We start from the raw sequence: 71,743 nt of genomic DNA, 5'->3' as shown, positions 1-71,743 counted from the left end.
AGAGCCGGACTTCCAACCCAGATAATCTGGTTCCAAAGCCAGTGTTTTTAATCTCCATATGAAAAGTAGAAAATTTACTGCATCAGTAGAAACTCTGAAAAACAGTTGGAACTCTGCTATACCAGGGGTTGCAAACTTGCTTGTTTGCAGCCATCGTGATTTTGCCAGCTGTAGGCACTTACCCCTTCATGAGCAACTTCCTCTAAATAATAATTTAAAACAACCCAAGAAAATCTATTCAATGACTGCATTGGCCTAAAGTCTCATGCAATCCAGACTGGATTCACTGTTATGTCGTCATTATTATATTTATTTTTTCTTGTGATTTCAAAAATAAATTTAAGACATTTTTGTGGACCCCTGCACTGTGCCTAATGGAGAAGCCAGCTCTGGTGGCAGAGGCTTTGCGCAGGAAGTCAGACATAAGAATGAGGCGGGCAGGAGTTACAGCAGCCTGGAGAAGCCAGGGCCATCCTCCAGGGGACAGCTATCGTTCAGCTCTGTTCAGCTTCCTATTTGGGAAAGTGGGGAGAGGGCAGAGAATGAAGGCTCAATATTGACAAAGTGCCAACCTTTATAAGTTTAGAAAAGAAGTCAGAAATCCAAATGTTCTTTTGAAACAATTCACTATTTCTATAAACACTATCCTTAAAAAAAAGAGAGGCAGGGAGGGAAGGAGAAGGAGAGGGAGAAGGAAAGGGAGAGAGAAGGAAGGAAAGACGCAAAGAAGGAAGGAAGGAAAGATGGAAGGAAGGAAGGAAGGAAGGAAGGAAAAAAAGAAAGGAAGGGAAAGAAAGAAAAAAACAATGCATCACAATTTGGTTAAGTAAACAGACTTTGGAGTCAGATGTGCCTTGCCTGGTCCACTTACTAGACATATACCTTGGGCAATGGACTTCATTTCTTTAAACCTAATTTTATCATTTGTAAAATGGGAATAATAGTAGAGTGTACTTTTACCTCAGTGATGTGTGGGTATTTCATCAGAATTGGGTTTGCATTCTGCTTTTAAAGTGCGATGGCATTTCAGGTCCAAACAGGACCTTGTGAATCAGATTTTATTGCTTTCTGGAGCTAGAAAAGTGGTGCAAGTGAGCCAAGGAGCCAGGATGGGTCTCCGGCAGGCCGGAGAGGTCAGCCCTGCTCAGCCTGGCCACTTCCTGCCAAATGGGGTTGTGGGCTCTCATTAGACACATCTTCTGATTTAAAAAGTGGCCAGAAATCTGGATTTTATGTGATAGGTCTCATTTATGTTTATATGTCAGCAATTAATTGCAATGTTTAAAAATACATCGTGGGCCAAATGCAGCACATCTGTGAGCTGGAAAGGCCAGGTGCTGACTAGTTTAAGATTTGCTCGAAATGGAAAGTAAATGTCTCGTCAAGGTCTGCATGTCTTGTAGGTGCCCTGGTAACATTTGTAGAAGTACCTGCCGTCTAAGAAACCCTATGCTTTTAGGGATAAGGTTGGAGGATTACTTTTGGGATATAGTTCATGGAAGTGAAAAAGGAATTTTTCAATCAGTTGAGTCTGACATGCTTGCTGGAAATGTGAGTCTGGGAACCTGAAGATGTCACTCAGACGACAGGGCAAATATGTGGGAGGGATCAGGCAGGATCCAGGGAACAGACTTTTGACATTGGATTTTTTTTTCAGGAGAAAGAAAAAAAAGGGAGTGAAATAAGAAAATACAGACTTCAGACCTGCAACTCCCAGCACTCCAGAGAAATTCCTAAACCCAGAAATCCCCAGGAAAGTAATGTTGAGCTTCTCTTCCTACCTTTCCCAGTGAGATTTTTCAAGAGTGTAGGGAGGTACTTCTCTTACAGAATTTTACAGCTGAAGACAACTAAAGAGACCTTTACTTTTTTGACTTTTGTTTTTCTCATTTTGGAGGCAATTAAAATGGGAATTAGAGTTAAATAAAGGACTTGCCCATAGCACATGCTGAAAACCCAAAAGCATAGAAGGTAGGGCAAGGGACTTAAATGAGTGAACTAGACCAGGTAAGAGGTAACAGGGAATGGTGGAGACTGGGGCAAACCAGAGAGGGCCTGGCCTGCCCAAAGGGACTTTTGTTACCCCCCTGTAGGCAGCTCTGCCAGACAGGAAGCAGGCCCGCAGCAGAAAGACCTAACCTTTGAAGAGAAATGAAAAATCCCAATTCTGAGGATTAAACCTCCTGGGTTTTAATAGTTGTCAACTAATTCAAAAGTTTAAAACGCACCATGCAAGTCAAGCAAGGCATTTCTAAGGTCCACAGTTAGCTTGAAACCGGCCAGTTTGTGACTTGTGTTCAAGAATCTTCCAGCACCCCACATATTTCCTGACAACATGGTTCTCACTTCATTTCCTGTCAAGTGGTTTCTCTTCCAAAGCAGCACTGCTTGCTTGAGTCAGAAACCCTTGGTGTGACCGTTGGTGATTTCCTTAACTCTTCATTCTAAATAAGGACCTTAAATAAAGACAATATTTCACTATTGTTTCCTCCCTACCATTCACCAGAAATTTCTGTGTGTTCAGCCAGAAATTCAGGAACCACCAACAAGGCTGTTAAAAACTAAAGAATGTTTTAGACTCTCATCCCAGCCCTAGTTTTAATATTAAAGAGTCTTCTTTTTATAGTAAACTAGAAAGAGGATGTTCAGAGTCCAGGTTCAAAGGTGCAGGTTTTATGTTCAGCCTGGCCCCAAAATAGAATTGCAAAAATACATTCTGGTAAATCTTTAATGCCCAAACACTACTCCTTCCCCTCACTAAAGCAGCCACTGGAACCGTCTCCACGCCTACTCTTGGAATAAGACACTGACTGGGTAGCTAATGCCATTTTTTAATGCACTGTTGCTTCTATTTCTTAGTGCCATATGAGCTTCTTTACGACAATAACAAGAAAAACAGCAGTACAACACCCAGCTTGATTATAAGTCTTTCTCCTGGATTTCCATGCAAACTGGGGCAGTGAGTCAGAGGCGAGTCGCAAAGCCATGAACTTCAGTTTCAGGTTAAACCCTTCATTTAAGACTAGGCAGTTTCCCCCAGATTATAATTTTTACTATCCAGTGGAAAACAAATGTGTTTTCTTTATGAAACTGATCAGTAAAACCATTCAGTAGACATCATCTTTCAAAGAACTGCTCCGTGCTTCGAATAATGTAGGTGAGGAAAGTACCTCACAATAAAATAATGGGGGATAGAAATCTGAGTTTTCATCTGTTAAAATTTGGGTTACAAATTATACAACACACACACATACACGCACTTGCACAACACAAGATAGTGAGCAAATATTTAGTGTGAACTGTTCGTTTCATGGCTCTGAGCTTTATGGTCTGTGTGGGTCTATCTTACTGAACTTCTGTTTACCTCTGTTCCTCCTTCTAAAAAACATAGGTAATAATAGTACCTCCCTCAGAAAGTAGTTGTGAAGATAAAGTGATATAAAAATGTCGTGCTCATAGCACCTTATCCGGCATATATAACAGAAAATGTCCATAAACGATAAGTACTCCTAGTGCCACTACTTCCATCACTACTGTTCGTACAGGTATGGTGTTTCCAGCCACTAAATGATGCAAACAGAACTACCCAATTCCAGAGCTCATACTCCTTCCATCAAAGCCAACGAGCAGGATAGATATGACAAAATTCATATCCTGAGTCTACCTGCATCATCATGTAGGGAGAGAGAGAGCGGTGAACATGGGACAATGTTTCTCTCATTAAATGTGAATGTTTAAGCCTATAAAGACCCAGACCACTGGCTGTGTACATCCCAACAAAGCATAGATTCCCTGTGAAATGACTTGGTGGGGAAACAGTGTCTCCGTTTGGGGACACCAAAGGCCCAAGGGAAGAAACACAGTTCCTTGGGTATTAGGAGAGTTTTATAGGCAGCTGCTGCTCATGAGTTATCGTGTAAGCCATGCCTGCAATGCACAGGAAAGTATGCTAACGATACTTGTATTTGAATCAACAAACAGCCCAGATAATTCATCATCTCTTCTTTATCGGATCCACCTTTCCCCCCCTAGTTTCCCACTCAGACTGTGCACAGCTAAAATGAGAATACATTCGTCGCTTTTCCTATTTCACTTCTGTGAGGCAGTCTGGTACACAGACGTTGGAACCAGAGTGCCTGGGTCTGATTTCTGGTTGTGCCGCTTTTATTGGTTGGTTAATTTGGGGTTGGTAAGATGGGGATGATGAAAGTTGGGGTGCCAACTCGTAACTTGGTTGGGGACTAAATGAATACTTAGAACAATGCCTGGCCCCAAGTACCAATTCAAGAAATGGGAGCTATACCAGCTCAGTCAGTTTGAAGAGCTGGCAGATTCTTAACTTTGGAGGCCCCAGTCTTAGACCCTGTCTCCCAAATGCCCAGGCACACATATACCCACATTTTGACGGTCTTTCAGGGGTTCACAGATCTCCTCTGCACCCATCTTCTAACTCCCAGATTAAGAACCTTTGTCTAGCAAACACCTAAAAGAGACATGGAAAGGTGTGTTTCTCTATGCAAACCACTTTAGTGATTGTCAGGACGCCTTAAATCTTTTCTGAACCATGGCAACAAAAATAGGTATACAGGTATTGATGGAGGGAACATTTTCACAGGGCTTGAAAGGTTTTTTTTTGTTTATTAGGAAGGAAAAGGACAGGCCTTTCAAGCTGGTGAGTCATCCATCATCTGCTTGCTTCAGAAAAAGAAAGGGAGTGAGTGACTGAGGAGCGTCCACCGCTGGTGGGAGCCAGCTTGGTGCCGCAGGAATGGTTAGAAAGCAGACAGCCTTCTGCTTCCTGGGTTTTTCAGCGCACCTTTTAGGAGCTCAGGAGAGGGGCCTTTTGAATCACTTCTGTGTCTAGACACATCAAAAGGCAAGCTGGGTGTTTGTCCGGCTCACCCAACCCAGTTAGGAGAACGAGCAGGGCAGGTCTCCTTCTGAGTCACTCAGTGCACATGGAGGGAGATGAGGTTAAAAGGTTCACGGGGTAACATTCCGCACCCTGACCGGGAAGGGAAGTCATGTTGTCTCTTGCCACAGAGTCAGTCAAGAAGACACTGTTGATTTCATCTCCCGTTTCTTGGTGCCAGAGAAAAACCCAGGAGGGTTTGTTGACGTTGGTTAGGCTTAAGTCCTGAAGAGGAATGTGACTGCCATTCAACGGTGTAGGCGCTCAGGAAACATGGATTCAGTGCCATGAGAAATGGGCCACTCGTTTCAGACAATTAATTAAAAGAACTATTTTTAAAAATCTGATCAATAGCAAAGAGAAAATAATCGCTTTGGGTTGCTCTTCAGAAGCCTAAGTCAAACTGCTATTAAATCTCCGACACCCCCTCCAACTATTTTTCACAAATTCCTTTTCCTCACAGTCAGGTTCTGGAATGTTCTACCACATACCAGAAGAGATTTAACTTCAACCACATCCCACAGTAAGGCATAATTTTATATATATGCATACACCCTCATATCCGTATACACACATACACCTACATACACATATGTACGTCTGTATGTATGCACAATTTGAGTAAGAGAATTACTGACATTGTTTTATATTCTGTTGATATTTAATGAAACATCTATGACATGTGGTTTTCATGTTTCTTTTTCATATGTCAGAAACAATTTTTGCCAAGTCTCAACCATTTTCAGACCCTGTGAAAACCTACTCCTAATTCAAACAGTTCTAACGTCGCTGAGTTGAATAATAACCTTTAGGGGCGTATATGTTTTATGGCCTAATCGATAAGCGAGCACATGCCTGAGGTTCCTCTAAGGGTCGACAATCTCCACGGTTTTCAGAGTTTATATATTTGCGGTTACAGACTTGATTTTATGTAGTCCTAAACCAGGGTGGTTCCATCCTGTAACTGGCTGACTTGTGAAGGGCGGGAAGGAACGCCCCTGCTTCAAACCCTGCGGGGAAAAATGGAAAGGAGGTCGAGTATGTGCGCTAAGATCCTGAAAGGGACACTTTGAGCTGAGAGGAGTGTATGCTTTAAATAATACATGAATTTGGGCAAATTAGATGCTCTTAGAAATGCCATCCTCCAAGGCGGGCTGTAGGAACAGGTGTAAATCACCCATCATTGGAACCAAGGCACCACCATTCAAGCACTCACAGCTCCACACACCACACCTGGTCCGACCAGACTGGAGGCTTCTGGGGGGCAGGGGCTGTGTCTGCTTTTGTTTCCCATATTACATTCCCTGCACCAAGCACGGTGCAGGGCACATAGTAAGTTCTCAATAAATCCTGTAATTTACCAGGCATCAGTGCGGCATTTCTTGAATAAGGAATCAGTGTGGCTGAAGTTTGTGGTCATTACCTGGTGGGGTTTGAGCCCCAGCTGTCACTTACCTTCTGGTAGGTTATTTCTGCTGGTGCCTTGATTTCCTCATCTGTAAAATGGTGATAAGGAAAGTACCTGCTTCACACGGAGGTTGTGCTTCCTTTTTACGTGACTGTTTTCTGATAGATGATACTGTCTAGGTGTGCGTTGATGCTTTTCATTATTTTTAATGTACTATATATACCCTTTATATTTTTAGCGTCAAAATGTATTACAGGGATTTTGGTAATCTTATTAATAAATGAGTAATCCAGATATTTGGATCAAGGAAAGGGAGAATGTGTGTGTCAGTTTGTGTGATTTTTAAAAAATTACTGGTAGGCGTGTCAAGCCAGACTCAAACAATTTGTGGCACGCACATCTTTAGTTTGACGAAACAGGGTCATGCTTTATTTTAACAATGTGAAAAATGGATTTTGGTAATGTCACTTAGCAGCATGGGAGTTTGGAAGACTGTGACATTTGAAGGAGGAAGGAGAAAGAGAAACAAGGGCTCCAACTAGCACCTTCTAATTTCTATGCCACAGAAAACACTGATGTGTGTGTTTTAATTATAGCCAAGATCTGTCTGAAAGTCAAAAGATGGACACTCAGAAGAGAAAGGCAAGGAAAAATGTCTCCCAAAGGGCACCTACCTAAGTGACAGGGTTTAGCAGACGGTCATGGAGGTAAGTGCTCTGGGTGCATTTTGCAAAGGGCTACGTCACCGGTGGTTGTTTACGCAGCCGGTAGCTAAGAAGAGTGAGACAAGGCAGGCATGCTCCTCTCACCTATGTCATCCTGTGAACTCATCACCTTTAGGTCAAGAATGAATTCCTCTCCCCAGAGGAATATTCCAGCCTTGGCCCAGGTGTACTGACAGAGAACAAGAAGGAAAGGGCAAAGGAATCTCCATGCTCCCAGACCAGACAGGATGTCCTTATATGGGTTTCCTTGGAGGAGATGGTTTGGTAGGCACAGCATTCCTCACTCGAGGTGTTTCAGGACACTCACATAAGACTCTGCAATTACCCAATCTGTGTTGAAGAAATAGCCCAGACACCATGACATTATCCCACAATCTCAGTTTATGGCACATGATAACTGGCTTTGGGAAGCAGGCCTGGAAGATTCTTGTGTGTAGCAGTCTATCATTAGCCTTTTGCTTCAAGAGAAATAGTATTACTGTCAAATCAGAATCTTTTCAAGCCCTTCAGTTGCTTATTCTGTCTGACACATAAGAGTCTTCCACCCAGAGAGCCATATTTAGCCTTTAAAAAAAAATTGTTTCCCGAAGTAGTTACCTTATTTCCCTTCAAATTTCTCCTCTGTTTTCTGTACCACTTATTGCAGGCCAGTTGGCCATTTTCAGTTGGTTCTTGTTACGTGTCTTCCTCCAAGTTACCAGCATGGGATGATAAACTCTTCCTAAATCGGTGATGTTTTGAAGGCCAGTGATCAAATCCAGCATTAGTTGAGGATGTGGCTGATGGGAACCAGGTGATGTATCTTGTGATAAAGTGTTTATAAGAAGGAATTTGGGCCCCATCTACCATAAGACATTGTGTTCCTCATTTAGGCTTTTTATTTTCCACACACAGGGCTCCGGATGAGTTCACCCAGCCGTTTTATCACAACCCCCGTTGGGGAGGGTGATTCCTGGGCCATAATTTACCTCAGGAGCTTTGTAACTGGGCTCTGGGCCCAAATGTGTGGGAGAACATATCTTGCCAGTGTGCCTGGAGACCCTTGGTTTATGTACTTTGGCAATAAAATGCTCAGCAGAGGAAATCGACAGTCTTTTAGTTTCTCTTTCTAGATGGCTTATTTTCTTAGCTCGAGCAGTGAGTGCATATGTTGGTCTGTCTGTGCAGTTCAGAGAAGGGGCCTGGGATTCCACTTACGCTTGGTGGAGGAGTTCTTCTAGACGATACCTTTAGGTTGGGGTTCTAGTACATCCCTTTGCTTTATTTCTAGGTGTTTTATTTCTCATACAAAAAAAGTAATTTCTTTCTTTTTAGACATCATTTCTGGAAATGGTATAAGGACTTTTTGTTTTGTCTGGTTCAATGCTTTGCCATTACTTAAAAAAAAGGAAAAGGAAATATTTTGTTAGCTTGGCACTAGTGTGTAAGGATGATGCCATTTATTTGCCACTATAGGAAAAGGATAGTAATTCTTTTTTTTTTTTTTTCAAGGGGAAATGAGTTCATGTCGGGGCATGGTTGGATATACTTCCCCTGATTATCAGGAAAAAAAACACATTTGCTTCTTTCATTCAAGAAACCTGTTTGAAAGGCTACCTGTGCTAAGGACTAAGGTTATAGCCTGAAGGGGCACAAGAAGAAGTATTTCTTGCAGGTGCCCAGTGAGAGCCGAGGCGGTGAAGGAGGGGCTATCTAGAAGGAGATGTCGTCTAGTGCAATGAAGCCTGTGGCAGACATGTGGCCAGAGCAATGTGGAAACAATACTCTGACTTTTTTCACTTCCTGTCCTCTGACATCCTGCTCATGCCTGCCTCCTATTGACTGAACCCACATGCAGCCACTGGCAAAAGATTTGGAGGTTCTCGGAGGTCAGTTTCTCAGGAATAGAGGAAGGCAGAGGTCCATCTGGTTAGGGACACAAACAGATGGGTCAGGGTGATGAGGCCAGAGGAGATGGCAATTTAGGACATCCTTTCTCCAGAGCCTTTACCCCAGCCGTGGCTGCATGGTCTTCTCACACTCAATGAAATCACCCCTGTTCAGCACACGAACGACTTTGGCTTTGTTTGGCTTCTGTCCTGGAGGGTCTCTTCTGTTCAGAAGCTCTCCTAGTCTTCGTTTTTCTTTAATGTTTCCGTTCTTCATCTTCTCTCCTAGTCTTTCTGTTTTCCTGCTCAGCACGGGGTGTCTCCTGTTCTGGGAGCCTGTCTCAGCCTAACAAAGGTCCTAAACTTCCACTAAAAACCAGGAAGAGCTCTTTTTTTCCAGGGGAAGGCAGAAGGATTCAGTAGGACAGATGCAACTTTGAAAATGAAAGAATCGCTCAGGACTCCTATCATCAGGATGTGAGCACTGGGAGTTATTATCCAAAGGTCAAGTTCAAGTTCGTTTGGTCAAGTTCGTTTACATAAATAAGTGCAATATACATGATGTAGTAAGAGGAAAAAAAGAAAGAAGAAAAACACCATTAACATTGTCAATCTTTTCTCAGAATGTGATAATTTCCTCATTTCCTTTAACCATCAGTTTTGTGTGTGTTGTTTTCAGTTTCTGATGCTAAGCATTGGTTACACCACTTAAATGACTTTTGGAACCCATTGCAAGGCTGTGTTTCAGGTTGGATGAAACGAAGCCATTCCAGCTGCTACATACAATGCCTGTGAGCTAGTCAAGATGCCAAACAAATCAGCCTCTTCTCAAGAATTATTGGTTATTAATCACCCCATTTCCCAGATTTGAAGATGAATTTATTATTTCCTCAGAAAGAAGGAAAGCTGTTTTCTTTTCAAAACAGAAATTTATCATCTGGGTTAAGACATCACATGTGTGTTTAATGGCCCTTCCATGTGCGAGATCCACATAAGGGAATAATAGTGTTTCAAACAGACAGAGAAATGGGTTTCACACCCTTTGAAGTCAAAAGTTGCCCAATTGTAGTCATTGAGCAAGATGCCGTTGGGCATAACATGCAAACTGTTCCTGGTTTTGTCTTTAATGATTAAAAATGCCTTCATGTGATGTGTCAAAAGCCTGTAAATTCATAATTGGGGTGAAGCCGCTATGGCTTTAGTTGCCAGTAACGTGTTAATATCAGGTTCAGAGTGTCCACTTAGGGTGGAACGTAAAACAATGTGCAGTAAGAAGGGGAGTACAAGATCACTCATGTTTTGGTGGAATTATCTTTGGAGCGGTGATGTGTTCTATGAAATTGGAGGAATGGCTCCCCAGATAGCACTGACTTCACCATGTGGCCATATTCAGAGGACTGAAGAAATCACAAGGAATTAAAGACAGGATCAGACACAGTGTAGGGATGGAGGGTTGTCCAAGAACAGGAGTCCTTCCCACCTTGCCCGTTGTTAGTGTGGCAAAAGTGCCATTTGCACTCAGAAACCAAGATCTGGTTTCGTTGTGCTTGGCTCCCTTCCCAGAGTCCAGTCATGAATGGCAGTTTGGCATCTTCCGAGGTGACAGGTGTCCTTGCTCAGCCTCTGGATGGCTGCTCCCTCACCGTTCTCAGTTACCATCTAACTGGCATTTCCTTATTGTCAGTACTTTGTACTTTGTGTGTTAGGATTCAAGCTCTTTGCTTCTTTTGATGTATCCATCCATTCAGTAGATTTTACTATTATCCCTCTATAGCTTGGGCACTATTTAAGAAGATGGGGACACAGCCGTGAGCAAGATAGAGAAGGTCCTCGTTCTCTCATATTCTTGTTGAGGGTGTCCATAAGTAAGCAAACACACAGATGAAATAATTTTAGTCTGTGCTAAGGAATATGAAGAACATAAGAGGGGAATGTTATAGCACAGCTAAGTGGCAGTAGAGGGATGGAACTATTAGATGAGGCACTTCTCTCCGAAAAAGTGGTTTTTATAGTGAGACCAACGAATGAGAAGGAGCCAGCAATGTAGTGACCCTGAGGAAGAGTGTCCCAGATAAAGGAGTTGAAAAAGTCCTGAGGCAGGAATGAGCTTGGTTTATTGAAGTAACAATTACCATCAGCACCCACAGAATCACTGTGTGGCTGTATTTCGTGAGCAAGAGGGTGATGAGTAGGATGTTATGCCCAAGAGTATTGGGGGCCCCATTATGTAGACCATCGTAAGGAGTTGTGCTTTTATTCCTTTATATTCATCAAACTGTTTCTGCACATCTCCCATTTCTTTACTTCCCCCCTTATCTATCTTAGGTTCCACAGTTCGTCATTGCTCCCTTGAAAACATCCTTTCCTTTTGTATTTGTCATCTGCTGCTGGGTAACCGATGACACAAAAATATCGTGGCTTAAAACAGGAAGCATTTTTAGCTCACACAATGTGTGTAGACCAAGGATCCAGGATGGCTGGGTTGGATAGTTCTGGCTGAGGGTCTCTCGGGAGATTGCAGTGAGGAGGTTCAGCTAGCACTCTAGTTGTCTGAAGGTTTGACCCGGCACGTGAAGTTCACTTCTAGATTGACTCACTCACATGCATGGCAAGTTCGTTCTGATTGCTGGCTGTCCTTAGAACCTGATCACATGGACCTTTCCGTAGGACTTCTTGAGCTTCCTCAGGGCAGCTGGCTTCTCCCAGAGAGAGTGATTCCAGAGAGTGCAAGGTGGAAGTCACCATCAATCATAAAGTAGCTTCGGCTCTAACCTTGGGCCACACCATTGTTTTCGTAATATCTATGGATCACACAGGTCATCGCTATTCAGTGTGGGAGAAGAGGGAACCACACCATGGTCTTTCATCGCTTTTAGACAGGAACTCAAACTTATGTGCTGTCTACTATTTTGATGTGTTTTTGTCTTTCACATACTCATTTGAAGACATAAATCATAGTGGTGGTAAGCCCAGGCTCTGGAGTAAAAAAAAAAAAAAATTATATCTATATCTCTATCTATCTATATCTATATCTATTGGGTTCAAAGTCCAGGTGTACTATTTATTAGCTCTGTGACCTGTGGCACATTTCTTAACCTCTTGAAGCTTCTGTCTCTTCCTCTGAAAAAGTGGAGATAATCCTGCCACACAATTCACAGTCCATGTGAAGGTTAAAGTGAGATAATGTTTGTAACAAACTTCGCTATAATGATGGGCACACGAGTTCTTAGTATATGTTACCAACTACTGCCCTTGCTTTCCCCGCCCCCCCTTTTTTTTTTTACCACAAAATGCAGTTACTCCTTGAAGTGTTTCATAAAGTTTGGGGATCTGCTAATGCTTTTGGGGAAATCCAGTGTGCAATCAGGTTCTATTGGTGGGACAGCAAACCTGGTGATCTTACAAGTCCCGGTAATGCATATTCAGGATGCCAGCAGCTCAGACCTGTAATAAAAAAAATTCCCCTTTGGTATGGGAAAATTTGGCAGCCTCACCATTCATTCTCAGATGGGCTCTGAGGCAGGCATTGGGCCAGCTAAGTTCAACCCCAACGCAACATCTAATCAACTCTCAAAGTCAAAGAATGAGCTGATGACTTAGGTATTTATATCAAAAAGTGTTAAAAGATTATTTGGAACACGGTAAAGGATAAGAAACAGGATTTCAAATCCGTTGCAGAATTACATTTCTTATGAGTCTTCTAGGAAAGGAAGCGAATGAACTTTTCAAGATCATTCATTGTCAAGTAAGGTTTTTTAGTACTTTCTATGTACTAGATACTAGGCTAGGTTCTGGCAAAATAGCTGAGAACAAAGTAGCTGCCTGAACCCCAATTCTCACGGTGTACAAAATTTAAGTCAACACGTAGCCCTTATTATTCTGTTTGACGGTTTAACTTTCTACAAGTTGCCAGAAATCGCTATAAATTTGAGGGATTTCCACCTACATAGTCAAATAATTAGTATTAATGGTGGACAGGGGGAAATTTTTTATTTTTTTCTCTATAACATTTATACCCAGTTAATCAGCTGCCTAATTATTCAATAGTAGATAAAAATGCATTAACTTATTGAGATTAATGTGTTTTCCAAAGTCATCGTCTAGAACTGAATTAGCAACAACATGGTTTGAGCAATGATATTATGACTGCAAGTCATTTTTCTCAACTGACTTTCTAAGTACTGATACAAGATCTCGGGCAGCTGCTTATATTGCAAGGTCAATGCATTAGTAATGCATAGATTCTCAAAGCAATGTCAACACTGGCACGGAAATGTGCACATTCCCTAAACTTTGCTTCAGACAATTGAAATTCCTTCTGAACTGGGTAAATGGAATGCATCTGTAAACTGTACCTTTTGTTATAGTTAACTCAATTGCTCCTGGGGTTCATAATTTGGTCAGCCTAATCTGGCCTGACAAGCCAATTCTTTGTTCCATTGCTATTCCATAGTGCAGATTTTAATCTCTAACAATTAATAACTCGTTCCTACATATCAGAAAGTTCATGACTGCCAGTGTAGGCATTTTTGAAGTTGTGTGTACAGGTCTCTAGGGAGACAATAAATGTTTGTGGAATGAATGCACACTCCTTTAAAATTCTCGTTTCGATGAATGGAATTTGCCTCTAAATGCTTGAAATTTTGCACTTAAATGGCATCTCAACAGAGAACAATTCTAGTGAGAGAGATATCTAGAAAGATATCTTGGTTCTCAATCTGGGGTGATTTCACTTCCCAGGGGACATTTGGTTATTTTCTGGTGACATCTCTGGTTGTCACAACTGAGACAGGGTCTCTCTAGTAGGTAGAGAACAGGAGTACTACTAAAAATTCTGCAATGCACAGGCTAGCCACCGACAACAAAGAATTATTTAGCCCTGAATGTCGCTCATGCTGGGGCTGAGAAACCTTGATCCACTGGGGCTGGTCCGAATAATTCTGTTAAAACATTCACACTAAATGAAGTGATAAAATCTAGTTTTTAAGACCTTGGGTTTTACAGTCATATCCTAGGTCCATGTCTAGGTTCTCCCTTACCAGGCAAATGACCAGATAAGTTTCTTAATTTATCCAAACCTGTTTATTCATTTGTATCCTGGGTTGATAATAGCAATGCCTGCTTGCTGTTGCTGGGCATTTAAAATGGAACAATATATGCAGAGTGCTGAGCACGTTCTTGGCACACAGTAAGCACTTTAGTAAATGACAGTTATTATTATTATTATTAGCTTCTCTGTGTAGAGTACAGTGGCAGCAGGCTCCAAGATGCCCCCCAATGATTTTTACCTTCTGGTATTCAAGCCCTCATGTTGTCTGTCCCTTTCTGTACTGAGCAGGGCAGACCTGTATAACCAATAAAAGACTGTATAACCAAAAGAAATGACATGTGTGACTTGAAAGCTTATGTCCCTTAAGAAAATGTGGATTCTGCCTTGCCATTTCTTGGATTGCTCTCACCGGGGGAGGTCAGCTGTGTTGTGAGTACTCTCAAGCAGCCCTATGGAGACATCCATCTAGTGAGGGACTAAGTCTCCTTACCAACGACCAGCAACTTGCCCACCTTGTGAGGGAGCCATCTTGGGAGCAGGTTCCCCAGCCTCAGTCGAGCTTTCAGATGACTGCAGCCCCAGCCAATACCTGGATCCCAGCCTCCTAGGAATAAATTCCTGCCCCACAGAAACTGTATGATATAAATTCTTTCAAGCCGTTATAGTTTTGGCCATTTATTATGCAACAATAGATGACTAATATAAGTAACTTACATTATTTCTATACCCACTGGTTGTCTCCCTGTAGTACAAAGAGGGAAAGAGAGATGGCGAAGGATATTCCTGCTTCATTTTGTGAAGAAATGAAGACTTGGGGAAAGAGGCATCTTCCCAGTTAGTATAATCACAGGCCATTTCATTGGGCAGTGATTGGAAACCTCACCTCAAGGTAGATTTGAATTTGAAGCCTAGAGCTGCCACTTTCTAGCCAAGTAACATTTCTAAGCATTGACTGTTTAAATCTAGGGCAGCAATAGCACCTTTGTGATAAGGGTCTGTGGGAATTACAAGAGATAAACTTGTAGAGTGCTTAGTGCAATGAGTGGCTGGGGACAAGCGCTCTATAAATGTTTATAGAATAAATAGATGTTATGTTGTAGGTACGGTGTTTGTTTTGAATCAGATAATTCTATATTTCTATCCACTCCTTTGCCATTCAAAGATTTGGGAATGAATCTCAAAGCTCATGATACATGGTCTGTGGCATTTTGTTGAGGTTGGAATTAGAAACATGTCATTTATATGGTGGGGTTGGGTAGATGTCAGTTAGTTACTAATTTTCCAGTTTACTTGTCCGTCTGCTTTCTATGGGGCTTTTGTCACTCACCAGAGCTGGGACTAGGGTAAGGCAAGTGAGGCTCTTATTCTGATTACAAAATTTAAGGAGGTTCCCAAAAGCTTCATAGTCAAGATAAATATTTTAATGCAATATTAAAAAAAATACAACTGTCAAACTATAGTGCACAGGCTGGCCACCTGTTCTTGTAAATAAAGTTTTGTTGGAAGTTCACTCAAGTCTGTGAATTCAATAATTCTCATCAAGCATTTAAAAAGTGTTATTTTTTAAAATTTATTTTTCGTAATTGTTTTTGCTTTTAATTACATGGAAAATGTTGCACCTAAGTGATATTCACAAATGTAAGCAATTGTTAAGTTAATGGCATTTATCTTCTGAAAGGAGTTGGCACCAGTTCGGAACCTGTGTCACCTTATGTGAACACAGTAGATGTGTCTTCTCTCGGGCTCTTGCTCCATCCTAATTCACGTGATTTGCACCCAAAATTTTGGAACTAAAAATATGTTTTTTAAACTTGTGATTTTTTGAAGAGCAGGATTCCAAGCCCTATTATTAAGTTCTAAGGCTAAAGAAGACAGGGGAAAAGAATAAAGGAAAAGAAAAGTAGAGGTAAAAAAATAATAGAAATGAAATCATCAATTAGTGAAATGGAGAAAGAAAAACCAGAACTTTTGTTCTTTGAAAAGACTAATGACATAGATTCTTGGTGTGATACAGACAGCATACCAATAAATAATGATACGAATTTTAAAATCCTACAATTATATAGTAGCTATTTAAAAAATTGTGAGAGAATACACTGAGCAACTATGGTTCAATAAATGTATAAATCTAAATGAGATTGACAAGTTTCTAGAAAAGATGTAAATTACTTACACTGACCCAGGAAGAAAAAGGAAATCTGAATAAACGAGCACCGATCAAATAAATTGATGTGGGGGTCAAACATCATGTCAGGACTGGCTCCACTCCCGGCTCCACTGGTCTGGGGTCTGATGGGGACAGTCACATGAGGCCCCACACATAGAAGGGCCCTACGCTGTTCTAGCATCTTGAAATTATTCTTATTATTTTAAACAAGGAGCTACTCATGGTCATTTTATGCTGGACCCTGCAAATTACAGAGCCAGTGCTGTCCACACCTGTATAGTTTTATAGGTGAGTTTTACAACTAACTTTTAAGTTATTGATAATCCAAAGCTGTTTGGAAAACAGGAAAGAAGGCAAGTTGCGTAGTTCATTTTAGAAGACTAATGTAGCTTTGTGAGTTTCCAAGATCTCTTGATCAAAGTTATCTAGAAATTTAGGGATAAAATGGGATTTCATCAAATCTGACAGAACATGAATAACTACCACAGTCATTCATTACCTAAGAAGTTTGAAATTGACGTATACAATTGAATTGTTCTTTTCTCAAATGAAGTTGTTTTCTGATTTTTTTTTTTTCCTGGTCCTAACAAAGAACATGCTACACAAGCTTATCCAGAGTTCATTCTGGACTAGTTGATGAGTTAACTATTTTAAGCTCTTCCGGAACTTGTAAACTTTTAAAGCCTTAATATGTATTTTTTTCCAGGTCACTTGCTGGTGAACCTTGGAAAGATTTGGCAAATTGAATTAATGTGTGTCCAAAGTCATACTCAGCACCTTTCTCCGGAAACTGTCAGAAAAAAAAAAAAGATGAATTAGTCTCAGGAATCTCATTAAGAATATAATGGCAACATATTTGTTTTATTCTGCTGTTTCTGTAGTTCTGATCTAGCTACCATTACCCTCTGGTAACCACTAAATTATTGTCTGTGTCTATGAGTTTTTGTTTTTTTTATTTGTTTGTCTTGTTCCTTTGTTGCTTTCAGTTTTATATCTCACATCAGCGAAGTCATATGGTTCTCTACTTTTTCTGACTTATTTCGCTTAGCATAATAATCTCAAGATCCACCATGTTGTCTCAAATGGCAGTATTTCTTCTTTTCTTATGGCAGAGTAGTATTCCATTGTGTATGTATACCACATCTTCTTTATCCAATCATCTATTGAATGACACTTTGGTTGTTTCCATGTCTTGGCCACTGTAAATAAAGCTGCAATGAACATCGGAGCACATATATCTTTATGGAGAAATGTTTTCAGATTTTTTGGGTAGATACCCAGGAGAGGGATTACTGGGTCATATGGTAATTCTATTTGTAGTTTTTTGAAGAACCTCCACACTGCCTTCCATAACGGCTGCACCAGTCTGCATTCCCACCAACAGTGTACGAGGGTTCCTTTTTCTCCACAGCCTCTCCAACACTTGTTACTATTTGTCTTGTTGATGAAAGCCATTCTGACTGGGGTGAGGTGATATCTCATGTGTTTTTTATTTGCATTTCTCTGATGATTAGTGATGTTGAGCATCTTTTCATATGTCTATTGGCCATCTGTATGTCCTCTTTGGAGAAATGTCTATTCATCTGCTCATTTTTTAATTGGGTTGTTTGCCTTTTTGTTGTTGAGTTGTATGAGTTCCTTATATATTTTTGATATTAGCCCTTTATTGGAGGCGTTCTTTGCAAATATTGTCTTCCATTCTGTTGGTTGTCTCTTTGTTTTGTAGATGGCTTTTTTTGCTCTGCAGAAGCTTTTTAGTTTGATATAGTCCCATTCATTTATTTTAACTTTTACTTCCCTTGCCTTTGAGGTCAAATTCATAAAATCTTCTTTCAAACCAAGGTCCATAAGTTTAGTAGATTGTTGCCTAATTTCTATGCCTCATGAAATATCAGTCACTTCCTGTAAATCTCTCCTATAAAATTTAAATCAACTTATTTAAAAAGCAATTGAGTAATACCACTAGAAATTTTAAAAGAACTAATATTACTGTGAGTTGACTGTAAACACACACATTATCAGAAGTGAAAATTATTTATCTGCAAAATTCACCTTGCATATATATTGTGAGGGGTGCATATGTGCCCTTAATGAAAACACTGAAAAAAAAATCAATGTAATATACTTAATGCAGTGCCAAGTACACAGTTAGTGCTTAATCAATGTAAGCTATTCTCATTCCATACATGTAAGTTTGGTATTCAGAATATATTGTATATAGGGTAGGCAAATATGTACACAGGCTGTTGGCAGACACTGCTGGTTAATTCTGATTCTCTTCCTGCTGTTATCTAGACTCAACTTTAGAATCCTCCTCAGTATTGTGTTTCAGGGAGCCATCACCCATCAATTGACGGCACACACCAGACGGCATCTACTAGCCTCTGATAGATGTCACCTGGTGTAAAGAGATCTGGGCAAATTATAACTGAAGAGTTAACAATAAATGAACTGACGGAGGAAATCACCTTGTTAAAAAGAAAACAAATACAAACGGAAAAACAATTACGAAACATTTATCATTCAAGTATGTGTAATCAACTCTTAATATTAATTTGGACTTCCCGACCTCTTTCTCCCCATCACCTCACCTTGCTGCTGTACGTGTGCGGAAAGTATCTCACACTCATTTTCACTGAAGCCAAACGAAGTAGGCAGGGAAAAGTGTCCACTGTTATAAATCTTAATGAATTCTAGAGCGTCAGTACTCGGGAGTTGATGTGACTTGGGAGGCCCCGCAAGGTGTCCTGATGATTAAGAGTTCTGCAAACAGTTTTTTTGCTGATAAAGGGATGTTTGCAGGACAAAACAATGATGGACAACAATAAGTGATTAAGTCATTTGGATCAATGTCCAATGCAGGAGATTAGAGAAAGCTCAACAAATTAAGTTGAATCATAAATGGAGCCTTGGCTTTCAACCAGAGTTATTCTCCAGGCTTATACTAAGTACTTGCTGATAGGTTAACTGGCCACAAAGAGTCGGGAGAAGAGCAAGGGCTGTGGACTCAGACAGATTGGGGTTTGAGTCTAACTCTTCTGCTTGCTGTGTTTCCCTGAGTGACATATTTGACTTCTCCGAGCCTTTAAAACATGGGAAGATTCCCAGGTCCCTGGCAAGGCTATGTGAGGAGTGGTTGAATCAAAGCACAGGAAAGGGCCAAACAACGGACACCGTATTTTGACCAAGTTGGTGCAAAAAATGAACCATCGCAGTTGTTGCCAGAGGCAAGTGAGCTAAGATATTTGAAGGCAGGCCTGACTCGTGAAAGAACGCAGGGTGGAAAAACTCTACCTATGTCAGATATACTTTATTATGTATCGTATGATTGTATTTTACAAATCTATGTTGCACTTCATCATTTCCATAATATATGCATGTTACATATCACTTCATCTATATCCTTCAGTCCTCAGAAGACGTCTGTATGTTATCACCTGTCTTATAAGGAAGTATGTTTTGCTCTCTCTGGTGATGGAACAGGCAGAGGAGGAGCTGAACCCTTGAAGGATGGTCGGCAGTGAGAGGTCGCAGCCAGTGCTCACGGTGGCTGCAGACATTACCAAGAAGTGCAATTATTCGAAGAGAAATATTTACTGAGAGCTTGTGATGAGCTCTTAGCCAGTGGCAAGCGTGCCTCTTTCCTTATCCAACCTACATTCCTGTGTGTGTGTGTGTGTGTGTGTGTGTGTGTGTGTGTGTGTGTTGAGCATCAGTCACACAAATGGCGTCAACGTGCCATCATGGGGATGGATGTGCCCTAGGAGGAAGGGCACCGGTCCTGGAGACAACCTACCTTCTCTGCAAGCCTGGCATCTGTCCGTGCTGTCCGGCAATCCTGGGCAGACGACTGACCCTGTCTGTCTCCTCAGGTGTGAAGCGGGGAGAATGATAACACCCCCTGTACAGGGGGTGGTGCGGATTTGTGTGTCTGGGCATATCACGTGCTCACAAGAACATCTGGGGCAACGCAGTCAATAAATATTAGTTATTACAGTTATGATTACAACTCTGTGGGTCAATGTCCACTCTGGGCGACCTGCTCAGGGAAGCGAGTGGGAGCTGGCATTGTTGTCACTGCACCCTTTACCTGTGGGGGTGCCCTCCCCCCAAATTCTACATGCTTCGCTCCCACTGGCTAGAACCTGTTGCCTTCCTCACAGACCCCCGCCGGGGACCGCTGTAGCCACTTTGCATGGACACACTAAGAACTAGAGGTACCTGGGAGTATATATCGCCATAGTGTAGCTTGAGACTTTGCCACGAGGAGAGCAAACAGTGCTGTAATGTACACGCCCCAGGAATCAGGCTGAGTCTGGAACTTACCCGAAATCGCACCCTCCTTTGACTCCTTTCCTTCCCTCTCCTGCTGCCCTCACTCCCTCACAAGTCCCCTGGGAAATCACTTCCTTAATGAATCCTGGTCCCAGAGTTAGCCTCTGGGGATCCCCGCCCTCCAGGAAGACTTCCTCCAGGAAGCTTGAGGTGGGCTGAATGGTGCAGAGGAGGAGAGGGAGAAGGAGAGGTAAAGAAAGAGTGCCAGGAGGAAAGACTGCAGGTGCCACAACTCGTGGGCGGGTAGCATTTAAGGAGTAGAAGGAACTGGCAGAAGCCCGGGTGATCGGAGTCCGCAGGCACTCAGGGCCTGGGTGACGTGGGCTGGCACCTCTGGGTCAGGGAGGCCATATATTACAGGACAATGAAGTCCAGCTTAAAGAATTGGCTCTTGATGTGAGAACAATGGGAAGCCACAGAAGCAGGAGTGAGACACCAGCAGGTTTGGGTTTTGAAAAGACCTCTCTGCCAAGTGTCTGAAGAACAGACTGGGGAGAGACAAGATGGAGGGCAGCTGGGAGTTTCCACCATGGCCCAGGCAGTGAAGATAGAAGTAAATGGGCTGGGATAATATTTAAGCAACATCAACAACAAAGGAAAATTATTTTGCCATTCAGATGATCATCTCCCTGTAAAAGTGCTATTGAAGTCCTGGTTTTTGTAAAGGTAGATTTCATGATTCAGAGCTCGTAAAATGGCCACGTGAGAAATTTTTCTACTAAGACAAGATTTGAATTTTTATATTTTGTTATAACAAACGCAATGAAGAGGAAACATCTCTCAAATTTTTTAAAACCTGTATTCTTACTTTCAGAGAATTCACAAAAGATAGACAGATGAAAACTGATAACACATGGGTTTATAATTCTAAAAATAATTTCACAGTGGGAGGAAAGCATATACTCACTTTAGCAATATGTACATATTTATTCAAATACGAAGCTATAAATGTATACTTCTGAAATATTCTAAAAATATAACCTAAAAAGGAAACTATCAAATATACGGGAATACAAAGTATGCTCTTAGGAAAAATAGTAGTAAAAAATGTGTGTAAATAAACTACATGTAAACACAATTTTTAAAGAAAGTTTTATAAGTATTACATAAATCTTTATGCATTTTCCACTTATGAAATCATATCTCCCCAAGGAGTTCAAGTCACATAACACAGCTTATATGGTTAATCTATAATGTATACACACTTCACTACTGTCCTATTTTATAGATTAAGGCACGAAAAGTCACTGAATATTCTAAAACTGTGACTAAACTTTAGAACATTGCCCTAAGCCAAAGATCCTAAATCAAATACCATATGTATTTTAAAAAACGACTTAAGCAAATTGGCATTAGAATACACACACATAAGTATACAATTTAAAAACTGTTGGTCCACTTCTTAATGCCATAGAGGAAATATATTAACTAAACAAAGACTTTCAGGGTCCTTTAACAAAATGATGCCACAGTAAATGATTAAAGTATTCTTAGATAAGAGGTTTCGACTTCATTGAAGTACTTCTTGAAATAGAGGTATTCTCTCATTTCCCAACAATGTTTCTATTTCAAAACAGGAAAAGTGGAACGTCACAGGGACCTGATAACTTCCACCCAACATTTAGTTTTGCTTCCATTACTATGCAAGTATTTTTCCAAATATGACATTAAACAGAGTTACAATAAATGGATTGTTGATGTTACTGCAAACTCCAGACAATTTAGCTATGGTAAGACTTTCATTGTGAAATAAATAGAAACTTAACGTTTGAGAACGAAAGATTCAAGCGGTGAATTGAAAACACAACAACAGAACGAAAGATTCAAGCGGTGAATTGAAAAAACAACAACAACAAAAACAAAAACATTCAAGTGGTGAATTCGGTAGGGCAGGGACAGAAATATTCAGAGACTTTTACCTGCCTAACTGACAAGTGCCCAACCTCCCTATGACGTCATGGAAAATGCAAGAGGAAACAAGATCACAGGCCGTTCTGTGTAGGTCAGGGTGGCACAGACATCGGTTACGTGTAAGCTAGCAGTGTACCCTGCAGATTCCTGGTATTCCAACACTTAATCCGCATCCCTGAGTCAGATACAGTCTTAATAAATACCATGATCTGTACAGACAGTACGGCTTCTGGAACAATTGTACAGGAGACAGAATATAAACACCCATGCCTCAGGGTTCTTCAGGTGCTGTTTCATGTGCTGGCTTTTAAAGTTGGCTTCCGAGTAATGCAGAAGAGCCATAAGGACCATCCTTTCTGGGAGGAACAAAGCCTTTGCTCCAGGTCTTGGTAGAAAAAAATCTGGAAAATAAAGTATATCCCGATTATATACAATTAAATGAGAAAAGTTATCAGCAACAATAAATGCTGAAACCAAAATTTGCCATGGGCTCTTGCCAGTGGTGTGGTTTGCCACCTTAAATGTCCCTGCCATCTTTGTTGAACGCTGGGTATTTCAAAATGAAGCTAGAATTCCTTCATTATCCTTCTTGATTCAATGCTGTTGGGATGTCAGAATTTGACAAATTGCCTAGTGGTATCAGACACTTGGGGAAGAATTCACTTAGGCCTCATTCAAAAATTTCATCTGTGAACTGCATGTTTCCTTAAATAACCACCTATCAGCAAATGCCCCTTAATTTACAGTTAGCAGTACCGTGTATCCCCGAAAATAAGACCTAACCGGAAAATAAGCCATAGCATGATTTTTCAGGGTGTTCGTAATATAAGATAAGCCCTAATGTGTCTTTTGGAGCAAAAATTAATATAAGACCCAGTCTTGTTTTTGGGGAAATACGGTAGGGCTTATTTCATATTATGGGCATCCTGAAAAATCATGCTAGGGCTTATTTTCCGGTTAGGTCTTAGTTTTGGAGAAACACGGTAGCAGCTAGTTTGCTCTAGACAAATTCTAGGAGATGCTGTTGAAAGTGAGTTTGAATACTGACACATACTTCTATGAAGCCATGTGTTGGAAATGATGCCATGTCTCCACATAAGATATTAGAGATTTCTCTGGCTAACTTTTTATCACTCGATAATTAATAGTGAGTGGTATACTGCAGGAAAAGTATTACCTTGTATTTGATACAGGCTGAGATTATATATATTAAAAATATACACTTATGTGCCAAGGGTCTGTAAACCAAAGCCCCGTTCAAATAGGACCATCTGTTTTTATAAAGTTTATTGGAATGCAGCCTTAGAGGGCAGAATAACGGCTCTCAAAAAAAGTCCGTGCCGATTCCGGAACCTGTGAATCTATTACTGTAGGTGGCAAAAGGAACTTTGCAGAGGTGATTAAGGTTATGAACCATGAGATTGGGGATATTATCCTGAATAAATAGCCTGTCGGAGAGAGGCGACACAAGAAGGAGATTTGAAGTATGGAGAAGAACGCAACTTGCTCTGGCTGGCTTTGAAGATGGAGGAAGAGGGCATGAACTAAGGGATGCAGGTAGACTATGGAAGCTGGGAGCAGCTCTCGGCTGACAGCAAGAAATGGGGGCCTCATTTAGTAAGAAACTAAATTCTGCCAACATCCCAAATTAGCAAGGAAACAGATTCTCCCCGGCAGTCTCCAGAAAGGAACCCAGCTGCGCCCACACCTTGATTTTAGCCTGGTTAGAGCTGTGTCGGATTTCTGAACTGTAACATAATAAATTTGTGTTATTTAACTAGGTTTTAGTAATTTGTTTTAGCAATTTGTAACGGTAGCAATAGAAAACTAATCCAATAGCCACACCTATTCATTGACGAATTGGCTGAGGCCTCTTTCAAGCTGCCAGGCAGAGGTAAGTGGACGTGAGAGAGACTGTATGGCGTGGAGAACCTAGCATATCGGCCAACTGGCCCTTAACAGAAAAAAGTTTGTCCATCCCTGATGTGTATGTGCAAAAACCGTAACAGCAGCTTGCATTTATGGAGCACTTAGTGAATACCAGACTCTGGGCTAAGCAGGTAGTACTCCTATCAGCTTTCTGGGTAGATACTACTTTGGTCCCCATTTTACACATTTAGGGGAAAAAAATGGAGGCAGAACGGTGATGTAATTGCTCAAGGTCATCCAGAGAATCATTGAAGAGCAGGGCCTCAAGCTGGGTCTGGCTGGCTTCTGAGCTCGGCTCAGCCCTTTGGTCCTGCCCGGCACCTCCGATGATCACCTGAGGCCTCTTATCGCTGGCAGAAAGCGATGGGGAGCTCCCGGCTAGGCACCAGGATTCCCAAGTGCAGCATCTCCACCGGCTCGTTGTCCGTGGCCACGATGTCATACTTGCGGACAATCTGGAACACACATGCACAAAAGAGCAGCATTAGCCCTCTTCTCCTGCCTGGTGGTGTAGCACAGAACCCCGCTTCAGAGAGCCAGTCAGGAATTTACCCAGCAAAGAGCCAAGTGGAGCTGGAGCTCAGCTAACCGGCGACCGATGCACATTCTTTTCCCGATGCCAAACGGGAGATGAGCGAATGGGTTGATCTTCTTTTTATCTTGAAGCCATCGTTCGGGTCTAAACTGACTTGAATCTTCAAAATTTTCTTCATTGGACCCCAGCACCTGGGTATTCAGCATCAACACTGTCTAAAAACATACCGAAACACACAGCATTAAAAATTACCAGAAGAAAGACATTTGAATAGCAAAATTTACAACAGTGATCACCTTACAAATATAAAAGTAACCCACACATTTATAATAATGATGATTGCCCACATGTATGGAGGGTTTGAATTGTGCCAGGTAGTAAAACGGTAAAGAACTTCAAAGTTTTGTTTCACATTCTCACAATAACCCCATTTTACAGATGAGAAAGGTGAGGCTCACAGAGGATACGTAAGTCACTCAAGGCTAGACTTGAATCCAAATCTCTCTGCATAACCATTGTTCCTAATACTATACTTTGCAACACATCAACTATGCGCTAGCATCTACATATTTGCCAAATGAATGCTTTCTCTGTAAAAATTTTCAGGGGAATCGGATGAATATTTGGAAAGCGTGTCTTTCAAAGCGCTGTAAGGTGCAAAATGTACAAATTCTACTTACTCCTTTGGGTAAAGCATATTCACCCAGAACCGTTGCTTTGTCAAGAGTCCTCGTTGTAAATGGCACACTTGGGGTAAGCCTGAAAAAACCAAATCAAAGATATAAAGGGGGGCACAGACCAAGTTCTAGCTCAAGTGTCGTGGGATTGCAGATTCTGCTTAAATAAATTGTTACATAAGGTCATGCTCAAAAAGGGAACCCAATCACAAGTCTTCACAAAGACATTTTGTCTCTTTCTTCCCAATATTTCTATCTCTTGTTTTTATTCCTTATTTTATTGGGTTGGCTAATCCCCCCAGAACAAGCCTGCTTAGTAGCTGTTCATAGTGGTTTTCCTATTTCACTCTAGATTGCAAATGTGCATGTTTTTCATGCGTAGCCCTGACGCTTAATGTTTGTTCTAGGTTTCTCCCATCTACCCTTTATGAAGTTCAAGATATTTCCATCTAATCCTAAGAGGGTGTGAATTTTGTTTTCCAGAAAGGGTGTCAAAAGAATTTTCAAAGAACATTTTATGGCAGAGGCTCAAAAACAAAGACGTCTCCATGTCTTATCATAGAATATTGCTGAGCTTTCATCTCAGATCCTTCAATCATGCCCTGAATCTTAATTAGTGCATTTGGCTCGTATTCATTAGAGTGTTATTATTACTGATTTAAACAGGAGGGCATTGACTTTCCAAGATGTGACAGCATTTTCCCAAATGATTTAGGAAATGAGTAATAGAAAAGGGATATGGTCCTACAGGCGCTTTCTTTGCAGGTGGTAGATGTTTATGAATTAACTGGGAACTGTCTGTGGGGGAGACCCCTTACTATGTATTTAAGAGAACAGCTTTCTAACATATTCATACAGGCTTAGGCACGTGCCCTTACCGCATGGATTCTTTCAGACAGGCTTTTAAATATGGCATGTTCCTCAAATCCTCTGCCCGTGGCATCTGCGTCTCAGGCAATACACTCTGAATTTCCTTAAGAAGCTTTTGTTGCACGTGGGGATTACGGGATAAATTGTAGAGAATCCACATTAAGCTGTTCGCTGTCTGAAAAACAAACAGACCCAAACTTGAGTTTCTGCAAACAAGCTGCCTTAAAATCAGTATGAGCTGAACCAAAGGCAATGCCTCCCACAGAGCTCTGCAAATAGATTAGTGAGGTCTTTTCACATATTCTTACTTTGCCTCAAACAAATACCCTATATGAAAAGTCAGATTTATTTTACTGAACTTATCAATTAAGGACAGTTTATTGATTGAGGGAATCAAAATAGAATCCCGTAAACAATTTGCTGCATGAGGACACTTAAAATATAGTTTTGTACAAAACTGGTTTGAACACAAAACGAGCACTTGTAAAACTGGTGAAAGGAAAGCAAGGTGGGTGGATTGTATCAATGTCAACTTCCGGTTCTGGTAACGTTTGATTGTCATGCAAGATGTCACCACTGGGGGAAACTGGGTGAAGGATAAAAGGAACCCCTCTATTTTTTTTCTTAGAACTGTGAGCATGTGAATCTAGAATTATCTCAAAATAGAAGCATTTAATTAAATAATTATTTAATATAAAAGTTGATATAAAAATTGAATGGGGAGAGAGAAATGGAGATCCTATGAGTGCTACTCATAAGTTTTTAAAAAATTTTTACAGTGTTAATGCACAAGAAACTGCATTTCTGGAATTTAAAAGAAAGGTTGTGTTTTTTTTTCGCCACACCCTAAAAAGTTACCACAAAAATATAAAGGCATTATCTATACTCAGGGTTTCAGCCACATGCAAAGAGCCTCATAGGAGGGTGCCAACACCAAAATAAGACATTCTAGCACTGAGTTGAGAGTTTCAAGGGACCAGCCACAGTTTCTGACAAAGACTCATGGCCTTTTAAGTGGCATCCTATTTTTCCTTTCCAAAGGCAACGAGAAGAGAAAATATATTGGCGGAAACAGCCAGTGTAGCTTTTAGCTTTATAATATTCACCACTGGTAGTCATAAGTATTTGTTTTTTAGGCCTTTTTTAAGCTAATTTAAACCAAATATTTCCGTAAAAATGGTCATTGTGTTCTCCCGTTGCAGACATGAAGACGCTTTTGCTAAGTGCCATGTGCCACTCACATAAATGAGCAAAGTGCAAGACAATTTGGAGCCAATGGCATTTATTATTTTTGGAAGAAGATGTTTCCAAGGCAGTCTTCTTCATGTCCCAGGACTGGCAGCCTTGGCTGCAAATAAACTGTACACGGCATTATTACAAGAGTCCAATTTACAAAACAGGAAGAGGGCGTAGCCGCCAAATAAGATATACTTTCAAATTTCTCTGATTTTCCAAATGTGACTTTCAGAATAGCCAGGACTAAAACAGAAACAGATTTAACCATATCAGTGTGTCCTTTACCACAAGCACCAAATAGAGTGTCCAAAAGGCAGATAACTGTAGCCTTCACCAAAGCCCTGTGAAAGACAGCCCAAGGTCTGTTAGGATAACTGCAGGGGCTAAATCGAGGGGAAGTGGCCTGGGAAACCTCACAGGCACAAACTGTCCTGGCTTGACCTCCGTGGAGGAGACCCATCTTGTAGCTGGCCTTCCTGCTTCCATTCTCTCTCTGCTAATTCCACTCTCCACCTACCAGTCGGAGCCCACTTTACAAAACAAAAATTTGATAACGTTACTCCCTTGCTTAAAATACTCCAAGAGCTTTCCATCAGAGGTATAATAAAACTGAAATGCGCCTGGTTAACATGGCCCATCGACTTCTCCAATCTCAACCCTGACCACATTTGCTAGTTCTCCAGCTCCATCCCTCTTCCTGCCCCAGGGCCTTTGCATGTGCTGGTTCCGCTACCTTGAGTGCTCTTCCACCAGATCTTTCCATGGTTGGCTCCTTCTCCATGGTTGCTACTTTGAGTGCTCTTCTCCATGACCTTTCCATGGTTGGCTCATTCCAGTGTCAGCTCCAGCATGACATCCTCAAAGAGGGACCCCTCCCCCACCTCTCTGTTACCTCACCCTGATGGCTTCTCCATGTCCCCTACCACTGTGTGAAATGATCAAATCTGTCTGTTTACATGTCTACTGTCTGTTCCCCACTACCATTTAAGTTCCACGAGGGGAAACTGGTTCCTGGTAGTCTCTCAAGTATCTGGAATAGTGCCTGTCTCATAGTAGGCACTCGGTTGTTCCTGAATTCTTTCATTTATTGAACAAATATTTCTTGGGCACCTCCTAGATGCCAAGTGCTATTCTACGTCCTGGGAAGACAGCCGGGGACAAAACCAAGTAGTCACCTTCATGGAGTTCACATTCCAGGTGAGAAATAAACAAACAAACAAAAATGGGTGGAGTGTTACTTTTATCACTGTAAGGTGCCTCTACCAGGCAAATGAGTGGTTCCCTAGGACAGGGAGCTGAAACACATTCCCACTTTTGACAGTCTTCTGGAGCATGAGGCTAATCAGAACTTTGCTATTCCCCGATGTGGAAAATGCTATCTTTTTTTCCTTTAGATAAGAAACATTACAGAAAGGGGGAAAATGTGGAAAAGAAACGAACTAGTATATGTTCTTCACAGAACCTATTTGTATATGAAATGCTGGGCCTATGGGGAATCTTAATATACATCACTCCAATGATAGCTGGAAAAATGAATGGAAGACCCTTACACCCACCTGGATGCCTGTCAGTATTTGTGTTAAGAGTCTGACTGTACTGAGTACCTACTACTGTTTCCCCGAAAATAAGACCTAGCCTGACAATGAGCTCTTTTGGAGTAATGCGTCTTTTGGAGCAAAAATTAATATAAGACCCGGTCTTATAGCAAAATAAGACTGGGTCTTATGTAATATAATGTAATGTAATGTAATATAATATAATACAATATAATATAATATAATACCAGGTCATATTAATTCGAGCTGATTGTCCGTCTAGGTCTTATTTTTGGAGAAACAAGGTAAGAGTACCCACTACATCAGGGGCAAGATTTTGATCTTTAAAATTAGCCATTTCACTTAAATTGAAATCAACGTTTCCCAAACGTACTATGTTTACATTTTAAGCGTAAAAATATTATGGGACTGGCAGAGAGTATTCCAATATTTTTACAATAAACGATAGCCCAGTTAGGTAACATGCACAACTACCTAAAATAATTCCCATTTTTAAAAATTCTAGATCCTCTGCCTTGCTACAGTGAGGAATTTCACTGCTTCCAAATTCTTGCAGCAGCTTGCCTGCATATAACAGCACTTGAGTCCTGCTCTGGATTTTGTCCCTAGGATAGGAGTCCCTGGGAGAACTTTCCTCCCATCATGCGTTTCAGCACAAAGGCTGTGCGTTGGGTCTCCCACAGCACCGCAGATGGGATTTTTCATTTGTGCCAGAGCTCAGTGGGATATGTGCGTCGAATGACTATTTAAAACTCTTCATGAAAAAATATTTTACAGACTGTTTATTTAGCCAACGAAACAATCAGGCCCAGGCTTACCGTTTCTACCGCGGCCAGCTGGAGCTCGGTGACGGCAGCGTACAATTCTTTCTTTGAAAGCCGATTGTGGTGATAAATGTCACAAAGGAAATCCGTACCAGGGTGCTCGCTGTATTTTTCTAACCGGTGGTTGACACAAGATTTGACTATTGGAGAAGAGCAAAAGGAGAGGAAGTCAGTCGAACGCTGGGATGAGGGAAAAAATGAAAGGGCGCCTAAGATGAAATTGTCCTTGCAACATCAGGAGGGGCTTTTCAGGGACGTTGACGTGGTTAAATTAGCTAATATTCGCTTATTGGTGGGATGGCAAGGACTGATAGGTGCCCACGTGAGCCGGGATTCTAAAACTTTCACGTGCACAAGAATCGCTTGGGCATCTTAAAATCAGATTCTGAGTCAAGGGTCCGGGGTGGGCCTGGATTGCTAACAAGCTCCCGGGTCATGCTGGGCTGCTGGGCTGCAGGTCAGATCTTGACCGGGAAAAGCTTAGCACTTGGAGATCATCATGACACAGAGGTAGGATTCGGGTCCACTGTCAGAATCGGCAGTTGGACCCAGATCCAGGTGTCTAGCTGATATGGTCAGTAATCTTGAGAAAGTTACTTAGCTTCTTTGTGCCTTAGTTCTTTTCTGTCACTAGAGCTAAGAGAAAGACCTGGATTTTTGGTGGGAATTACATGAGTGTGTGTGTGTGTGTGTGTGTGTGTGTGTGTGTGTTTGCAAAATATATATAATATACTATTATAACACAGAACAATACCTAGCACCAAAGATTCCCTCCATAATATAGCAGAAATTGTTCTCGTCCATTGAGATATTGTCATATGACAAGTTTTCACGTTATCTATGTTAGACCTTGAAACAGTTGCATTGAGTTAGGTACTATTGTTGTTGTTGTTGTTGTTGTTCTTGGCCCATTTTGGAGGCAAGACAACTGAGATGAAAAGCAGATAGGACATTTGGCCAACCCGCCACACCAGGGACAGAGCTGGGACTCGAACTCAGGTATCTCTGACTCCAAAGCCCTTGCTTCTAACCACACCTAACTCCCGAAGACGACAGAAAGCCGACTCCTGCCTTTTCCTTACAATCCGTCTACACCAGGGCAGCCCCCACACTCATGCTTGCAAAGCCTGAAAGAATCAGGAGGAGCCTTTCCATTGATGGATCAAGGTGATCAGGCCAGGAGAATTATTCCAGACCTGCGGGCAGCAGCTCCAGGGAAAGGGCAGCCGGGCATGGGAGGCCATGCTACCTGATTGGAAAATGGTGTCCCAGGCCAGCGTGTGGGCCTGCCAGACCTTGGTGTTGAGGCTCTTGTGCAGCTCAACCGGGGTGACCATCATCCTCCCAAAGGTGCTCATCATCTGTGAGGAACACAAACGCCTTCTCATCCGGTTTCTCTGTCTTTCAAAGGTCATTCTGACTCTGGAATTGGAGCATTCTAAACACCATACCCTGTGTCCCGCAAAGGCCGGAATTCGAAACACCCCCCTCCGCCCCCCGCAGGCTTCCCCACACCGGTCCTGCCAGGAATATCCACCCCCAGCCCCCAGGGACATAACAAAAATAAACTTTAGGATGACTTTCTGCTGGATGTGTTTAATGAAAACAAATTTGCTCTTATAACCTAAATGTTAGCAGAAAGGACAACTATAATTTTCATATTCACTTCACTTTTCAATAGTTGCCTAATTTCGTCCATGTCTATACCAGTTTCACAGTGTTTACTATATCCACAGATGACCTAAACGGTTCAAAAGTTTTATATTCTGATATTTTTCTTTTAAAAATAGTATTTTAAAAACAGACTTTGAAAAACTAGTATTGTCATCAACGGACCTTTAACTGAAATAGCTACTTTAACTGCCTACACAATGATTTCACGTGCTTCTTTATTATATGGGCATATGGGCACATCCATGCATGAAAATACGTAACACAAAATGAGCACTTAACGCTTGTTGAAATACGTGTGCATGCCCCTCTTGGGGGAACACCGTGACCCGCGTTTTGTGAAGTCCTGTGAATGATCGTCAGGAAAACTGCTCTCTCCCCTCGGGGATGCTTACTGTTTTGATGGCCATGATGAAGTTCAAAGCTTCATCCCCTGCGTTCTTCTGAAGGAGCCCAAATCTCTTCTCATAGAGCACCAGGCAGATGCCTGTTAATGAAAATGATCACACAATCTGCAGTCTATGATTAGCTGGCTACCCAAAGCTCAATTCCATCTCTCCTAAAAGTGAGGTGTTTCCTAAGCACAGAGGAAGGGTGAAAAGCGTGAGAGTCTGATAGCTCTTTCCAGAAATTATCTCCGGGTTCAATGACCCGTCCCCTGCAGAACCTCCTGGTCAGAAATGCCACTGTGCAAATGTAGCCATTTTCATAGATGAATGAATCTCTCCTGTAATGTCTTACTTTTGTCTGAGGTTATCACTGATGTCACGTGTAGCAGACGTGGTTAGGGGCCTCCCCAATACTCCGGCTCCAGTTCTTTCTTAAGAAAACCATGGTTTTATTTAGGGTCTGGATTATCAGTCCTCCAGCAATACATCGGGATTGATCTAAAACTGGGGGCAAACCTATTCCCTGATCTCCCGGGGTTTCTGCAGCAGCCAGAGCAGGTCCTGGCGTGGACAGTAAGACCAAAAGAAAATAATCGTTTTGCTTTTGAGCTAAAAGGCGACCAGTACCTTTTGTTCTTCTTGTTCTGCCTAAAACGCAGAGGTGAGGCTAGGGGGGTCAGTAGCTGTTGTTCAACAAGCCAACAAACTGAGGCTGCATGAGCAGGAAGACTTGATGAGCTTGGCCCCCCAATGACACTGAGTGCCAGCTGTGGACTGCTTCCTCTCGACTTCTCGTAATGCTACACAGGAATTTTTAAACCCACACAGCCAGGTTTTCACTGACTTGCAAAGAATCGCATTTGAAACTCCTTAATTAGGGTATTTACAGTGGACAGTTTCCAAAACATACACTTCTTTTCTCCTCTATAATCATTCCTTCTCTTCAGTCTACTTCTCTTTCCCTTAACACCTTCTGTGGATTTCCTATTTGCATGGAGCTTTCTAATGTGCTATGGTGACGGGTCTATAAAGTTGAGGCTATTCTGATAGAGAAGACAGGTCAGGACAAATGCCTCCATCTGGGGGTGCCCTCTCCTACCCCTCACACCTGCAGGCAGAGTGACCCTTGCATCAAATTGAACCACGCCACCCTCCTGCTGAAAGCACTCTGCTCTCACTCCCAGGTACTCCCAGGCTCAAAGCCCAACTCCCATCCCTGGGTTTATATGGATTATCACAGCTGGCTGCTGCTCTCCTCCCATCCTTTGCCCTCACCTTGCCCCTCCAGTGCAAGATATGCTCCAGTCATTCTGAATGCCTTTCTGTTCCTTCAACATAATCTCTGTTCTTCTGCCTGGAACACTCCTCCCTTACTTTCACCTGGCGAACTCCTACTTATCCACAAGGCCTTAGCTGAGATGGCACCACCTCCATGAAGCCTCCCCTGACCATCCTCAGCTGAGCCAGCCCTCTGGGATTCTCCCGCAGCCTTGAATCCCCTTAGTCAGGTGCTCACACAATCTGTTGAAATAGCCTTGTCCCTTGCCTGCACCTCCACTGGGCAGCGAGCTCATCAAGGCAGGGCTCTGCTTCTTATTCTCAGAGTGCCCCTGGAAGAAAGTGATCGTGCCCTCTTCTGTTTGAAACTTTCCACAGCTCCCATCTGACTCAAACTAAAAGTTCTTACCGGGTGCTGCAGGACCTCTCTTGATCTTTCTCAGCTCCTCTTTCGTCTCCCTCCCCCTGCAGTCCACTCCCACCGGCATCCTCGAAATTCCTCCAAGGCATTGTTCATGCTTCTGCCCCAGGGCCTTTGCACTTTCTGTCTTCACTGTCTGGAACAATCTGCCCGTAGATACCCTGTGGCTTACTCCTTCCCTTCCTTTAGGCCTCATCTCAAATGTCTCCTTATCAAAGCAGACTTGCCTCATCTAGCTAGGCACCTCTGATCTTTACTGACTCCCTTACACCTCGGCAGAGTGTATATTGAAGTGTGTTGATTTGTCGGTTATCACCCCTACTAGAATCTAAGCTCTGTGTGAGCAAGGCTGTTGCCTGTTTTGTTCACTACGGTATCTTTAGTCCCTGGCCTGGTACCTGGCACATAGAAGGTGTTCAATTACTGTTTGTTGAATGACTACACAAACAACCCATAGTGCAAAGCATAACTGCAGGGCCTGAGAGCATTAGACAGGCTGTTATGGCCATTCCTAGTCAGCAGTAGTCTGTGATTGTTGAAATTGTCCACAGAGCCATGTTTTATCCTCTGACTCACTTGCAAAACCAAATGAACAAGACTGTGAAGACAACTTACTTTCAAACGACCATTTGTTCAGTTCGCTGTATAAGTCCTCGATGTGGCCTCTCTCATCACAGAGCTCATCTATTCTACCCATAAAATCAGCCAAGACCTTCAAAGAAAGAAACCACGAAAGACACATTCCAGTCACTGAGGGAAAACAAAATTTAAAGCTCAGTAAGCCAACTTCAGGGTTTGCTACCTTGTGTATTCACTGGCCATAAGGTTGTTCCCTCTGAGGCAATGCTAGTAATTGTATATTCTCCTTGGGAGCCCACCTGACACCCTAAATGGCCTTGCCCTCGGGTATTTCCTTAGCTTTTCCTGCAGCCACCCCAAAGCTTAAGTTTCAGCTTTTGATCTAAATTTAAAGAAAGGAAAACATTTCTTCTAATCAGAATGGGGAATAAACCACAAAGGAGAAATCAGTCAAGTGTCCCTTGATGGGCAAACATCTCAAGGCCTGTGATGCTATAACTATCCTGAGGTTTGCCACTTCCGTGTCTGGGCAAGCAAACATCTCTTTACTGATGGGTATTGTGTTAAGTGTGTTGAACTGGGAGCCAGGAAATCTGTAAATTCTGGAGGCAGCTCCCTCACTAAATAGCTCTGTGACCTTGGACAAGTTATATAAGGCCTTTAGATGCCAGTTTCCCAAACCAGGGCTGTTGGTGACTGGTGCCTCACATTTAACGAGGGCTAGAAAGTACCAAGCTCTGTACTAAGTGCATTGTCTTTGCTGGTCCTCACGACAACCTTGTGAGGTAGAAAGTACTGTCGCAACTCCCATTTCCTAGGTAGCAGATGAGAAAACAGGCTTAGAGAGAGGCTAAGACACTCGCCCTTGAACACAGCACTGAGATATGGCTGTACTGGGATCAGGAACAAAGTCTGTGTGACTACCAAGCCCACCCATGGAAGCGATGGGCACGTTAAATTTGCCACATACGCATGCAAAAGTACTTTGAATTAGTTACCATCAAAAAAATTCAGGGATTTTGCATGCATATATAAATTTTCCACTACTTGTCACTAATAATAATAATAAGTAATAATAATAGGATCTGGCAACATCAGGTCTGCATTCCCACATGGCAGTCATTTGCTTGAGCTGGAGAAGCTGTCCCCTCTAGAAAGCGCATGTACTATTCTGTTGGCTGAAACCCTTACTGGGCCTGCCTTATACATGTATGTTGATTACCTGGCCCCTGGAAGTGTCTGAGTTTGCAATCTTTCTCTTATACAGTCTTATATGGGTCCAAGTTCAGTTCAAAATAAACACTCAGAGTGAATAGGAGCAAAAAGAGATTACTATATACTTAAATACCTTCCTCTTTAGCCCCCTGTTGGCTAAAGGATAATGTCTAAATACCTTAGCGTGGCACTAAAACATTGACAGGACCTGCCTTCTGCCCAGCATCATTTCAGAGAAAGCCCACTTCTGAATGTACTATTCTCTAAACACACCATCATGACATGTCATGCCTCCATAGTTTCAGAAGGCTGGATGCCTTTCTCCACCATCTCTGGCTTGCAGATTCCTACTCATCCTGCAAAACCCTTCTCAGATGTCACTACCAAGGAACTTTATAAGCATTATTTCATTTAATCCTCACAGCAACCCTGTGGAGTGAAAACTGTTCCTCCAATTTTACAGACTAGGAAACTGAGGCTTAGGGAAGTTAAGTAGCATCATCAGGTTACGTAGCTAGAGGGTGGAAGGCGGATGTTCGAATCCAAGGCTGTGTACTACCAAAGTCTGCGCTTGTAACTGCTCCCTTATTGTGATATTATTTTTAAAGAGGGTGAAAGAATAAGGGTTTTGGGGGAAGAGGATATGGGAGGGAATGAGGAGAAAGTAAAGAGCCCTGAATCATCCAGAGTATGCTCTGCACTTTGTAGCCATGACGTAAAACTCCAGAAACATCCCTGCCTCCCAAAGAGACCCAGGAAAGCTGGCCCCCGCCTGCAAACCTCATTGATTTTGTTGTCCAGCTTCATAATTTCCACTGGTTTCATGAGTTTCTTTTGAAAGGCACTCCGGACCCGCTGCCAGTCTTCTCCTTCCCTGGAAGAGAAGCAGAAGTATATTTAGAGCAAATTGAAAAGAAAGGAAGGCAGAAGCCGAGAGACCTCCAGCTGTTCAACTGCATGCACTGTGTCATGCAATGAACATGGAGAAGCATGCCAAGAAATAAATGTCCAGAGACTATTGGCATTGGAATATTTGGGGCTGGTTTGACCATAGGATGATAAAGCACCTTTCCTCTCAGCCAAAGAAAGCACCAGAAAGGTGACATCCATATAATTTGGATTCAGGGCTGTGGAGGTGTTCTTGCTGGGTTTGAGCTGGGAGGCTAGGAGCCTCAATTCCTAGCAGTGAGAGTGGGCCCGGGAACATTCCCTTCCACAGAAACCCAGACCTGTTTGAGGAAAAATCTTGTCTTCCTGCAACCTATTGCCTTAGGTTGAAAGTCACATTCACAAAATACCTCCAAATAAAGACATACAGTCAGAGATGAACTGGAGTTGTAGAAAGCGGGTTCCCGTCAGGCAGCTCTTTGCCCTTGCCCCATAGCTGACCACACAGCCTGTGTTGCACCATGATTTAATATGGTTTTTAATTCCAGTAATTATATCCTGAAGAATACAACTATTACGCATTACAATTTGAGGGTAAAAAAAAAAGTGCGACCTTGTTACATGCTAACACTTAAAAATCAGAGAAGTAACATCAAATTATAGCATTTATCCATCTGCAACCTTCACGCCCCCCTCATCCCACCTTTCGGGTGCACCTAGGTCATAACTTTTCATTCCCCTCCCGAAAGAGAGGTCCCTGCCACAAGCTAAGGAAGTTCATTTCTGGCGTTGGAGTTTGTGGGGAGGGAGCGGCAACAGGGAATTTTAAGAGAGAATTTTGTTTGTATAACTCATTTGTCTGGCACGCCGACTTCAGAACCTCCTCCTGCCCAAGAGTCTGAACACCCCAATTTTGATAACGCTTTTTGGCATTTCTTCGATGGAAAGGCATGGCCCCAGCCCAGTCGCCAGAGAGCACGCAAGCGTTGGGCGCGCAGCGCAGCTGTGGTTCAAACCCCTCTCACCTGTGCAAGAGCTCGCGATTGCACCGGGGAAGGGTTTTCGCGTTCCCTGCTAAGAAGGATCCAAGCCCAGGGAACCTCTCCCCCATGTTTAAACGACTCCGCCCCAGCCGCCGGCCCACGTCCTGCCGCTCGGACTCACAGGATGAGAAGGCCGTAGCCCTCCTTGCGATAGTCGCGATAGGCCTTCCAGGGTTTGATCTCCAGCCGCTGCGGGTGCGCGCCCTCGGTGCGGTACAGCGCTTCCAGCAGGTACGGCGAGCCCAGGTGCACCGAGTCGAAGGAGCCCAACTTCATGCGGAAAATCTGGCCGTACTTTTTGTGGTACTCCGCCTGCCGCCGGCCGGGCAGAGCGCAGAGTCAGCGCGCATCCCACGTCCCGATGGCGCTTCTTCCCCCCGCCCGCCTCCTCCCTCCCGGGAACCGCTGCTGCCCCGACACCCGAGCGCACCGTGCGCCGGAGCCCCGCGCCTCGGGGAGGGATTGGAACGCGGGGCAGGGAAAGGAGAGGGACTCGGGGCTCGACGAGGCATTTACCAGCGTGTCGTGCTGTTTCTTGAGCCCCCCTTTCCAGAGAATTTCCAGCAGGCTGCCCAGCAGCGGCCAGTTGGTAGGGCCGGGCAGGGCGGCCGCGGTCTGCGCCTCGCCGCGCTCCATCAGCGGGCAGAGCGGCACCTTCCGCGGCCGGGCGGGCGCGCACGCCGTCGATGTCACGGGTCTGGGGGGCTGGCCCCCGCAGCGCAGCTGCTGTAGGAAGGCGGCCAGGGAGCGGCTCTTGCGGATGGGGGAGCTCATGGCCGCGGGAGAGACCGGGCGCGTGGGAACGCTCGGGGACCGCGAAGAGCGACTGGCTAATGTGGAGCCGGCCGGGTTGGGGACGTGACGATTCTGGGAAAGAGAGGCAAAGAGGCCCAGCAGGTGTGATGGAGGGAGCGGAAGAGGGTCAGAGAGCAGAAAGGACCTCGGCGAGGATGCTCGACGCTGCCCCGTGCAGCACCCTCAGGGCGCGGTACCGCCGAGCGCTGGCCGCAGGCGCGGCAGGAGGGCAGCAGAGGGCTGGGTGTCTCTTGAAAGAAGGGAAGGGACGTGGGTCCGCCTGTGGGTCTGCAAGTCTGACTTCCAGGTCTGGAGCCTCGAGGTGGAGTTGTCAAGGAAGGTGGGAGAGATGCTGCGGGAGCTGAGTGTCCTCCGGGCGCTCTCCATGAGCCAGGCCGGCGGACTAAGTATTTATGGAGACAGGGCAGGCCCTGGGTGGCCAATAAGCACGCTGAGTGGGGCGGAGTGGGCCCTGGCTGGCCTGGCCGGGAGGGACGCGGGACCCGGGGGGGCGGGGCCGGGGGGGCTGGAAATCGGATGGTGTCAGCGAGGTGAGCGAGGGCGTCCGGGCCTCGGGTGACCGGTGCACTGCTCCACCCCGGAGATAACCCTCCCCGGGGTGGCGCGCTGTGCCGGGAGTTCACCGGGTGTGCGCTGAGCGCGCTTCCCTGCCCTCCCCCCGCGGGCAGAGCCGGCAGTGGCAGCCCCGCGGCTGCAGCCCCGCGCTTGCACAATCGTGCTGCTGGGCGGCCGAGGTCTCTGAGTGCGGGCCCGGGAAGGGTGCCGACGCCTGCCGGGGCCTCGGGAACCCGCGCGCCTCCGGGAAGCTAGTTTATGCTAGCCTGGACGGACTTCTTTTGGGAGGAAGGTTGACTTTCTGTGCCTCCCAGGGTGGCGAGGGGTTGAGACGACTGAAATGCATCCAAAGAGGGGATTTCACCTTTGGGTGTTGGGCAAAGAGGGCCAGTTAAATGTACAGCGTGTCCTCCCTGGCTGCTCCATTCTGGTTGTCATGAAGATTGAATGCGTTAATGCGGGCAAAGCTTAGTCCACAGTCAGCACTCAGCTTACCTCCTCAGGCAGTTAGGAGATGTGCTGTGGAAGCCTGGCTTGCCGTTGAGTCTGGGCTGGGCTGCCTCTCCCACGTCTATCACTCCCCTCCCTTTTGGGGGGCCACCTTGGGCAGAGGATAGGCACACGCAGCTGCGCACCACGGCCCGCAGCATCCCCACCAACCCCTATGAAGTGCATCCTAGGCAAGCGTGGGGACACACACACACACACACACACACACACAATTTCTATCATCATCATGGCTGGCAATAGTAGAACTCGCTTTACTAATTCGGGAAGAGAAGTTGGAGTTTTTCGTTGATCATTTTAAAGTGGCTCCTGTTCTCTCCTTCTGAACCGACGCAAGAACTCCGGCCGGCCAGAGAGGAGCTGAGGGACGTTCTGTTTCCTCTCGCGGCTCTTCAGTCTCTTGGCAGGGTCTTTTTGACCCTAGTGCTGGCAAAGCCTTCCCTGGTGACTTTATTGTAAACTCTTTGTTTCTTGAAAACCTTTTGCAGTCCACTGGCATCTGACAGCTTGAATGCTGTCAGATTTGTCCTGAGAGGTTACTGTTAATGTTAATAAAAAGTAATAGCTGTATGTTATATATTAATATAGTTTATATATAATGTACTTATATGGAATGTACATATCTACTTATGTGCGTATCCATTTATACCGTGTTTTCCCGAACATAAGACCTACCCAGACCATCAGCTCTAAATGCGTTTTTTGAAACAAAAATTAATGTAAGACCCGGTCTTATTTTACTATAAGATTGGGTCTAATATAATATAATACCTGGTCTTATATTAATTTTTGCTCCAAATGATGCATTAGATCTGAGGGCCCGGCTAGGTCTTATTTTCGGGGAAACACGGTATATACACAGTATGTGGTACATATTATATAGCACATACCATAGATTATATACTGTATGTAATATACACTATATCTTGTATAACATGTTACATAGTATACAAATGAAAGGTTTCTAGGGCTTATGATAAAGCAGCCACTTAGCTAGACATTTTACATAAATTTTCCCATTTAGTTAGCATAATGACAAAAAAAATAAGTGAATAAATAAAACTAAAGCTTAGAGAGTTAAATAATTTGCCCAGTGTCACAGACCTTACTTACTATTGGCTCATGTGGGATTCAGGCCCAGATTTTCTGATTCTAACCTGGGCCTTTCATCTATACCTCGATATACAACATGCTACATTACGTCAGCTCTTCTTAAACCAGGATTATCTCAGAATATTGGAAATATTCCTTAAATGGGAATATCTCCAGAAGAGCAGTTGAGTGGGATCAGCATGTGTGGGGCTGTGCAATGGAAGGAAATGTTGTTTTATGTGCTCACGGTGGTGAAAAAGAGCAGCCCCCAATAGAAGATCCATTGAGTTCACCACGTGTGTGCCTTGCTTCTGGTATAGTGCTTGGTACATAATAAATGCTCAATAAATCGCAACTCCTATTGTTATGCCACCTACTGAGTTATCACCCTCCCCCTTTGTTATTTCTTTCTCTCTCTTTCTGCAGGTGTGCTGAGAAAGAAAGGGAAACCCTTTCAGATTTGCTGGGTTTCCATATGAGTTTTAGCACTATGTTGCTTTATAAACGCCAAGTAGATACGTGGAAGTTCAGGCAATCATTAGTCTCGTCATAGCCAGCAAGGCAATTCCCATTTCAGGGAAATGGGGGTCTCATGTCCAGCAGAGAAAGCCTTCACTCATTTTCATACTGGATTGCAGAGGAAAGCAAGACCTCCCCCCACCCATCGTTGACCAGGTGCAGCTCACTCACTCTTCCTCACTTGGCCACTTCCTTCCCTTGCTCATTCCTTAGTGACTCATCCTGCCAGGGGTCCTGCTGGGAATTACTAATGAGAGAGCTTGAAGCGCCTTGTAAGTAAGTACCCATCATTACTGAGACAGGCCCAGGCTCTCTGTTTGCTGCTGGGAAATCTTACCAGGTCCCGAATGGATAATTATAGTCCAGCCCTCACACCAAGCAACCACAGATGACAAAGTGTGGGTGCCTTTACATGTGTAATGAGGATGGGGTGGAGAAGTCCCTCGACGGGCGATGGCTGCTTTCTCTGTACTGAACAACACGAAACTCTTTCATAGATATCAAATAGGAATATAGTTCTGTGCTTGCAAGCTTTGGCTAAGCCTGGGTTTGAGTCCTAGACCCGCCTTCTGATTGTGGAAACTTAGGGTACTTACTTTCCACAGCTGTCAAATGGACAGTGTTGGAACCAAACTCACAGTAAAGCTCAAAGCTCATGGGAAGAGCAGTAATAAGAATAACTGATTGCAGGGGGTTGCTGTGGGAATAACATGCGTACAGTTTTTAGCACGGTGGAATGTTCAGTAAACACTACTTCAAAGCACGACTGTATTGACACACGCCTTAGTTTTTGCAAACTATGTACAAGAGAGAGGCAACTTAGATGTTTCGACTATTATACCTTGTGTTCAACTTAATGTTGTCATTTTGACTCAGGAAACAGTATAATTGGATAAAGCCAAAGGAAGATTAGCAAAGAAATTAGCCAGAGAAACCAGGGCTAACTTACCAAGCTCTGTCAGCCTCGGGTACCTCATCTTAAAGTGGTGATAACGAGAGTCCCCACCCAGGAGGGTTTTTCTGTGGTTGACAAAGCATTGAAAGTCCCTGGCATGTAGTACAGGTGCTAACATGTCACCGTTGATGTCTATTATGAACTACAGGAATTGGGCTCTCAAATAATTCAGGTCATCGTCTCTCTTACATGTGTCTTGGGGTTCTCTGCCTACTTAGACAAAAGCCTTGAAATTCTGGACACTGTCTGCTGGTTTTTGTCTCTCCTAGAGCATGTGAGACAGTGCTGTTTACCTTGGCCAGCCCGCAACAGCGCAAATAATGGGCAATTGATTATTGATCATTTCCTCGTTCTCAAGTGAAAAGAGAACCATCAGCATGAATACATTCTTTGTTTGCTGAGGAAGAAGTTGTTGGTCACTCTTGGAGGGTTTTATTTGTGCGGCGTATAGGAAGCGATTCTGTATAACAAAAACAACAGTTTGGGTCCCCACAGCAGCTTGAGTTGAGGCTGTGTGGCCTGGGGCAAGTTATTATTTAACCCCTCTGAGTGTAGTTTCCTTAGTCATAAAATTGGGGGTTACTGTGCCTCTGTGAGAAGGGCTCAGATGAAGTCTTGAAACCTCACGGGAAACACCATTAAACATCACAAACATCTGTTTGGTGCCTGTACTCGCTCGATCGTTTCTGAATAGAATTCAGTCACGTTGGCAAGTTAAAGTTATCTAGATTATGGACAAACATATCTGAAATCCTCCAAAACGCAGTTACACGTGGAGCACTTTGGAAAAGGTTCATCATTAAAAGGGGTGTTCCATTTCGAAGGACGTGAATAATAGAGCGTGTACCAATGAGTTGATGAGTCATTTTGCCATCACTACAAATTGTAGCTTACTGGGGAGCCAGGTATTTTTACTACCTCTACTCACCCAACAATACTGCAAGGGAAGTATTAGTTTCCATTTTAGGGGAGAAAACCAATTTCGTGTAGAGTTTGAATCTCCTCTGCTGCCTATTTCCACTCTGACTCAGTTCGCATTGTTGACATCTAGGAAATGAGAGTAATGGTGGTTCTCATATATTTTAATATGATACTTATAATAATATTCTATAGTTATAGTCGTGTAACTTGAATTCTAACTTGCCTCAGGGTATCAGCAACTCAAGGGGAGGAAGACAGTCTGGCTTATGTACTTATTCTCTGCTATATCCTTGGTATCTCTAACCATGCCTGGATCAATTTATGTGCTCAATAAATACTCAGCAAATCAAAAATTGCAAAATAACAGAGGTTAAATGCCTTCCTTGTTCTGGACTGTACTTGTTCCATTTGATAGATTCTGTGGTTTCTAACGAAAACACAGTTCTTGGCAAAAGATGTGTTTAATTACAAACCTTGTATAGAAAGGAACACTTTATTTCTGTTTTTTACCTTGTCTGGGAAGATGGAGATCTGGAAAATAAAGCTGTGCCCTCTTTAGAGGAACCAACCACCTATCTCCACCAGAAAAGGGAGCGAATCAATGAAATCAGTTAATATTGTGAACAGTATGTGTTACAGGGTAAATACTCAGTAAGCAGTAGTTGTTATTAATAATCATTTTGGAAGACAAAGAGCCAAGTTAAACTGGCCTAATGAAAAAAATCCATTGATTTGGAAAAATTCCTTTGGTACCCTATATGTTTCATAATTAACTTTTAAAATTATACCGTCAACATAGATACCTGTTCTAGGTTTTCTTGCATGATATAACTTGGCTAATTCATCGGGGGGAAATCAGGGAAATTCCAGGACAGGATTATTATTACTAATTATATTGGACCCAAAGTATGTTCTGTTTTGCTCCTGGAAGTCAAGAACCTGCCTTGACATATCTTATTTTGGCTATTGACGTAAATGAAACATTATGGAGTTCTTTTTTTTTTTTTTTGGCTTATAAACAACAGAAATTTATTTCTCACAGTTCTGGAGGCTGAAAGGCTGTGATCAGGGTGCCAGCAGGGTCGGGTGAGGGTACCTTTTCTGGGTGGCTCACTTCTGGTTGTATGTATGCTTTCATCGTGGAAGGGCATTGTGGAGTTCTGGTTGTATTTTGCCAGAGCTTAAATGTGAACCCCCCCCCCCCCCCAAGCACACACGTCTGTAGGGTGTTGGCACCGGCCCAGCGAACAATTCTGAAACAAGAAAACTCTCGACGAGTCCTTTTGTCTTTGGGAAGAGAATTTGAGGCATCTGCAGAACGTCAGTGGGTGTGTTGAGGGGCGGAAACGTCTCCACTCGTGGAGCTGAGCTCAATGAGAGCGCCACCAGAGGAGATTAAGCTCCATGTGCATGGAGAGGAAGTAAATTCAGACTTTGGGAGGGATCTGAAGAGAGGGGGACGGAGGGAATTACTTTTTCCTCCTCGAGATCAATAGCCATTTCCTGGCAGGCAGTAAGCAGGCTCTGGAGTCTTGTGATCAACGAGTCGGTGTTTTCATCATGAACCCTGTCCCTGGGGGTGTCAACCCATTCACTTTTACTTATGTAACTCAATCGGTTTATCTTGCCAGCATAAATAAATATGTCAGCCTCATGCCCAAGCTTGTGACTGATTTCAAAACCATTCAATCACAAATAAAGCTCCTCATGGGTTTTCTGTTTTTTTGTGTTTTTTTTTTTTCTACATGAAGTCCAAGTGACTCAGATATTTTGTTCTTCAGCAAGATGACAACCATGACTCAGGCACCAGGGCTGTGAATGTTTGCTGACGTCTCAAGTCTGGAGTCTAAGAGAAAATGAGTCGTTTCGTAAAATAACTTTTCTCTAAAACAAAAATGTGTGTTTGTCTTGGTTGTCACAATCCTTGTGAGAATCTGAAAGGAGAAAAGGGATGGTTTGGAACGTGGACATGGGTATCAGATGTGCTTGGGTGCAAATCCCAGCTCCAGAATAGGTCAGCCTCTGTGACTGTGGGCAGGTGACAGTCCCTTTCCCAGCCTTGGCTTCCACGTGGGTGAAAAGGAGAATAATATTACCTATGTGGGTGGTCGTAGAGGTACCACTTAGCAGAGGGCCTGGCAGATGGGAAGGAGGTCACATAAGACTTTGTTGGCTTGTGGCTAGAATTTCATGGCACAGGAGGACGCCATACTCAGATGGGAGAACATGCCCTCACTTCTGTAGAAAACCTAGGTTGTAGGAGAGAAGAATTCTAATGAAGTGATGTTATCTTTGGCTCCATTTCAAACTGATACTCTGGAAAGGTAAACCATGTTCTGGAGTGGATTTCAAATGCAGGTTTGCCAGAAAGGGTTAATGGGATGTTTATGGCTTCTGTGTCCTGGGATTTTACAAACATGGAACAATTTTATCAGCACTACTTTATTGGCAAGGATTGTTTTCTATTCTGTTCTTTCCTGCCTGTCTCTCTCTCTCTCTCTCTCTTTCTCTCTCTCTCTCTCTCTCTCTCTCTTTCTCTCTCTCTCTCTCTGTCTGTCTTTCCCTCCCCCCTCTCCCTCTCTTTTCTTTCTTTCCTTCCTTCCTTCCTTCTTTTTTGGCAAAGTCTTTGCTTTTATGTTGCTGATTTTAGAGTTAGGTTTTGGTTTCATATCTTTCCTTAGCAAAGTAAGTTGGCATCTCTCGGATAATAACATGTTTTAAAATATTTACTGGGATGTGAAATTCAAATGTTTGAGAACTACTTGTATCAGTATCAAATGGTTCTCCCTTGATCCCCAACTATACTATTCTTTTATGCCCCTCTGCTACCTTAATGCCCATGGCCCAGGAAATATAAATAAGCCAATTCCTTTTTTCTGGATCAGGCAAAATGAACCAGGACATTTTAATGAGGACAATGAAATGAAGGCAGAAAAGACCAAGGCCAGTTTGTAAAGTGACTACCCCCTACTATTTTATTTACCATGAACTTTACGGTCTCCGTTGACTAATAACCTGATGAAACACAGAGAGGGTGCATGCCAGGTGCCAGGCAGAGATCACAACCCCAGTGCAAAGCCTGCCAGTACCATGGCTCAAGGAAGCCTGGGTCGAAAGACAGAAAAGGGAGCCCTGTTAAAAACCATGTTAAATGCATTGGAAATGATTCCAGGGGAGCAAATCACTTATGGAAGCTCTACAAATGCAGAAAGGGATTAAACTGCATTGATGAAGATGTCAAAGGATTAGGAGGAACGTGGGGAAACTGGAGGGAGAATGTGAGAAGGAAGAGACGTTCTCTGGGGTTACATTTTGGAGCAGGAAAATCACAGAAAACATTTATCATAAAGGTAACGATGACATCTTGGAGGAAGCCACTTCTTTAGCAGTGTTTGCCCAGCCTGTGAAGGGGAACATCCCTGCCCCGTTGCATGGAACTGGCTTTGCTCCCTCAGTCCACAGGCCGGAGCCGGTGGCAGGCATGATGGCACAACATGACAGTAGATTCTGCTCATGGATTCATCAGGAGGGGTGGACAATTGACCCAAGTGGGCCATTCGAATTCTTAGTTAGAAGCATTGATTTGGAATTTGGGAAGTAGCCCATTCGTCAGTGTAAACTAGTCTCTAAACTAGTTATGGGGAGACCGTCTTTTGCCCCCCACAGAACTGAAGCCCTAGAGAAAGGACATTTTCAGAGATAAAGAAGGTTGAAACAGCTGAGCACAGAGCAGAGAGGAGAGAGGAAGCGAGGGTCCTGATGGCCTAACATTTCCCATTTGTAGGCGCTTCCTGGTGAAGATTGAACCATTGAATTTTGTAGCAATATAGACTCTTGTTTGTAAGCAACAGAAATTGGCCCTGGCTATTCTAATCAACAAGGTATCCCCACAGAACTCAACTCCTCTGAGTGTTCTCCAAACTTCTTAGGGAGCCAAGACAGAGAGAAATAACTAAATGGAAGCAGGTTTATAATGAGCAAGCGGTTTTCTTTTAAAATAATCTCAACTGGACTTCTTGGTTGTGTTTTGGGTAACTTGGAGGTTTTCGAAACTGTTGGATTTATTTTGCTCAGGAGAATAATGTTACCTCAGTGTGTGGGACCAGGTGGGCATTTCCTTTCCGACCTGAAGAGCAGTTGATCTAAAGCATCAGGTAAATAGCATTTGTACTATAAAATATTCATTACGTGGTCATTGGTTTTGGAGACAGTTTTACATGGAACTCAGAAAAAGAATGAAAGCTTTAGCAGCTCATCCCTGGCAGTTAGGAAATGCAACAACAACAAAAAGCCAACCAAAACCACCTGCAATCATACTACCGAGAAAAAAAAAAAAAAAGACCGGATTCACCGGATTCATTGTAAAAAGAAAACATTGATTGCACTATAATATACATACAGAAAAGGAATCACTTTTAAAATTCAAAACAAAGGTCTATTACTTAATCGTGGATTGTCCTCAGTATCGTAAACTTGGACAATACAGCATTCTCCTTTAAGTACGAAGTGAAGATTTTTAAAAATGAAATGTACCTTAGGATTCCACTGTGTTTTCTTTGCTTACATTTTCAGTAGACCCGCTCGGTAGCATTTCCAGCAGAAGGAGATGCCTCCTTCAGAATTAAGATGTTCAGAGGAGGATTCCTATGGTTTTAATCATTAACTTGAACCCATCACAACATACGCTAAAGTAAAAGTGCTTACAGATAAGAATATGATAAGAGTAATTCATGGAACCCAGAGATAGGAAATACAAATTCCTGTTGTGCATACAGTGTTGCCCATGGCAGGGCAGGGACAGGAAGACTTTCACCAACAACACCTGAGTCATGGGTGGCAGGATGGCAGGTTTTATCTGCACCTGAGCCCCCCACACACCTCACATGGCAGCATCTGCCCTTCATCCCCTACTGCAGGAGAACTAGTTTGGGCTGGTGCGTGATCTTTCCCAGTGTGCCAGGTGTCCTTTGCCAAGGTCACTGTCTTCCTCTAAACCTTCAATTTACCCCTTTTGTCTGGATACTAACGTCCAAATTGCTTCCTGTGGCTTTCAAGCCCTCCCCAATCTGACTTCACCGAAATGGTCCCACCTTTTCGCGAGTCTGTGTTCCTTACCTGGTGCTAACATGTTTTCTAAAAACAAAATTGACATACTGATTTTGCATTCTACCTGTTTTTCAGCGTATTTTCCCACGTTACTACTTTTCAAAACGGGCAAAGTGATCAATGCCTATTCCTGGATCTCTGGGCCACTGAACTCCGTCTCTTCGTCTGGACCCTGAGCTTCTGATGCTTCATTTTCATAAACACTGTTTTAATAAGCACTCATGTATAAGCACTCATGTATAAGCACTCTGGTTTTAGATCTATTTTCTCAGACTAGATGTCCAGAAAGAAAATTAATCTCCAAACAATAAAAATGTTTCTTCATTTTAGTAAGCTGCTTTCTAATCCTTTCTACACATCCATTTCTTTTTCAGGTGGTAGTGCATGAACCTAAAGACAGGGGGGCTGCTTTTTTATTTCCCTCTTCAACCTCAGTGCCTGTGAGGTATTCTGCTCAGAGAAAGACCATAGAAACATTAATGATTGACAATAATGGTTCCCATGCCGTCTTTAATCACACCCTTTGCTTATCGCCAAAAACATGAACCAGATTTCTCCAAAGAGATGACTCAGGATGCCTTTTGAGGTTTTACAAGCATCGAGCAGCAGCTGAGACCTCAGTGCCATTTCTCTCGCCCGCGGATTGCTTTTTTCCCATTCACATGTGTAATTCCTGCTAGCTGACTAGGTGGGGGGTGTTTGTACTGGTTTTGGGGTGTGTTGTTGGCTTTGTTGTGGTTCTGATGCACCCTCAGCCCATGTCTTTTCATGAAGGTCTGTGTCAAGGTGGCACAAATGCAACTTATGGGTCAGAGGACGTGATTTATAAAATAAAAAGCATTGACAATCAGCTTAGCGTTCATAGTCGTAATTGGTGTGTGCCGTGCCAAAGTAGTAAGGAGGATTTCTTTGGCTTCAGACAGAATTTCACCTCTGCAGCTATGTTCAGCAGCATTTTGTCTTTCCATCCCTTCCTGATCATCTTGGCTGGATTTACGATGACAAAGGAATAACATTTCTCTAAAAATGACATCTCTTCTGGGCTCTTCGTGTCAAGCAATGTAGTTGCCTGTAGCTAGGTTCAAGGAAAGGAGGACGGAATACCCTTTGTGAGCGCTGAGCAAATCCACAGAGGAGACAAACAATTAGGAATGACATTGAAATGACCTTGCAGGCCTGCTTGCTGCTATGATCTCAGCACATCTGGGCCTGAGTCGCTAAGGCCAGGGCATCCCACTAGCACTGATTTTCTTGGTGTTTCAGGGACTCAAGCTTTGTCTGCCAGGCTGCCCTCATCACGGGAATGGATTCCCCCTGGCACCTGGCACCTCCCATTCTTGCTCTCTCAGATCAGGTCTCCTACTGGTGAATCTGATTGGCTGGGCCTCGATTCCGTGGCCAGCATCCTAGCTTAAAGGATGCCAGGAAACTGAGTTCTGACTTCTAGAAAGGAATGGTAACACTCATGACCTGGAAATGTCCCCAAATGTAGAGAAAAGTATTCAACAGACATTACAAATCTGGGGATCACAAATATATAAGATACCCACTTCACTGCTAAACAGGTCCTTTTACGAGCAGAGGCATCTGTGGGAAAGAGGCTGCCTGGCTCAATGCTAGGTACATACGAAGTTCTGAGGAAATCCTTGTTGAATGAATCACACTAGGAAATTTATATTTGATTTCGAAGATATGCTGCGATTGCTCCATATAACAAGTTCTGACTCATTCTCAGTATTGAAATTGCTACAAGCACGTACCTTGCAGTAAACAGGTTAGTTAATGGTCTATTTTATAAAGGCCTAAAATCAGTGCGTACATTTGAGGGCTCTGGAAAATGCTTTGCCTTTTGCCAGGTAAAAATTAAGGCAAGAATTCCAACAAGCAGAAGACGATGATATTTTGGCCCAAAGCAAGAGAGGTTTCCTTGATTTTGTGCCATCTTGCTTTGCAGAGTGTAGAACAGCAAAATGTCAGATTCTGGAGTCACAGCGCCACCTGGTGAAGGAAGGAAGGGCTGCGCTCCCCATGAGTCCACAAGATCAGAATTTTTGTGAGACGCACAGTGGTACTCGATCTAGCGGGGGGAAAAAGTGAATGGAAATGCGCTATGGACTCTTGCACATTGTTACTGAATGAATTCACCCACAGCTATATTGTATTATATATTACTGCATTCATCCCTAAATACATAGTCACTCTCATTCATGCATTTATTTATTCATTAGCTAATATTTGTGAAGCATCTACCTCCCTGTTAGTGCTGGGATTACAGAGATGATGAAACAGGTGTGTTTCCCTTGGTGGGAAAAGGAAATGTGCTATGGAGGGCTGTAAGGGTGTTGAAAGGGGGATGCTGCTCTTTCTGGGTGGTGGATGTGTTTAAGGAAAACTTTCTTGATGGCTGAGTGTCAGTAGTAGAAGTTAGCCAGGTGAACAAACAGGAGAAAGGGGCGTCAAGGACAGAAAGCTGCTCAAGTGCAAAGGCCCTGAGGCAGAAGGGACCGGGCAACATTCACAAAGTGGAGGCCCAAGGGGCTAGAGCACGGTGAGAGGGGAGGGATGGAGTGAAATAAGGTCAGAGAGGGAGGCTACATCTCGTCCAGGAATCTAAATGATACCTTTATGCAATGCATGGGAGGATAAGGAAGAATTTCAGATAGGGACATGATAAAACCATCTACAAAACTGTTGAGCCAAACACATACTTACACTATTTTCTATTACAATAACCAAGGAAGGCTTTATTTAAAGGACATTAAATCTTGAGTCATGAAGGGACACAGAGGCAATTCTGGTGATCATGGAACTAGAGCAGGAAGGAGGTGAATATGGGAGAGGAATCAGTCTAGAGAGGAAATTTTTCAGTAAGAGTCCCTGATTTGCATCAGAGAGCCCCTGATTTGCATAGGTTTACTTCAGAAAACCTAGGGGAGCCCCCTCCCATTTCATTTAGGAATGAAAAACTTGGTCATAAGAACATTCCAGAAGATGGGCACCTGGCGAGGTTTACCACAGGTTACAGATTGGTGGATGCCCTGAACGCTCCATCTAGTTGGTATACACAGTAGATTTAGAATTTATTTTAAAATAAATTTCAGTGGTTTCAACATCACCAGACTTCCCATTAAAAAAAAAAAAAAAAAATCCGGGTTACTGGCTTCTAGAAAAAAGGGGAACTTCTAGTGGCACTGGGTCCCCATTCCCTGATGGCAACAATTGGCTGGAGGTGAGGAGCTGCTGGAGATGAGCTGCACAAACTGGATAGGGTCAGTAGGATGGCCCACAGTCCCTCCCTCATTTATAAGGTCCATCACTCATTTATATTTCCTACCTGGCCCCTGCGGGCCTTGGAATCCGCTCTCCACTCCTCTCCTCCCCCACGCCCTATCCCCTCTATGGTGGGAGGCAGCAGAGAATCTCTTGCCCTCTTCTCTTTCCTTTTCATCCCTTCTTCCATTTCTTTAAGTACACCATGATCGCCTACCTTTATTTGATATTAAAGATTCCCTCCACTTTGTTCCCTCCCTCTGGGGCCCGAACTAGGGTCAAGCACACAGGCACCTAGAGCCAGGCACATGTAAAGGGGACCGCGAGGGGCAGTACCTGGCCCTGCTCCCCATGCCACGGCCTGTTACTTTCCGCCTTTTGAACAAGTCTCAGCTGAAACAGTTTCCTCTGGGAGGGAGTGGAGATCTATTTACACCCCTTACAATCTGCTTCTGTAGCATGTGAAACTGGTTTTCCCTTTAAACCAGCGATTTTAAATGTCCGTTGAAAAGCTACTTATTCTATGTTTTAAAATAGATTTGTTTTTAAGTTAAGAAAATAATCGTTCTGTTGATATTTTAGCAAAATATCCAGGTGGGCTTGAAAGGCTGGGGTCTGTGGAACATTACCACGGTCCTTGGACGCCCCCTGCAGGCACTGAGCAAATGACCACGTAGTGATGGGGTGGGCCCCTCCTTGTCCCTGATTCCTACTGGCCAAAGTGGAAGGTAATCCTACCAAGATTCCCCATTCAGGAGAACGGACTCTGGGTGGTGAGCACACAACGTGATATATAGGTGATGTATTATAGAAATGTACTCTTGAAACCTATGTAATTTTACTAACCATGTACTCTTGAAACCTATGTAATTTTACTAACCATTGTCACCCCAATAAATTTAATTTAAAAAACAAAAAAAGACTTTCCTTTCAAGGCTTAGGACCGGGAGCCTGGTGCAGATGTTGCAGGTTTTGGAGGGAACTCACGCACACACTGCTATGAAATTAATGTGGTGAGCTCATTATTGCTTTGTGACAGAATCTAAATTAAGCTGGGACATGTCTGGACAATTTTGTAGCTTACATGTCAGTTCAGATAGGGTTTTTGTTCCCCCTCAATTTTCCAGTCAACATACTTAGCATTTTACTCAGAGAGTTGTATCTTTTTCATAGAGTTTTCATGCTGGTAGTTACAGTCTTTTATTATTACGGTATGTGTTCTTGTTATAGCTATTAATAATACACACTGATAATACCCACCTTCTAATACTGAAGAATTTACTTCTGTGTTTGGACTATGATCTGTCATCACTAGACTGTAAGCTGCACGAAGACAGGGAATTTTGCCTATTTTATTTGTACTGTGGTCCCACTGCCCTTCTTGATCGAGTTAACATGCCACCAGTCCAGTCTTCACTGGCTCCTCCAGCCCGACATGAGCCTCCTGGGGACCCCTCAGCAGTTGTCCCAGGGCTGCAGCTTCAGGTGCTAGGATTGGGGGCGATACATGTGTGCCAGCCATAAGCTCGTTGACGCCAAGCACCTCATCTAATTCATCCTTCTTTTCGCAACAGCATCTAGCATGGTACAGATTTCAAACAATTGCACCATGAACCCCCTCATTTCAATGCCTTAGAACAGAAGCCTGGGGTGACGAGTTCATACACCTGGACACCTGATAGGTAAGCACACCATGAGGCAGGTGGGCTTCTGCCGGGCCCTGGAGAGGGTCTGTTAGCTAAATGGGCCATGACTAATCAGCAACAACAGCTGCTGTTGTGCAAAAAATGTAGGCTCAAAGTCACCAGGATTCTGATTTTACAAGCACAAGCAAAACAAAAAGTCGGATATGGTGGAGTGAAATCTCCTAATTTTCATATGTTTGTTCAAGCCAAGAAAAATACTGTGTGGGTCAAAACAAAACAGAAAAACAAAAGCAAACACATGGCTTGGGTCCAGTCAGTGGGTGGCTGGTTTTCAACCTGATGTAAGGGAATGTGCTCATCCCCCATCCCCATTCCCATCCCCTCCGCGGGGATAGCACTTTCAAGTGGTTCCTGGTGATTTTCCTCCTGATCAGCAGTCTCCAATTGTTTCCATTTGTACCCCAGCCTTCTTTCTTTTGCCGGTTAAACAATAAAAAAAGAAAAGAAGAATTGGGAGGCACAAATGTCAGCAGACAGTAATCGCTCACTAATGTCCTTGCATAAATAAGTAGGAGTACTTCCCCCTTAACACCATCTGAATTATCAGGGCATATTCCCTGCACATCCCATTGCCAAGGTCATTAGTTCTTAGCCCTTTTCTAGGTAGGTAGATTTCTCCACATTCCTTTGTGGGATTGATGAACAAGATTTCCCTTTCATCTCCTCCAGGCCCGGCCCCGCCCCCGCCTCGGCTCCAACCCAGGCCCCGCCCCGCCGCTCTGGGCGCCCCCTGCTGCCCGCTGCTGGATCCGCGGCCGTTCGCCACACCCCCCAGTTTGTGTCGACCCACGGGGGGTTGCCTGTCCCTTTAATTGGCATGTACCAAATCCTTCCAGGTTGCATTTCCTCCATGAGTCCCAGACGCTAGAGCTCCTTCGTCGACGATCCAGCACGAGGGACTGTGGAGACGGTGTTGTATTTTACGGGCGGTCTGGGCCGGCAGGGAGTGAGGCAGGGTAGGGAGGAGAAGCGCGCCGCTGCGGCCCTCCCCGCCTCGCGCGGTAGTCCAGTCCCAAGATGGCGGCCACCATGAAGAAGGCGGTGAGTGGAGCGCTCGCGGTGCGGGATGCCCGGGCTGCGGGAGGCGGCCGGCCGCCGAGGGGCCGGGAGAGGGAGGCTGGGGTGCTCATCTCTGAAGCCCGGCGTGGGGCCCGGGCTCCCGGTCCCCGGCCCCGAGGACGGCCCCGCGGCGAGGCCTGTCCACGCCCGGCGCCCTGGGCGGCGTCTCAGGCCCCCGGCGCCCCAAGGCGGGGCGCACGGACTGGGACCCTCGGAGGCTCCGGGCTGCCTCTCGCGGGGCCTGGATGCCCTGGAGCGTCTGAGCGTCCCGCGGCGCAGGCCGTGTCATTGCAGCGTGGGGAGCGAAGGTCCCATTGACTGCACCTGACCGTAACGCGGGCGCTTGTCCCCAGTTGTCACGTTGACCCTCGCAGGTCCCCAAGCCTAGGCAGGTGGGCACCGTCCTTGGCAGGCGAGGAGGCTGCGGCGCAGAGAGGCGGCGTCACCTTCCCCAGGTCGCGCAGCTGCTCGGGGCGCAGCGGGACCCTCCATCCTGGGGTTTCCGGCCGCAGAGCCCCCGCGCCCCGCCCCGAGCCTCCGCATCCACACGTGATGGCCCTGCGGCCTCGGGGCCAAAGGCCGGACGACGGGTCAGGGCCCAGAAGCCGTGCGTGGATGGGCTCTGATCCCCCCAGCACCTTAGCGAGCACATGGGCTTCTCCCCGCTTTACAGATGGAGCCACGTGGACACAGAGCGGTTCGTGGCCTCAAAGTGACTCAGCTGATAAAAATCAGCTGGAATTCCAACTCAGGTGTCACCCCCCGCCCCAAGCACACCTTGTCTCCTGCTCAGCAAGCTCTTTAGGGTTTCTAATCCAGCAAGTCTGCCCCGATGCTTAAGGATGTCTAGATAGAAGAAAAAGAAAACGTGGAGGGGGCAAGGAAATCGTAACATCGGATCCCTAGCAAGGCTTTCCTGGGTGCTGGGCACACTTCTAAGGGTGTTGCACGCATTATGGAGTTTAACCTGACAGCCCTTTTAAGGAGTTAACTGGTTTTGTCTTTATTTTACATCTGATGCGAGCCGGAGCAGAGACAACGCTAGGATTTAAGTAAACACGGGCGTTGGGTCTCCTGACTCCGTGGTGTCTGAAGAGAGTCCCCTGGCCGAAGGGATTTGCTTTCGAGGTTTCGTGCGGGTGTGCTCTCCTTCCACTTCAAGGGCCACTTGGACTTGTGTTCTTTGCTCTCCTCTGCAGCACTGCGTAGTCTGAGCCACCTGCACCCCCTGTGCCACCTGCGCCTGGTGTAGGGTGACCAACCGTCCCCGTCTATCTGAGACTGAAGGAGCGCTCAAACTGGGACAGCCCCAGGCCAACCAGGATGAGCTGGTCTCTCTGTTGGTCTGTCATTCATTCAGTTCTTACAGAGGACCAGGGTGGGGTCCCGGGCCACGGTGATTCAGACAAGGATGACACTTTGTGAGAGTCACTTCAACTCTATTTTGTGTTTAAATTGGGGCCTGTGTTGTTAGGTACGGCCTTTACTGCCCTGGAAGATATTAGTTGTGGTCTGGCCCCCTTTGACAGATGTGGAAACTAAAGTGCAGAGAGATGAAGTAAAGGAGTTGAGGAAATGATAAAAAAATGATTTGTACCCTGGACTTTGCAAAATTGCTGAATTACCAACATTTTTTCCTTTCAGTCATTCCGCACGCTTTTTGAGTGTGTCATGGCACAGTCTCAGTTTTACGTGATGGAGATAACAATCAGCAGCAGCAATGACGTTCTTATTCCCTTATCCTCCTAGCATAATAGAACGCGCGCTCTGGGGGAGAGGCGGGCATTAATGGAATAGTCATACCGAAAACTGTAAAATTTCCAGCTCCGATAAGAACTACGAAAGAAAGGTACTTGTGAAGTGGAATAAGTGGAATGAAGGTGGAATAAGGTCTGTTTTGTGACCAGAGAAGGCGTGATCTATCAGATTACATAAAGAGGGGAAGAAAAAGTTGGAAAGGGAGCAGTTATTCTAGAGAGGGAATTTCTCCTGCCAAGACCTTGGGTGCATTTAATAAAAGGAAGGCCAGAATGGCAGAGAATTGGGGGGCGAGGGGGAAAGATTGAACCATGATGGTAGAACCTAGAGGGGTAGGTGGTGGCTGAAACACGAAGGATTTTCTTCTTCATCTTAGTAAGACTGGCATGATAGATGGCAGCATCTTGTGGACGTTCCCAGTGCTATAAACCATTTCTGACCCGTCATCTACAGGTACACTCTTCCCTTCTGCCCCCTCTAGGAGAAAACATGGGCATGCCACTGAGTGAGTGTGAAATATCACAGGAATAGCCCTTCTAACTGAATAAAAATTGTTTGCAATTTGGAGTACTTTACATGTGTAGTGCATTACTTCCCAGAGGGTCATGACTTTCCTGGTGAGAATGTTTAGAGGACATGATTCAGTGCTCTTACCTCCAAGGTTCTGCTTTCTAAGAACTGGTTGTTGGCCACGAGGGGGCTGTTGTCTGATTTCTGCCCAGGGTCCCTCAGAGAAGCCATCTTTGACCTTCCTATCTAAAGAAGCCCCCTTCACTCCCCATCCCCCCAACACTTTCAACCTCTATTCTACTTTCATCGTCATGGATATCCCCATCTAATAAAAACCTTTGTTTTTTGCCGGTCTCCTCCACCAGAATTTAAGCTTGTCAGTATACATGAGGGTAGGACTACAGCTCTGTTTTCACAGTGCCTGACACACAGGAAACATTAAATAATTATTAAATGAATATATGCATGAAAGGTGAATAAAAATACAAGGCAAAATTTTATATCATAGAGACTTGGGAGATACCTTTGAAAAACAAAAATAAAAACATATTGAAATTGGCCAGAATTTCCTTCTCCCAGGTTATTAGAACAATGAGAGACCCAGTTGTCAGTTGAGATTCTGCTGATGGTACCCAAACTCAGTGTGGGGCATGACGGAGTGTGGTTCAGTTTCCACCCATAATCCCATAAGGTACTGATTCTCAAGAAAAGGGGATAGTTGGAATCCAGGGAATTTTAATTTTCACCTTGAATCTTGAGCAGTTATGTTTCTCTTAGGCCTAGCAGAATTCTCTTCTAGATCTGGGTCTGTTCTTACTTTGTCATGATTCTGGAAATGAACTCCAGGGGCCGCGCATGTGGGGGCTGCCATTTGCTGGGGCTACAAGAGGAAACGCCTGCTTTGGAAAGATAGAAAGCAGGGGCCAAACGGTATAGCGTGGGTACAATTTTTCAGAAACCGTGTACAGGTCAGTCTGATCGTGTGATTTAGATTCAAATGCAGAAGCCTTGCATTAAGCCTCAGTTGTGTGTCTGGCAAGCCCTGTGCTGGGTGAGATCATGTGGATTGCCCCATTAAAGCTTCACAATGACAAATGCATCTATAAATATGGATTCAGGTTATCAGGGGTTCCGCATTTAAACTCTGCAGGCAAGTGGGAACTCTAAAATTCTCTGTTCCCTATTTTCTTAGGGAATTGGTAATTCTCATGTAGCAAGATGACTGGAATGCCAGGATATCTGCACATATTTCCTTTGGTTTCTGTAGTGTGGTTCATTGTTTCCCAAATTCCACATTCATAAACATGACACACAAGGGTGAACATTCAAAGCTATGTATTTCATGATGGAAAGGGTCTTCTTTTTCAAGATATCCTCTGGGTCTTTGATGATGGGCCTGGTGCATGTGAAACTTAGATGACGAAAGCCTGGGATGGGGAGGGCTAAAGTCTAGGCGTCTGCCTTTATATGCTGAGCACTGAGCTCCAAATCGCTCAGGAAAGACTCTGGAGCAATCCATGTGTACATACGTCACTGGTCATGGGAGACCAGGTGATAGGGGAGGGTGTGTGGTTATCGTGAGCCATTACTGTTCTTGGCAAAAGAGCCTAAAGCAGGCCTTGTTAAAACCATATGTATATATATATCTTTCCTGCTTTAAATGATAACCCAGTGCTTTCATCCCTGTTTTATAAATCGGGAAACTAAGGAGTGTCTGGTATGTACCTTTTTTTCAGGCTGCAGAAGATGTCAACGTTACTTTCGAAGACCAACAAAAGATAAACAAATTTGCACGGAATACAAGTAGAATCACAGAGCTGAAGGAGGAAATAGATGTAAAAAAGGTATTAAAAATAGGTATCTTAAGAAAAATAAAAGTTCTTTATACTGTAGCTTTTTAAGACGGAATTCAGTGCTTTATGATGACCTCCCCTTGGACTCTGTTGCAGATGACATAATCCACTCTAGTTAATTTAGGAAGAAAGACATTGTTCAAGAGACGTGACATAACTTAGGGCTTATTGAGGGGTGTGACCCTAGGCCCCAGGAGCAGGTCCCAGGACCACGTGTCAGAGAACTTGGCAGGTGATGGAACTGCTGTTGTCGCCACTGATCCCAGAGAGGGAGCTGCCCCTTCAGACGCAGGAACTCTGGGCCACTGCCCCTGCTGCCCTTGCCAACCCTGCCACCTCTGCCAGTCCTATAAACCAGGTGCCCTGTGCCCAGCCTCCAGAGGCTCATGCACCTCTCCTGAGCTGAAGTCCAGTCAAGTGCGTTTTGATGGGTAGAATTGAAGTTATTATTTGATTGCATCCTGTCTTCAAGCACAGATGAGAAGTGTAGGCTTGTTTTTGTTGTAAATCCCCCACAGGAAGGCAGAAGTCACAAAGCGAGAACCTTAAAGTGGGAGTGGCCTCGGATACCCGCTGTGCCCTCCAGGGTGCTTGTAGCAATCTGGAAATATCCAGAGGACGTGTGTTAGTTAGCTCGTACATGCTTCCCTATGAAATGTCATCTAAAAATGTAAGGAAGTCTGAATGTTAGTGGGATAATACAAGGTTGGTGCAAAAGTAATTGCGGTTTAAAAGGTGAAAAAGAATTGCTAAAACTGCAAGTTGTTTTGCAGCAACCTGATACGTTTGTGAACAGGTCCCACTGAGAGTGAGTGTCCCCAGATTAAAACTGGCTTTTAGCTTTTTTCGTGGAATTACATGATTGAGTCTATTTTTCATTGCCGTTTCCTTGTGCATTCACAGAAACAACTCCAGAATTTAGAAGACGCTTGTGAAGACATCATGCTTGCAGATGACGACTGCTTAATGATACCTTACCAAATCGGTGATGTTTTCATTAGCCATTCTCAAGAAGAAACACAAGACATGTTAGAAGAAGCAAAGGTACATTGAAGTCTTGCCTGGGTGTTGAAGTCTAACTCTTAAATTGGGATTTGTGTCATCAGAAAGAACACATGACTGCACGTGTAGGGAAATAGTGGAAGCTAGCTGATCTTTAATGGGTTCTTACAATGTCCCACATGTGGTCTGAGTGCTTTGCAAGCGTGATTTTCTTTAATCCTAACAGTGACTCCATGAGCTAGGTACCGTCAATCCCAATCAGACTTGAAGAGGAGAGGCTTAGAGAGGTTACGGGACTTCCTCACAGTGGCAGAGGGAATGATCTTGACTCCAGAACGCGGGCTCTAAATGAAAAGTATTTGGGAGATGCAGAATACGATAAAGTAGAAGAGGAAAACCACTCGGAATCCCACTACCCAGAGATAATCATCCATAATGCACATTGTCATGAATTTCTTTTGTGTTCTCTCTCTCCTTCTTTTTCTTTGTGTATTTTTAGTCAGCTACATCCTAGTAGAAGTATCTCCTCGTTCCATTTAGTGTTCATTTATGCAGCAGGTACTCAATGGGAACCCCTCCTGGGCCAGGCACACACATACTTTAAAAGTATCATTTTTAATGACCGTTTACTGTCGTGTTGGTGGACACTTATCAGCTCACTAATGTCATTCGTTTCTAATATTGTCCTATAGTAATTCTGTAGTGAGCATTTTTATACCCAAATCTTTGTCCATATTTAGGAAATTCTTTTAAGCAAATAATCAGAGAAGTGTAATGACTGAGTCAGAGTATGGATTCATTGATGATGTTTGAGGCATAAAGCCTTCCACTACGTACTAGAGGGGCAATCGCATTCTGTACGTGAGGCCGATGGCAGTTACATATTTTCTAATTCTTTCAATGTTTGCTTCAATAGCTTGAATAGTACTTAAAATGTTAGTCTCCCTTCTTTCAATTCATAGAAAGCAAAACAGTTCATGAATTAAACCCACATTATTAAACCTTGGAAAAAACTAACACTTATTCCTGGCTCTTTCCATGCAGAAGCATTGTATGTCTTATGTTTAAATCTTTTCTTTCATAGTAAAAATTTGTAATTCGAGTTTTTTTCTTTTTTTTTAACCATCCTAAAATACCCTTCTTGGAAGTATTTCAAGATAAGTTTTTGTCACTACTATGAACACTCTCCACCCCTCTCCCCATATTGAACCTTTACTTTGCTATTCATTCATTCATTCATTCATTCATTCATTCATTCATTCATTCATTCATTCCAGGGTATTAAGTGCTTACTCTGTATCAGGTTCTATAACACCATGTACTAGGGACACAGGACAACAAAACATGCCTGGTCCCTGCATGCACAGAGAGTGCAATCAAAATGGAAAGGCCGTGTAATTAGTAAAAAGTTCTGCCAGATTTTGACTATAAGTTTTTATTCTTCATTATCGGTGGTAGTATGAATTTTTCATACTATTTCATAGTTATTTTTGTGGGAGTTTGGAAGAGGCTGTGTCAGAAGCCATATCTGTGATAAACTGTTTACCAGAAATGCCAGAAGTATTTATGTATGGTTCTTTCTTTATTAGGATATGATAATTTAGAAATGATTTTTCTTTGATCTACATTTTTTTATAAATCAGCAAAAACTGAGAAAACAAGTTTGATTTACGTTATAAGCAAATACAGACCACGAATTAAAATTGGCCACATTCAGACTTTTGGTTTAGATCTAATTATCAGTGTGATTTAGCTGCCTGTCCAAGTTTAGAAAGTTCTTGACCTAAAAGTTTTCCCAAATATTTTTTCAGCCACAGATACTCAGCAATCATCCAGCTGAATAGAATTAATTTAAACACTTTTTTTTTCCAGAAAAATTTGCAAGAAGAAATTGACGCCTTAGAATCCAGAGTGGAATCAATTCAGCGGGTGTTAGCAGATTTGAAAGTTCAGTTATATGCAAAATTTGGGAGCAACATAAACCTTGAAGCTGACGAAAGTTAAACATTTTATAATACTTTTTAAAATTTGTTTAATAAACTTGAATATTGTTTAAATGATAATTTCCCTTCTTCAAATGACATGGAAAGCAAAACTTTCTTTTTTTAAAAAAAATTTCATTTATTTAATGGAAACTTGCCTATTTTCACATGTCTTGCTTATTTATTTTATATTTTTAAAAGAAGACAGTATTCATCTATGTATTTTGCATAACGATTATATCAAGTATAGGGGTTTTATGTCATGTTATTAAAATCAGTTAAGCAATCTTTTATGTTTCTATATTATCATTTAGAATACCTGTTGCAGTTTTTATAAGAAAATTTAATACTTGTGTCATGTTGTTTTATAAATGTTTATTTTAGTAGCTCATTAGAGATGGTGAAAGGACTATATAGAAAGACGGAATCCTACATCTGCCTGCTTTACTCATATCACAGCTGAAGCTTTGTCATATACTGAGAAATATGTATATATTTTATTTAAATATATGCAGTATATTATATCTAATCATATATTTCACATCTATTACGTACATATCAATATTATAGATCTCGGGAAAAGAACCCTGGCAAGTGCTGAGACTTGAGCTTCATACAAAAATAGAACAGAGCAACAGAAGAATCTTTTAGAAACCAAGAGATGTATCAATAGAAAAAAGAAATGTTTCGTGGTTTTTAAAAAAATTCTGTTCTAGACTTTATCTTAGTGCATTGTAATTAATTGGGGTTTATATTGATAATGATGTAGAAATTAAGCAGCTGTGTATTTAAAAACAAGGCTATTTTTTTTTTGTCTTAAATAAAGAGTCCATTTATCCCCTACAACCCCCCAGAAGACATTATGTTTTGAGATTTGGGAGACCTAATAGTATTAACTTTCCAGCAGATGGCACTGATATGTCAAAATGCCAATGGAAGGATCGTAATACAAAAACAAGGATATTGTTAGGATTAAATATACATAATTTTAAAAGGAAATGTCATTTTTTTTTAACCTTCAAGGCTAAACATTGCATGCTGTTTAGAAACAACTCTGGCTTAAAAGATAGAATATGTAATTTTAAAATTCTTCATGATATAAAGGCAACTTTTAAATTGCTGCAAAATTTTCCCAAATAATCAATTCCTAGAATATAACTCTGAAAAGGATATTTTTTTCTTGCATGCATTTCATTAGTGTTCAGTTAGAGGAGTGAAACGGGAGATATACCAGTCAGGTTGTAACAAGAAATACGTAACACACTCAAATTAGAATAATTTCAGGAAACTTTAGCTAAGGTTCCAAAGGTGGAGGGTTTTGTACCCTCAGAAGCCAGGGGAGTGGGCAGCCAGCCACGCCCTTCACTCGGGAACCCAGGAAGCTGGCCTTCCTTCGTTTGGGGAGGGACACAGCTCGCCTGTGACATCCCTGCAGTGACAGAGCCGGGAGACTGGTCACCCCGACTTCGTTGGCTAAACTCAGCTGGAAACCAGAGGTAGTCCATACAGGGCGGTGATTTTTAGGGCCCCTGAAGGTGGTGAATGGATGGGTCTGGAGGGGCCACTGGGAGAGCTGGCACAGGAGGGTGACTACAGCCAAACCGCTGGGTAGGAGTTTTAATGACTTCCATGTCACAAACTGAATTATGCTGTATAACTCGCCGGGACTTAACATTTTATCAGCATATTAGCAAGTAAGCCTAATACAAGAAAATAAACATGGGAGGGGGGAATACATTATACATTGTTGCTTATTACTTTATAGTTTTTCTTAATTTGCCTGGGAAATTCTAGGACCTCAGAAATGTTTGATTCTCACTTTAAATTTATTTCTAAAGTGTCCCTCAGCCTTTTCTTATTTCTGTTCCTAGTAAGTTTATTGGGCTTGGTGAAGACTGGTACACAGCCTCTGAAGAGGTAACGAATACACAACTCCAGCCAATAATTGCCATTCACTTTTGGGGGGGCGGGGGGGGGACAGGAATCCTGATTTTTATGTACAGTTGCTATTTTGAGGGCAACTTTTTGTTGTTTTGCTTTTTAAAGCAATGCAAGCTAAACCACAGGTGGCTGCAGAACACATTGGACCATGAAGCTGCCAGTTTGCAAACGCGTGGGCACAATCTGCTCCATCTCGTCCAGGCTTTAGTGGGAAGCAGGCAGTAGCCAGTTTGCTCTGTACTTAGGGTCGACCGAGCTGCTGTGCTGTGCGGCAGACCGTCTTTCCCACTCCATAACCACCACTTCGCTTGTCCCAAGCAGTAAGAACTCTAGTCAAAAGCATGACTAATTAGGGGCAGGAGGGGGCGGGAATGCCTCTTGGGGTGGAGTTTTGACAGCTGGAGGCCACAGGAACTTCTAAAGGGCTTTGACTAGGAAGGCGATATACATGATTGGAGCCGTATTTGCAAATAACTTGGCAGCTGGTAGGTGGGTTTTACTACAAAGAGATAGAGGCTGAGATACCAGATGTTACCGCACTTTGCCTGGTACGTAGAATCGGGTGGCAGAGGAAAGAGATGGAAGCTAGGACTTAGAAGGTGGCATGTATAGGTCTTGACAGTGACCGAAGAAATGAGGTTGAAGGAGGAAGAAAGCCAACAAAACTTGGTTGTCAGCACTGGCTACACACAGCCTGCGAACCACGTTTTCTTTGGCTCTTGTAGTTAATTTTTTTTTTTTTTAACTTTCTTGCCACAACAAAATCAGGAGGTCTCACATAAAAATTTCACAGTTTGGCGACACTGGGTCCTCATTTCCAAATGATAGTCTTCAGCTGCTCACCCGTGAGACCGAGGAGGCTCTCAGTTCATCCCCCCTCCCCTCATTTACATTACCTGCCGCCACCTGTCCTCCAGCTGCACCTGTCCCACTGCACAGCTGAGGCGTGTGAATCCCAGAATCCTGCTGGCATTGATCACAAAGGCCGGAAAGTCAGCAGTGGCTGGCATGGGAGGAGAGCATGAGCTGGGCTTCGGACACCTGGAGACTGGGACTGGAACTAGGCGGAGAAGGGCAATCGGCGATTGGAAGGGTGAGTGGAAACTTTCCTTTTTTTTTTTTTCTTTTTTTCCTGGGACTAGAGGGTCTGGGACACTGGCGGCGGCATTGCCTCCCAGGAGAGTTGCGCCCAAACGCGGAGGCTGAGAAGAGGAAGATAGCTGAGGGCAGGGCCTGGGCAGGCAGAGGGAGCTCAGGAATCTACCCACAGGGAGACCTGTTGGTTGTGCTGTGGGCACAGAGCCAGGAGTGCAGTTTCCAGGCTCTCGGCCTCACATAGAAAGGTGCTGGCTCAGGTAGTAAATGGCCATCAACTGTGGCTAGTTGGCCATCAGCTGTAACCAGGGAGCCATTGGCCACTAATATAACTGCCGTGGCTACACTAGCAGAAAATGGGGGCTAGCAAGAAGATGGGGGCTGGGCTGGCAAACGGTGCAGTGAGGGTTGTGAACAGTGTGGCTCCTGCCTCCTGTGTCTCCAACCCAGCTGCCAGCGAGAATATAGCGGTACGACTCCCCTACCTATGACTCCGTGGATGTTCCTTTTTGGCCTCACCATGTCCTGCGTTCTTATGTGGGGAGCGGGAGCTGAGACCCCGCAGGCTGCCCCGCACGACATGTGGGTCCTATGGGAGATGCCTGGCTGAAGCCGGGCCCCAGGCATGCCATGCCTACCCCCGCCCGAGGGGGCTGAGAAGGGAACAGGTATGTTGTATGGGGGACCCTGCTCACTGCGCCATTTGTTGTGAGGGGTCTCACCTTTCTATGGTGAGGCCAAGAGCCTGGAAACTGCTTTTTGGGGCTTTGTCCCCACAAGGTATGTAGAGGTGGGAAACTGCACTGGAGTCCTCACTTCCTGGCTTCCACGTGAGCCTGGGAGTGTCTCCACTCCGTGCAGGGCCGTGGAGAGGTAGATTTAGGACCATTTTTCATCCTAGAGAACTGCTTCTTAACATTTGCAGTACCTACACACCACTTGGGGATTTTGTTAAAATGCAGGTTCTGGTTCAGTGGTTTGGGCCTGGGACCTGAGACTGCATTTCTAACAAGCTTCCAGTTTATGCAGATGTTGCAGGTCCATGGGCCATGCTCTGGGCAGCTAAGGTAGCTTATCATGAAAGAGACGAGGACTTAGGAAAGATCGCAGGTGGGAGGAAAAAGAACCAGCAGAGGACACAGGGATGGGAAATCCACGGGAGGGCAGAATCCTGGAAATATTCAAAGTGCAAAGTTTTCACAGGACTAAACCCTGAAAAATATTTCCCCGATGGGGCAGGATGTTGAGGGATATAACGGACGTTGCCTTAACAACTATTTCATAGAAACAGGATGGAACTTGGTATTTTAACCAGCCCTTCAGGTGATTCAGCTAAAGAATTAGGCTGGCTCAAATAATTCAGTCTGTTTGGGGTTGAGGGAAGAGACCAAACGCAATCTGAGAATTCTTAGCACCCCGTTAGGTCTAATGATGAAAAGAGTAAAAATGAAAAGAGTGGGAGCATTGGAAGAAGACTGACCCATCCAGTTTAGTGGAGGGTAGCGGAAGATGTCCTGGTAGCTTATAGTACACAGATTATTAAACATTTTGCAGTGGGCGATGTGAGAGATGGAGGCAGAAGGGAAAAGTATTTTTGCAAGAAAATTAACACTGGAGGGAAGGAGGCAGACTATCATTTAATGCTATTGCAGTATAGGTTGAGGGTCCTTCTTCGTTGTTTTTATTTTTAAGATCAGGGAATATGACTACAGGTAGGAGTAGATGGGGAGGAATCCAGGAGAGAAGGTGATGAACGTCTAGGAACTAGAGATAAGGGAGCCCAGCGTGGGAGGCATCTGGATGAATGAAAAGGATGACAGTGCCTGTATGAACACCGGAAAAACACAAAATAGGTGCACACCTAATACACACTCTTCCTTGAGGAATAAATAATAGAAAACAATTCAGAATAGTGATTAACTCTGGAGGTGGGGAGAACATCCGGTGGGGGAGGGAGAGGCAGGAGCTGTAGTGGATACAGGGCTATTTACAGTCAATATGTTACAGTCAATATGGACCCTTTTATGGGCAAGACGTCAGTCACAATAAGTTCTTATAAAATTCTGTTAGTTACGGCACAAATATAAACTGGGAGCAAAGTGCATATTGTTCCTGATATTCTACTGCGTCGCTTTTCACACTTTTGTGTCATTTGGTGTAAAACAGAGCATTTGTATCTCTGCATTTTTAAAGGTAGAAAAAGAACAGCAACCCAAAGCACAGTTCTTTATTAAGGATTACACGCACACCACCTTTATGTGCTGGGCAGAATTTAAAAGTTGGCTTAAAGATTTGGTATAAAAAAGTTGGAGACCAGTAATTCGGGCTTGTCTGTGTCTATGTGTTCCCCGGGAACTGGTTCTCTGGCAGGGCCTCCACTCTCATCTCTAGGAATAATTCTCTTGATCGCAGCACTAAGGACTAGCATTGAGTGCTTATTATGTGCTGGCTCTCTTCTGAATGCTTTTGATGTATTCATTCCTCCCTTTCTCACCATAGCCTGTAAAGTAGATTCGATTATCACCGCTCATTGTACAGATGTGGAGAAAGGTTCAGAGAGGTGAAACGACTTGTCCCTGCTTACTGAGCAAATGGGCTGTTAATGAATGCACAAACTGCACTTCCGAAATTTATTTCCTTTGGTGATTGTCTTTGTGTCCGTTGATTTTACCAGAAAGAATTTGAGATAGTTTCTCAACTATACATAAATATGCATATTTATATATCAAATATAAATAGAACGTTAACAGAATAGGGAATAAAAAGGTAAGAAATGAATAAAAAGGGGGAAAGTAAATTGGCCACAGAGTCCACATGTTACATTAATATGCTCTGAGCTTCTGGTTAGCTAAGGCAAAGAACGAAAAATGACGAGTAATACCACATTAAAAAGAGTGGTATATACCACTGATATGTGGTATATAAACCAAAAACAACAAAAGAACAAGACAAACAAATGAGAAACAAAAACTCATAGACACAGACAATAGTTTAGTGGTTACCAGAGGGTAAGGGGGTGGGGGTGGGAGATGAGGGTAAGGGGGATCAAATATATGGCGATGGAAGGAGAACTGACTCTGGGTGGTGAACACACGATGGGATTTATAGATGATATAATAAAGAATTGTACACCTGAAATCTATGTAATTTTACTAACAATTGTCACCCCAATAAATTAAAAAAAAAAAAAAGAGTGGTATATACCAAGTATCTCAGAACAAAAAAAAAGTGTTTTCGTAGGATTAAACCCTGAAAAACAATTTCCCCCATTGGACACTGACTTTGAGCAACGTAATAGTTATTCATTTCAACGCCTGCTTCAGCAAATGCAGGAGCAGAAGTCACATGGCCAATTCTTATAGCAATTCAGCAGTTCACCTCAATCCAGTGGAAGTAAATCAGAGAGAGGCTGATGATAATCGGCCAACACCCGTACAGCGGGGCATGGTCTGAGCTCTTTATACATATTAACCCAGTTCTTACCTATAAGGTTTATGCTGTTATTACTACTACCTTCATTTCACAGAAGAAGAAATGCGGTCCAAAGAAATGAAGGGTCCTGCCATGGGACTTCACATCTCTGCACCCAACCACTCCATTGCAATTTTGATAGACAAGTGTAGAATCTTCTAGCAATCCCCCGAGATCAAAGGACAGCCCATAGTAGCTTCAAGTTCAGAATTCCCCTTAGAAATGGGTAGAAATTAGAGAGCAGAGTAGTGGTGGCCTTGATGTATGAGCCATCTTACAAGACCCTTCTCTCTGGGAACCCATCTCGGTGTAATCCTGTGAGATAAGGGACAGTATCTGGTTATGCCCACAGAACATCTGGGATCTTGAACTTGACTTTGGGCAGCACTGCACAATAATATTGGGTAGAGGGAGAAGGGTCATTTCTGTCGGAAAGACACTGACTACTAATCATCATTTCTGGTTTGTTTTATAATAACATCTCTGACATTCACAATCAGACTGCAATTTGGAGTGACACTGGAATTAATGGTAGAATTTGATGGGTGCCAACACAACCCTTGATGGCACAGATGTAGATGAGCAAATGTACTAGGAAATGAATGCAACTGCAGTGGAAAACAATCAGTCTGAAGAAGACTTGGATTTAATTCATAACCTATGAATTTTTGTTCTAAATCATTCAGATAAAACTTAGGAAGTCCAAATTACAGTAGCTAGCAGTGGCAAAGAGCTGTAATTAAATTAAACTAGCACAGAAATCGAATGAAACTTGGGTCTAGGATGACTCTTCATGTGGTCCACATCTCTCCATCTTCCTGCCCACCATGTTGGCCCAGTGACCATGATTGCTCATTTGGACCATTGCTCATGGCTTTTAATGAGTCTCCCTGCCTCCATTCTTTCTCACTCACACATCCTTCAATCCAGTTTTTACCCCATAGCCAGATAAAACTTTTCAGACTACAAATCTGATTAGCTTTCTCTCTCCCCAGTACCATCCCTCCCCCTCAAGAAGTTAACATCCTCTCTTTGGCGAGAATAGTGGAAAGGAAAACGCATCACATGGCCCGCTTGAATTGAGCCCGGCCTTCCTTTCCATTTGCCCTTTCCTCTCTGCACTAAGCATACTGACTTTGTTCTAGCTTCTGAAGTTTGTCATGCTCCCTTTGATTGTAGGACCTGTGCCCTCATCAGATCAAATCCTCCCTGCACAATTTCACAGAACCGTGTACCTCTCCTTTGTGGCACGTGCAGCTATTTATATTTATCTGTGTAAATTATCGGTATGTCTTCCTCCTTTGATTGAAGTCAGAGACCATGTTGATGTTTTGCTCTCTTGTATTCCCAGCCCCTACCTACCTTGAAATAAATCTATACACCATCATACGCAATATTTATTATGATCCAGTGATTCCTCTCCTAGGGAGGTATCCAACAGATAAGAGAGTTTGGTCTTAATTACCAAATTATTCTTTATTCTTAATAAATTACCAAGTTATTTATTCTTTATGCTTAATAACCAAACCATGGAAACAAGCCAATTTCCATCAATAGGAGAATAGATAAATACATTGTGGTCTATTCACACAGTGGAATACTACACAGCCATAAAAAGAACAAATTATAATGACGTGCAAAACAATCGATGAATCTCAGAGTTGTAATGTTAAGTGAAAAAAACCAGGCACAAAAGACTATCATTCCACTTATATGAAGTTTAGAAAGAGTGAAGGGTGTGCAAGTGTTACCTTTTAGGAAAGGACAGTAATAACTACAGTTTATGGAGCATTTACTAAATCATAGGCGCCCTCTAGAACAGTTGACATGCCTTAACTAACAGACCCTCTCCAAGCCATATGCAGTTGATTCTGTATGACCCCCATTTGTCCGAGGGGGAAACTAAGGCTCTGAGAGGAGAAATAATTTGCCCAAGGCTACACTGCTGGTAAGGGCAGAGCTGGGTCCACTCCTGCTGCCCATGGTCTCACGTGTCCTGACAGATTATATCATGTAACTCCACAAGAACCATCTCCTGGGGCTGCTAGGTGAAACGATTGCATGAGATAACAGACGCAAAGCATCCCCCATTAGGTCTGGGACACGGTGAGAACTCTACTGTCTAATAGGACCAGCCCTGTGAAAAAATGGAGCCTCAAAGAGATTGCTCAAGGCCATACAACTAAGTAACGTAGCATCTGTGCAATTTTGACCATGAATTCTATTGTGCTGGTTGATTCTAAGTGACTTCCGTAATCACCCTGAATGTAGCGGCATATTATCATTTTTGTGGGCACTGAGCACCTTTGCCTTTCTCAGCCCCTTCCTCCATAAATCAAACATGAAAAAGTATATTTTATGACTCCTTATTGGATTATATTCATTATTTTTTTTCTGACTTTAAACAAATAAACATTTTCATGGGCTCCTCAGGTACCGTGGGCACTATACCCACTGGGCCCCATGAAGACATGGGACCTGCTGAGTGAAATGGGATAGTCAGGTGCCAGTAGTGAAGATGGTGGGTTTCTTTAGGACTGAGGGGAGAACCTGTAGTTGAAAAAGGCAACTGAAGACAGAATAATTTTTTGATGGAATGAGATTCTACTTCTCTGGTAATTTTTAAATTGTCACAGTTACCATCAAAGATTCAGCCATCAGCATGAAATGACATTTGAGTCCAAATGATAGTGAAGACCTTCTGACTTCATGAAAAGGCAGAAGACAGTCCAGAAAAAGAGACTACAATTCATGGAAATGGGGTTTTGTGTCATTTTATGAGTTGGAAAGGGGTGAGAGACGGAAAGGATGAAATGCTATAAAATGCTAGCGTTTAAATAGGCCTTGATATACATAAAGACTCGTGCTTTCAGGTTTTCAAAATACACGATTCTAGTCTCAAGTTCAACAGTAGTGCATTGGAGCCAATCTAAAGATGTAGAAACTGGCCGCAGCACGTATCACATAGAATGTGTCTCCCGGCAATTTTAAATTACCAATTTGCCTTGAGTCTGAACCATTCCACAAGGCCTTTGAAAAAAGACTGCAGGAGAAAGAAAAAATCCCTTCAGCAACTTAGATGGTATTTGTCCATCGCATTGGAGCAGCTCTTAGCTAATAAGTGGTGTCTGTAACCTTTTACGGAGGTCTTTAAAAGCAAGCAAACACATAGGAATGGGAGGGGGGGCTGAAGTGATGCACTGAACGAGTTCTAAATTTCACGTAGGGCACCCCAGGGTGCTCACACATCATTCTGTGCACTTAACGGTAGCTGTGTGCCGCGCAGGACCATGGAGAAGTGTAAAATGTGGGTTAATTTTGCCATGATAGCTGCTATTAACACAAAACCAAGACAGCACCGAGACAATAATGTACCTCCCTATTCTGTCAAGAGTGGCGGGTGTAATTGCTCCAGCGACCAAGTCATGTGAGAACAGATGAATGTGAAACCAACAGGAAAGCCATTGTCAACGAAAAAAAAAACAAAAAGGGGTTAAGCTACCACACGATTATGGGATGCCTTTGGCCCTCATCTTGATGGATGACATAATCTTACCCTGAGCTCAAGGATGTTCAGACCAGAAACCCTATGCCTGGATCTAACCCAGATGTCTCCGTCCCACGCCCATGGAGCTCATGTAATTGAATGAAGCAGGCTGGGTGAGTAACAGCTGCGTCGTTTAGAGGTGACAGAACTCTCTAGTGCACTGCCGTTTACACTGGTCCTTCTTGTCTCCTTCATGATAAAGTCGTTGCAGCTTTTATGGAAAAGAGATTTCTGGTTGTCTTTTATGTTACGTTAATGTGATAGTTTGTTAGAACACGAGGGAACTCGGAAGATGGCCATGACAGGCAAGGATGGTGCCCCATCCAGGGAAGGCACCATCTTGAGCTTCACCCAGCTGTTGCCATGCTGGAATGTGGGCAGGAGCCGCTGAAGCTTCTGATTGTTCAAGGAAAGCCAGAAATCTGAATTTCTTTCAGGGTGAAATCTCCCAATTTTTAAATGCTGCCAAATCATTCAAAGATTTAAAAGACGCTGAGAAGAACAGAATAATAAGACACAGACAACACACATCGGCAAACCCCAGTTCACAGACCAACGCATGGCCAATTCATGGGAGAATAGAAACAACAG

The 71,743-nt window shown here is 43.5% G+C and overlaps 2 protein-coding genes across 2 annotated transcripts; one reads left to right on the top strand and one right to left on the bottom strand.

The window, feature by feature from the left end:
• Positions 1-21,180: 21,180 nt before the first annotated feature.
• On the bottom strand, positions 21,181-38,669 carry CYP24A1 (cytochrome P450 family 24 subfamily A member 1). Its single transcript, XM_081033744.1, has 12 exons — positions 38,004-38,669; positions 37,609-37,799; positions 36,337-36,430; positions 34,378-34,474; positions 32,070-32,161; positions 31,253-31,364; positions 29,998-30,143; positions 26,396-26,562; positions 25,521-25,599; positions 24,858-25,055; positions 24,640-24,760; positions 21,181-22,777 (listed from the first exon to the last, which is right to left on the bottom strand). Exons 1-11 carry the CDS (start codon positions 38,259-38,261, stop codon positions 24,650-24,652), a joined length of 1,545 nt encoding a protein of 514 aa, XP_080889870.1. The 5' UTR covers positions 38,262-38,669; the 3' UTR covers positions 21,181-22,777; positions 24,640-24,649.
• A 15,055-nt stretch (positions 38,670-53,724) lies between these two features.
• Positions 53,725-61,386, top strand: PFDN4 (prefoldin subunit 4). The gene is made up of 4 exons (XM_081033696.1): positions 53,725-53,975; positions 57,998-58,105; positions 59,018-59,158; positions 60,989-61,386. The coding sequence occupies exons 1-4, from the start codon at positions 53,952-53,954 to the stop codon at positions 61,118-61,120; spliced, it is 405 nt and encodes a 134-aa protein (XP_080889822.1). The 5' UTR covers positions 53,725-53,951; the 3' UTR covers positions 61,121-61,386.
• Positions 61,387-71,743: the final 10,357 nt, after the last annotated feature.

This window comes from Rhinolophus hipposideros (assembly GCF_964194185.1).
Source record: "Rhinolophus hipposideros genome assembly, chromosome: 22".
Taxonomy (NCBI): domain Eukaryota; kingdom Metazoa; phylum Chordata; class Mammalia; order Chiroptera; family Rhinolophidae; genus Rhinolophus; species Rhinolophus hipposideros.
This window is presented reverse-complemented; position numbering and strand designations above follow the sequence as displayed.

What these genes read in the sequence shown, in the direction of transcription:
- CYP24A1 (XM_081033744.1), bottom strand. Translation starts at nt 38,261, where the DNA reads ATGAGCTCCCCCATCCGCAAGAGCCGCTCCCTGGCCGCCTTCCTACAG. An exon ending in TGGACAACAAAATCAATGAG is followed by an intron (nt 34,475 to 36,336) that starts GTTTGCAGGCGG and finishes CTTTCTTTGAAG; the next exon opens with GTCTTGGCTGATTTTATGGG. An exon ending in TGTCTGAAAGAATCCATGCG is followed by an intron (nt 25,600 to 26,395) that starts GTAAGGGCACGT and finishes TGGTTTTTTCAG; the next exon opens with GCTTACCCCAAGTGTGCCAT.
- PFDN4 (XM_081033696.1), top strand. Translation starts at nt 53,952, where the DNA reads ATGGCGGCCACCATGAAGAAGGCG. An exon ending in CGGCCACCATGAAGAAGGCG is followed by an intron (nt 53,976 to 57,997) that starts GTGAGTGGAGCG and finishes CCTTTTTTTCAG; the next exon opens with GCTGCAGAAGATGTCAACGT. An exon ending in AGGAAATAGATGTAAAAAAG is followed by an intron (nt 58,106 to 59,017) that starts GTATTAAAAATA and finishes GTGCATTCACAG; the next exon opens with AAACAACTCCAGAATTTAGA.